General features: G+C 48.9%; 2 protein-coding genes across 3 annotated transcripts; one reads left to right on the forward strand and one right to left on the reverse strand.

The window, feature by feature from the left end:
• Positions 1 to 13,533: 13,533 nt before the first annotated feature.
• Positions 13,534 to 52,844, reverse strand: LOC143837442 (uncharacterized). The gene is made up of 4 exons (XM_077337267.1): positions 52,050 to 52,844; positions 49,984 to 50,577; positions 34,644 to 34,776; positions 13,534 to 15,874 (listed from the first exon to the last, which is right to left on the reverse strand). Exons 2-4 carry the CDS (start codon positions 50,203 to 50,205, stop codon positions 15,822 to 15,824), a joined length of 408 nt encoding a protein of 135 aa, XP_077193382.1. The 5' UTR covers positions 50,206 to 50,577; positions 52,050 to 52,844; the 3' UTR covers positions 13,534 to 15,821.
• Positions 44,567 to 55,078, forward strand: SIX2 (SIX homeobox 2). 2 transcript variants are annotated; one of them, XM_077337244.1, is made up of 2 exons: positions 44,567 to 45,789; positions 53,281 to 55,078. In XM_077337244.1, the coding sequence occupies exons 1-2, from the start codon at positions 45,224 to 45,226 to the stop codon at positions 53,582 to 53,584; spliced, it is 870 nt and encodes a 289-aa protein (XP_077193359.1). In that variant the 5' UTR covers positions 44,567 to 45,223; the 3' UTR covers positions 53,585 to 55,078. The 2 variants fall into 2 exon arrangements, with proteins under 2 accessions (XP_077193359.1, XP_077193368.1); XM_077337253.1 differs by having other exon boundaries at positions 44,572 to 45,783.
• Positions 55,079 to 70,650: the final 15,572 nt, after the last annotated feature.

The raw sequence follows: 70,650 nt of genomic DNA on the forward strand, positions 1-70,650 counted from the left end.
AGTGTGGAGGGCTAGAGCAAGATTTGCGATAAAGTGGCAAGAACATCCTATCACATGCCTATCAACCATGTCAAACATGACTGCCAGATCTAGCAACACGAGGATAGCCAAACTGCCCTGCTCCAACAGGTGTCAAAGATCATCTATCAGAGTGACCAGCACTGTCTCTACCCCATGACCAGGGCAGAAGCCAGATTGGTATCTTTCCCAAGGCCAGGAATTTAGGTATGACCTTAGATGCTTCCCTATGGATGGGGTTGCATATCACTAGAGTAGCCCACATAGCATTTTTCCATCTGCGCCAGGTGAGGCTACAAACACCCAACCTATCCCCAGAGCACCTGGCCACAGTGATCCATACAATGGTCACCACTAGACTTGATTTATGTAACGCACTCTACACAGGTCTTCCCTAGTCCTTGACCTGGAAACTGCAGCTGATTGAGAATCCAGCCACTGGCATCCTCACAGAGGCATCTTGCAGGGCCTGTAATAAGGCTGAAAGAACAGCAATTGTGCTAAGGCTGAAAGAACAGCCTGTGCTAAGGCAGCTTCACTGGTTGCCACTTGCGTACTGGATCACGTTTAAGGTTCGGATTCTAGGCCATCCACAGTCTGGACCCACATATCTGACAGATCACCTATCACCTTATGCCCCTCACAGAGTCCTTCCTTGTGCAAGTGCAAATCTGTTGGCGGTTCCCAACCCAAGGGAGGTGTATCTGGCCTCAACAAGGGGCTCTTTTGCAGTCAACAGAAAAACTAGCCCTGACCTAGTGGAATGAGCTCCTGGAAGAGCTGAGGGCCCTGCAGGAGATTTCTCAGTTCCATGGGAATTCTTCTGCCAGGTATTTGGTTGAGGCCAGAGTTATTAAGATCTTCAAGACTTCCTTGCTATAGCTGTAATAATGTGCTAAGGTAAAGGTAAAGGTATCCCCTGTGCAAGCACCGGGTCATGTCTGACCCTTGGGGTGACGCCCTCTAGCGTTTTCATGGCAGACTCAATACGGGGTGGTTTGCCAGTGCCTTCCCCAGTCATGACCGTTTACCCCCCAGCAAGCTGGGTACTCATTTTACCAACCTTGGAAGGATGGAAGGCTGAGTCAACCTTGAGCCAGCTGCTGGGATTGAACTCCCAGCCTTATGGGCAGAGCTTTCAGACGGCTGCCTTACCACTCTGCGCCACAAGAGGCTCTTTTAATAACGTGCTATCTCCCTGCTTATACCCCTGAGGCCCAGGATATAATGCGGGTCTGTTGAGTTTAGGTGGTCGGTGGGGGCTCAGGGATTGGGTTGCTGCTGTTGTTAGTTTTAAGGGTTGGGGTGTTTATGTTTTATTGTGGAGATTTTTATTGTAACCCACCACAAACTGGCGAGTCTGGGGATGGCAGGTAATAAATCAAATAAATAAATAATCAGTCAAATCCTAACCCCCCTGGCCTGATCCATGAAGAAACTTTAGATCCATTAATAGGCTTCCCAACAATAAAGCGGAATGCACCTGAAATTCAAAATTGACATGATCAGTCTTCAAATTTCCCACTGCACCTTAAATAACATTTATTTCATCATCAACTTCTATACGTCAGAGCTTACTATCATATGCTTAATTCTGTGTAACAGAGAATATGTTCATTGTACCATATGTGAAGAAATTGACATGATGTATTCAGATATGCACATGTAGCAGGTTCTTTTTGCACTTCAGTATAAGATATAATAATGATCCCTAATATAGCCTTCTATTTGCACATCTGTTCAACATTTGCCTACAATTACTTAGGTTTGTTTTATTGTTATTATTGGGCTTGTCATCATATTAATGTAGCTGTACATTTAAATTGATTGTAATTGCCAAATTTCCTGGAAAAGCTTGGTTTTGTGCAAGTATTTAATTAAGCCATTGCCCTGAATTAAAAATAATTATGTAACTATACTCCAGTGCAATAACATACACCTCTCTCTCTTCTGCCTGTCTCTCTGTGTAGAAAGGTGTTTTACTTAATTCATACAATATGTAGATTAATATGGTTCAGCTAAAGGTCACCTACCAGCAAAAAAAGTTGGTAACTCACTTGAGCCGAGAATCCTGGTGAGTTTTAATTTATCTGAGCCATTGTACATGCGGTTCCCCTTCTAGTTTTCATCTTACCCATCCCACCCTTCCCCAAGCAGTTTGGCATAGCCCTTGGGGGGGGGGTCTCCATTCCTCAGTTTTATCATTGCAACAACACAACAATTTGGTCTTCTGGTTAGATGGAATGATTGGCCCAGGGTGACCCAATGACCTTCATAGCAGAATGGGATTCAAACTCAGGCCTTCTAGTCCTAGTCCAACACAAACTACTATACTACAATGGCTCTCTTGTCCTTGAGAAAGGAGTCAATTTCTCTGACACTTGGTTGGACAAGATGTATATATTATATATGTAGTTAACAGCTCAGTGAATTATACAAATAAACTATCCATAAATTTGACAGATTTTATTGGGGTTCAGGTATGTCTTTAATTGGAGTTTATAGCTGTCTATGATTGTATTGGTAAGCATTATTCGTCATTTATTTTTATCTGCTCAGAGAATTATAGTAATGGGCATTAGAAAGAATGGGACAGTTTTACAAATTCACACTATTATTACAACTATAGCTGAGAATGGTAGTAATCCTAGGGGAAATGGTGGCTTTGGAGGGTGAACTCTATGGCATCATGCCCTGTTGTGGTCCTGCTCTGTTCTGAACTCCACTTTATCCAGGCTCCCCCACACACACATACACACACACTCACACTCACAAAAATCTCCAGGAACTTCCCAACTCTACCTCTTTAGGCTCAACCAGCCATTCCAAAATTGTTGTTAAATCTCTATCTAACTGTTGTCTGTAGGCAAGGAGGGAGGAAGTGAGCTCAAAGGAGCAGGAAGTCTCCAATGATCCAATCAGGACACTGGAAGAGAATATTTGAAAAATTCCAGGAAGTTCTACTCTTAACTATGCCAAATACACATCTCCTCTGATGCCCTCTGTAGAACCCTCTTCATAGTCTGTTCTGTCATGCACCACTACAAATCCTGCATATTCCAACAGTTTGTACACTCATTACACTGATGGAGCAGAAATGAAGGCCAGCAGTTTTATTTACAGTGGGAAGGATCTAGGAATCCCCACCATCATTAGAAAGGGTTTGGAACATCATGCAAGTGCTGGTTTTCTTTGTGGCATTTACTTTACATAATTCTGCAGTACAAATCTCCAGAATACTCTCTGATGTTTGGCTTAAAATATGTGCCAGAAAGATCAAGGTGGTGATACAACATGCTAATATGGTAGGATTCCCCCCCCCCCAGTTCCATAGTAAACTTAAGAACAGCTTTCATTGAGTGTATTCTCTTTAAAAGCAAAGATATCGTTCTGTACTTCATAAATAAGTCTTGACATTAATGAATGATTCTGTAGCCTATTTCTACCATCTGTGTTTCTGAATGATGGAAACTAGTTCAGTACAAGAGAGAAAAAGAGATCCTGTCATTACATTCAGAGCACTAAAAAACACAAACTAATAGCAATATATCCAGAGCTATAAATACATTTTTCCAGCAATAAAAATGGGAGATGCTATTAAAAATTAATAAAAATTCATAGTCTACTTCCAAGTATTGTTGTTGTTGTGTGTGTGTGTTCGTGCTAAAATGAGTTCTGTAGCAGTTTTTGCTTGCTGATGGAGAAATCACTGCCAAATGAATGGTTTACATTGGAATCTCTCATTATTTACATAAGTACGTTACAATATGGACATTTCATTTCACCCTCATTCCAAGCTCATGACAAGTCATTTTGACACCTTTCAGAAACGTTTCACATATGGTGAGATGCAGCAGCTCAAGCTATAAAAGGCAAGAAATATAGATGAGCTAAATTAAAAGAGAGTTTTTTAAACAACCAAAGGAAACACTGGGAAATTTATTTGGGGATAATATGTCTTAGCTACTTAAGAATACATCCAGTCTCAGCACTCTGACATATTTTCATTCTGGTTCAGCTCAGGCCAATAACTTGCATGAAATAAGCCAGGCTGCCATTGAAATGGCTGCCTGGTGTCTCTTTCTCTCCCCTCTCTGGTCACATTCTGCTGTTGCATTTTTCTCCCGATGGATTTTAGTGTCAGTCTGCAATGGTAAATACATGTCTGCTTTATGATTTTATTGCATTTATTGTTTTAGTGACCTTTGCAGTTGTGATGTAATCATGATTTGTCTCATAACGTTTGCCAAGTGCATAGGATATAAATTTTAAGAATCAAATAATTACTAGCAATATAAAATGTGTAATTACATTCTTGAGTTCCCTGTACTGCAAATAACAGTGAAGCAGTGCAGAGCCAGGAGAAGGCAGTCAGGCCAGAATTACATCATGTACACGTTTTGTTGGTCTGACAGGTGCCGCTGGACTTGAACTTTGTTCTACTGCTTCAGACCAGTGTGGCCACCCACCTGAATCCAAGGCTGAATCTGCACGGAACTTTTATTAATGTCCCAGGTTGATTCAATCCCTCCCGTCTACACTGAATGCAATTTCCATTTTGATTCTGGGCAATTTAAATTTTTCATCTACAACAAGCATGATTGATCCGGAGTGACCCTATCTTTCCCTCACGATATCCTGGAGTGGACATAACCCTCGATATTTGAAAAATTGGCATGAGTAAGTGTGCAACTCTCTGCTTTCCCCAAAATAACTTGCTGCCAAGCCCCCAATGCTGTAGAAAAGCCCTGATTGGCCAGGGCGTCAGTTCCTGGTTCCCAGGTTGCAAGGCTTTCCTTAAAGGGGAAGCCCTAATTCTCTCACAGAATCTCCATAAGCCCTAACTTCTTTCAGCAGAGATTTGCCTCTTGAATTTATTCTACCTCCTCTGTTGTCTCCAATCCCCCCCCCCCATTCAAAAAAAGAAAGAAAGAGGCTCCTGCTGTGTTTGGCTCCCCACCACCACCACCACCACCACTTCTGAGCTTCCCTAATCACATGCAGAACACTTTCTGTTTCAAGGGGGAGAATAGAGGAAGACCCGATTTCAAATCTATCTGAATTCAGCAGGATCCACAATGGCGTAAACAAAGTAAGTGCAGAATCAGCCCAGGTTCAAACATGTAAACGAATGAAGCAGTAACGAGGTAACAGAACCCTAAAATGCTAAAATGGACTGCGTCATTTCAGACTGAAGAAGGTAGGTTCCAAGTATGAATATTTCTTTGCATCAAAAAAGAAAATTCAAACAGAAAACTAGTTATTATTTATTTGTTCATATACCACTTTTCCAGGAACCCTACTTGAGAATATCAAACATGATTTTAAAAACACTTTAAAAATTAACAGCCATTAAAAGTTCAGCTATTAAAAATACAGTCATTGTATAAAAACACTATAAATTATTTAGGGGTCTAAAATTATTATCATTAAATATGCCTCAGGCGAAAAACAGACTGTAAAGACAATGTTAAAAGATCAGCTCACTAATTAAAAGCTGGGGTGAAGATTAAATGCTTTGACTGCATCTAAAAGAAAGCCAGGTAAGTGCCAGGTAAGGCTCCTAGGGAAAAGCATTGCTTCTTTCTTTGCTTCTAATCTTCTATAGACACAGAGTTTACCATAAACTCATTCCATGTATCCCCCACAATATTACATGTAAACCACCCTGAGCCATATAGAAGGGCGGTATAAAAACAAACAAACAAACAAACAAATAAAGGAGCCATCCAAAATGTGATCTACATGATCCTTTGCATTCAGTGTGCAATTCATTCTTACCACATCAAAATTCTGCCCCCCCCCAATTTTCTTGCTTGTGTGAAGCAAGTCTAAGCTTAATCTTAGTTTATTTCATACATTCAGTTCTGATGCTCTACCTAGACATAATGGGTGTGTGCCTCTTAATATGCAGGCCCTCAACGAGGCAAGGTACATATGTTCGATTTCTGTATAGCTTTGGCTGTGAACTAGATTTGGGGGTGGAGCCTTGGGAGGGTGAGGTTTGAGAGGAGGAGGGGCCTCAGCAGGTTACAATCTAGATAGGCCATCCTCCAAAGCAGCCATTTTCTCCAGGGGAACTAACCTATATAGTGAATAGGATTGTGAATAGGATCCTGATTCCCAAATATTTTAGGGAATGAATTCACTGTACCACATCTGTATGCATATGTAAAATATCCATATCGACCCATTCACACACAAGGTTGCCTGTGTGTAGCAGGAGGATCATATGTAGTTCTTGTTACTGTGACATATGGCGGTTGTGACACTGGACTTCTGTTTTGTGTTCATGTTCTGTTGCATCCTACCCATAAGAATACATTGAACGAATGGAGAAAGAGCAGCTATCTCTATTCTGAGAGTGTCCATACAAAAAAGGAAGTAGAACATACAGATGTTCGCTCTGTGCTGTCTAATGTTTAGTAAACAGTGAGGTCAGGAGATGTGACAAAGCAGCTGCAGGTATCTCCAGTTAAAAGCATCAGGTAGTAGGTGATGTCTATCTAACTTCATGTGTTTATAGGGTTACAAGCTCTCAGGTGGGACCTGGAGAACTCCCAGAACTGAGCTTTTGGCTATAATCACTTTCCCCTGAAGAAAATGGCTATTTTGAAGGGCAGATGGTTTGGCATTATATCCTGCTGAGGTCCTTCCCCTTCCCAAACCATGCCCTCCCTAGACTTCACTCTCAAATCTCCAGGAATTTCCCTATCTGGAGTTGGCAGTCCTATATATTCATGTCTTTTGCTATAATAGCCTAAAACATAGCTACCCCTCTTGAAAAATTCTGTGTACAGGCTACCCAATGCAATACACAGTCATTGAAATTCATCTTAATGATTGTTTTATTGCTTTGTTGTTGTCTTTTGCATTGCTTTCCAATTTTGTAATCTTTAGCCTCTTGCATTGTTTATCAGATGTTGTTTTCTTTTTAAAAAAAAGATATTTTCACATTTTGTAATCAGTCTTGAACCTTAGCAAGAAAAGCAGATGATAAATGAAGTAAATCAAATCAAATGAAAAATAAGTTGTGCACGGATGATATTTTGTATTCCACAGGGCAGTGCAAACAGTTTTCTAGTGCAACTGTTTGTTTACTGTGGTTTAGCTAAAACACAGCTGAGCCAAGGAATAAACCAAGGGATGAAACAAGAAAGAAATATGTTTAGCAAGACAAAAGAGAAGCAGAGTCTTTCAGTGTATCATTTATCTTTCCTAATGTGCTCTTCTTTCCCTGCTAATTTGACATCATGTTATTTTTCAAAAGCTGCTCTCCTCTGATCAACAGTCCTGAGAAAGTCCATCTAGCTGATGAAACAAAACAGCCATATCTAAAACTGACATCTGGAGCAGGTACAGATGAAATCAGCATACCTCATTCTTCTTGCGGCTGCTTGCCAAGCACTCTCAAATGAAAACACACTCAATCTCCTTGATATTTCGATGGTGAAAGATTAAGAGAGCATAATCCACTTGGAGTTTAATATTGCATGCTCTAGTTCCAAACAATTAGTTTGTGTTTAGAGAGGCATCTCCATTAAAAAAAAAAAATCCCCTGGCCCAGGGTTTCTTCACTCACATTGCAGTCCTATGCAGAGTCACACCATTCTAAGCCCGTTGACTTCAAGGGGTGTGGCTGTTTAAAAATGCACTGTGGGTGGTGTACAGGGGGGGAAATCTCTTGCAAGTCGAGCTGATCTTGTTCTTATTGCTCCCAATGCCTCTTTTAACAACCACCCTTCTCGTCTCAGCCTTTCCCTTCTTTAGTCATGCCCCATTTCAAAATAAACATATAGAGAGCCATAAAGAAAAACATTTCTGAGCATGTGCATAGTATTTTCCCTTCTCATCAAGCTACAGGCAGCTACAGACACAAACTCACTGCCCCCAGGGAAGTAATGGGACTCTTTTCCAAGGCAGATTGTAGGAATCCCATGTGGGTCTGAGGCCCCCCTCACTTTCCTTTTCAGAAATTAAGTGCAGGCTGTGCCTTCCTTGGCCGTAGTCTAAGAACAGAGTTTCAGTTATTTAGTGCTTTAGCAGTGTGTGGCAGGCACCGGCAACCCTGAATCTCTCCAGCAAGTTGAGAGCATGGCAGGTGAGGAGCCTTGGACCTTTGAGTGGGATTTGATCTGATAGCTGCAACACTAGACACAGCCAGTTGTTATGTACAACAGGAGCTCTAAGGGGTAAGGGTATGTCATTAGTATGGCAAGAGTGACACAAGGAGGAGGCGATGAAAAAGACCACTTCCATAGTATCCAGGTTTTGAGTAGGTGCTGGGATGTGTGTGTGACAGAGGCACACACATTTGGCATGGGACAGTGAAGGGGCCCAAGCTGGACAAGGCAGGGAATGAAGGAACTCCCCTTTCACCTTTGGGCTGTTCTTCTACCAGCCAATAAAGTCCTCATTGGGGGCACCATCCCATGTATTCCTGGTAACATGGAGACCCTCCTTTGGGCACCCACCCTTCCTCCTCCTTGTTCTGGGATGGGTGCAGGACCTGAGACTGTTGTACCTTGTACAGCAGCCCTGTAAAGGTCACGTTATGATAAGACAGGGGTCACAGGAAAAGACAACAAAGCTAGGAAAAGTTGAAGGCAGCAGGAAGACCCAAAGGGAGATGGTTTGATTCAAACATGGAAGCCTTGCCATTTTCTTCTACAAACTATGCATTCCCAGCTCTCTCAACTGTTCCTCATAAGGCCATCCTAGGCTGATTCTGCAGATGTTGGATAATGCACTTTCAGTGTGCTTTTGCTGCTGAACTTTCCTGTGCAGAACAGGATAGTCTACTTCTAAATTGCATTGAAAGTGCAGGATCCAACATGTGCAAAATCGGCCCAGGTCACCCTTCTCTGAACACATTCCAGCTTATCAACGTCCTTCTTGAACTGCAGCACCCAGAACTGGCCACAAGGTTCCAAATGAGGTCTAACCCATGTGAAATAGAGTGGTATTATAACCTCTCTTGCTCTAGATTCTGTGCTCTTACCTAGCAATGCAGCCTAATATCACATAAGCCTTCTTAACTGCCATATTGCACTCTTGGCTCATATTCAGCTTATTGTTCACCGGAACTCCAAAGTCCTTTTTGCATGTACTGTTATCAGGCCAAGTATGCCCCCTATTATTACAATTATAATTATAAGTAAATAAAAACATTGCTTCTTTGTGTACATTTAAATATTATATTTGTTAAATACAGGGCTTCGTAGATTGTGCTAGAAATTGTTTATAGATTACTCATAGGGTTGCCACTTGGTTGCTTTCAGTGGGAGCTTCCCAACTACTTCCTCCCCAACCTGGTTCTTGAGACTTTCTTAAATCTCCCTCCTCCAGAACTAGTTCAATATCCTGGGCCAGCCCATAGTGTAGCACTAGCACTTGGACCACAGGCCACTGCTGAGCATGCTGGTCAACACAAGCAATGCTGCCTTTTCAAACCAGCAGCAAGTCTGGACAGCCAATGGGACCAGATCACCCTCCCACAGGAAAGAATTGGGGGCTGCCCGCCACCCATGAGCTACCTATTATTTTCCTCCCCTGGCCCCAGGACTCTTATGAGCATGGGAGGATATGTGATAAGGCTTCCTTTCCTTGCCTTTCCCACAGCTCAGGACCAAGTCTGTTCAGATCCCTTGGTAGCCAGGTTGTCTCTACTGCCTTATAATGTGGCCTGTCTAGGGTTTTTGAGGTCTTGTGCCTTCCCCTTTGGCTGGGAAATGAATTGTCCTGGCTGGCTGATCAGGTGGCAGGCAATCTGAGGTGAGGAGCCAGCATTTGAGACAAGGCAGCCCTCTCAGCTGCTGCAGCCCTGCTTGCTATGGCTTCAGGAGCAGCTCTTCTGTTGCTCCTGTGAGTGGCAGGGACTGGGTAGACTGAAGCATAGTCAACAGGCTGGCAACTTCTTGAAGCGGCAGGGGCAGCTCCAGGGGCCAGCCCTTTAACTCCCGGGACAGGACTGGACCGAGAAGCTGCCCTATTAAATCCATGGCCAAGCATATATTAATGCACTATATGTGGGTCAAATACTTCTCAAGGGGGGCTACCAGAGTCTATGTTGCATCTTTCTGTAAAACAGGGGTAATTCCAAGTTTGCAGAGAAATCCAAATTGTTTGATGGAAAGAACTGGGGTTTAGGAACCTCATAAAACCCCCTGCGGAAAAAGAAAAAGAACGCAGATAAAATTGTCCTTATTGTACCTTTTGGACAGGCAAAAGAAAAGCCGGGATCCACAGAAAGGCCAGTTAGATGGCACCAACTTAGTTCTTTCATTGGAGCCACCAGAGTGTTTTGCTATTGCAAAACCTGGCTTGAGCTGCATCACGTCTATGGCCCTTTTCTCCATTCAGCTTTGATAGATCTGACGGAATCTAGACCCATGTTGGCTGACACCCCACACAAGTTCCCTGGCTAGGCAACGGCATTCAATCACCTGCTAGTGGCAGATGCTTTCTCCCTCACTGTGTGGTATCTCTGCCGCAAACAAGTCATCCCAAATATGTACCAGTAATGGCATGCCACAAATCAAATTTTGAGCTTTCTGGGAGGGAAATACAAACAAATACCTTATAACAGAAGCTAGAAGACAGTACAAGAAAAACTTCTGTGGCTAAAAAGGTCACCTCACATGATTGTTCAACTGGAATGTTTTCTACAGAGGGAAGTAGCCCCCATTTATTGATTGATTGGTTGATTATGTGGCGTGTGTGTAGCCAGGAGATCCTAAGACTGTCTGGCAGCCAGGCAAGGAACATTCGGAGATGGTTTGCCATTCCCTGCCTTCGTGTCCTGATCCTTGTGTTTCTTGCGATTCTCCCATTCAAATACTAGACGGGATCGGCCCTGCTTAGCTTCCTTAAGCAAGTGCATGCAGCCTTACGTGTGTCAAGCTTCAGGTTGTTTGTTCAGCTGCTTAGGGCAGGCTTTCTCTATCCATTTGCTACCCTAGAGCACAGTTGGGCAATAGCCTTCAAAACAGCCTGTCCGAGAGTTGCAAATCAGCATGTCATGTTTCTTTATTTTCACAGAGTGGACACAATGATTGTGAAATCTCAGCATAAAACGTCCCCAGTGTGTTGAACCAGTAAGGGCCCCCAAATGTAGGCACTGAAGCAATTGGGAAGTTGGAGGGGGATTGGTACCTCTGGCTTTCCAGATCACACATAACAAAGAAATCCTTGCTGAAACTGAGGAGGGAGAAACCTGACCGGTACCTGAGGGGAGACCTCCTGGCAACCTGCCAACTTTTTTGACTTCCACAATGGAAGGAATAAAGGCAGGATATCAAAGTAATAATTATATATTATTGTAGAATAGCCTGTATGGCCACCGGTTCTAAAATGCTAAGTTCTCACGTCACTATGTTACTAAAACAAAAATCCCTGCTGCTATTTTGGGCTGCCTAGACAACTTGAAGCCCTGCCTGGCTACACTAGGCTAGCCCAATTTCATCACTTCTCAGAAGCTAAATAGGGTCAGTGGAAGAGAAGCAGGGCCCTGGTCAGTATTGGCATGCAAGGACAAACCACCTCTGAAGGTCAGTTGTCCTGGAGCTCCTACCAGGTTGCCATAAAACAGCCATGACTTGATGGCAGAAACAAACAAAAAAGCAATGTAGAACCTAAAGCCACACTGCCATGTCCCCAGCCCCATCCTCAGACATCCCAGGAAAATGACACAGGTCCCAGAAGCCAAACATTTGTGGAGGGAAGCAGCAGTGGGGAGCACCTGGGAAAGAGACAGCCGGCAAGAGGGCAGGGATAGAAAGTCAGCAGGGTAGGAAGAAGGAGAAGCAGAAGCAGAGAAGGCAGCAGGGGAATGGTAGAGACAAGGGCTGGAGTAAAATAGGAGTAAGAGAGGAGAAATTGAGTCCTAGGGGCTTTTTGCACGCCTTCAAAATAGCACAATGGTTGCCAATTGAAAACGCTACTGATTTGCTGTTATGCACAATGTCGTCGACAATCTGCCACACACCTGAAACCAATCTGCAAAAAGCGCTTCCTTGTAGCGCTTTCAGGGAAATCCCCAAAAGTGGATTCACCCTCCGGAAAGCGATACACTCCTGCAACCAATCTGCAACACTAGCAAAAAAGACCTGTGCGTTAACATTGTTGCGGTTTCTACAAAGTCCCTCCCCCTGGCTCTCTTCTCTGATCTTCCGGCGAAGCGATCGCCATTTTTTTTTCTCCGAGCGAGCGGGGATAAACGCACCAGCGAGCCTCTTTCAGTTTAGAGGCTTCCCCGGCTTCAGTCCCTCCCCTTCAGTCACTAAGCACAAAGAACAGAGAAGCCCATTTGCTGATGTATTTTCCCTTTATTTTTTACAAATTCATTTAGCCAAAAATCGGGCCCGTGAGGGGGGGGGGGATTTTTTTTTTCACTCGGAGGGAGCATGGCAACGATCAAACGACAGCTCAAACACACTAGGCAGCTGGATGGGTCTCTCCGTTGCAACGAATTAACACAGATTCGTTGCAATGGGTCTGTTTTTTTTTTTTTTTTTAACCTTTCTTAAAGGGAAAGGGGCTGTTTGGGAGCATGCTAACGGCTGCTCATTGGCTGCTTGACGGCCAGGGGCGGGACGAGCTTGGCAATAGCGCTTCCTTTCTAGCAATTTCTGCCGAGACCGGAAGCCTGTGGGAAACGCTACAAAACGCAACTGGATTCCACTACAAAGGCAGGTATGCATAACGACGAATTCCACTATTTTAAATGGCGATTTTTCATTCAGTGACCAATTTGCTACAAAGATCCCGGTGCGTAAAGCCCCCTAGAGTTGGACTGGTACATACAGGGCATCTAGTCCCACCCCTTGCTCAATGCAGGATCAGCCCCAGTGAGCAGGAGCTCTCCACCTCTTTAGGCAGCTGATTCTTAAATGGGCCCAATCAGGAGAGGGGGGTAAGCTGGAGAAAGAAGTGGTGGAAGGAAGGTCCATGTGAGGAAACAAAAAGTGGCTGTAGGAGGTAGAAAAGAACCAAGGAATAGGGGGCAAGTAGAGGCAAAGTAAGAGGGGGAAAGTGGGTCTGGTTGGGAGAATCATGTTTCCCTCACCTGTTGTCCTCAAAGGCCTCCCTCTTGTGCATGCCTGTGTGTTGTTTTTGCTTGACCCTAACCTCAAATCAAGTAAATTTTGGAAACCATAGAAATGTGAGCAAAGTCTGAAAACTAGGTCCACAGACAACAACACCTTCAAACTATTATACGCCTCCAGCCCAAGTGAATCCAGAGGGATTTATCAATGCTCAGCTTTCCCTGGATTGCACCCCCCCCCCCCCAGCAACTACCATCTCTTTAATCTGGGTGGATGAAGCCTGGATTTCCTATTCGTATGCGTAACCTCTGGAACGGAGTGGTGAGGAAGCCAAAATAATACCCCATGTGCTTCCCATTTGTGGAAGATATCAATTCTAGAACACATCTGAGGTATTAAGAGGTAGCCTTCCTTCTGTTTTTTACAGTGTAGCAGATTATGGAAACGGCTCTTGATAAATCCCAGCAATTGCCCTCAACAGTCACTGTATCTGCTCCTTTTCTTGAGAGATAGAATGCCAAGTCATTTGTTGAAAGAAATGTGTTGTGTGAATTGGCACACAAAGAAAAAGAAACTGAACTGCAGTGTAGGAAGATCATTGCAGAGGACTGCAGCACTTCGAAATTGTCATGGAAGCTCACAGAATACTGTTCCTAGATCCCAAGACAAATGACACAAGATGACCCATGATGCATTGTGTTTCTCGGACTTTTATCAAGTGCAACTGTAGGAGCTGCAATTTGCCATGGAAGAACTGCACAGGAAGAGGAACGGCTTCCTTTTATAACTTTTATAGCATCAAGGGAGAAGGATGTTATCATACATCAATGATAGTGCAACATGACTATAATCCCCAAAACTTTTTTACCTCAGCTGCAGTATTCTGAGACCTCTGCAACTGACCTAAAACTTAAAATAACTTCATTTCCCTTTTTAAAGTCTTGATCTGAAGTCTAATTTCTTTCAAATTAATGTAAGTAAATAGATGTACACATCTGTTTTAAAAATCTATCGTAAAACATTTTTTCTTTTTTTATATATAGAAGTTTTTTTTAATTTTCATAAAGATAGAAATATAGGATGCAATATGAGTTATTAATACAAAAAAACAATAAAATATAATCATCATTTGAAAATGTACGACCCCACATTAACTACACAATGATATAAACTTTTGCCCAAAGCTTATAGACTTTGTTCACGTTTGAGTCTAAGAGCCATCCACATTTCCACTACATTTTAAAAAAGAGGCCTATTTAGATATACAAAAGAGAAATTGTTAATAATCAACTTTGTAGACCTCACGTTAACTGCTTGATACAATCTAAGAGCTGTCCTGACAGATATTTCTAGGTTTAAGTTAGATGCTTAACATTAAACATTTCTTGTAGAACAGTACAAAAGGATTTCATAGCTTCTCCTTATCCTTAATACAGATACATCTACAAAACAATTTGTACTTGACCCGTTCTAAGAGCCATCCTGACAGGTATATTTTCAGATTTAAGTTGAAAGCTTAACATTAAACATTTTCTACAGATCAGTGTGAGCTTTGGCCCTATAGCAATACACTAATAAAGAAAGAATAAGGGGGGGAAACCCTGTTTTATATTTCCAGCACTAACGATTATATTACCTATATGCCTACAAAAGAAAAGAAACAAGAGAGAAAGAACCACTGCTTCCCCTTTTTCATAAAAATAGAAATATAGAATACAGTATAAGTTATTAATACAGAGAATAGTAAAGTTTCCAGATTTAGATTAAATTCTTAACATTAAACATAGAACAATATGAGCTTTCGGTCTTCTTAAGGGGGTCTCATATTGAGGCTTGCTACATCTTGTCGTTCCCGTAGACTTATATTCTGTCCCATTGGCCTTTGGCGTAGAAAGTGCAGTTGTACTCTTTCCCACAGAATATGCATCGATAAATCTTGAGGCCATTGCACCTCCTGGACTCCAGTATCAATACAATTTTTTTCCCAGAGAGCTCCTTTAAATCGGTTACTTTCACTACAGATCCATATATCTTTTGATTGATTTTTGTACACTGTTGCTTTGAAATGGCTGTATGTCTTTTTAAAAAGGGTGTCCTTATCTGGGCTGCAGAACTCTGACATCCCCTTTTCCATCTCCAGAATTTCAGATTTCTCTTCTACTGTTGGTTTTCCACCTTGTTTAGAGCTGTCATCAGCCACTGTTATGGATCCATCATTCCTGTTAGAAACTTCTTCTTGGATCTCCTTGAGAATATTTTTGAGCAATCCTTCTGTAAATGCTTTCAAATCTTGGGTTTGTTTCTTTAATAGATGAGCCAATCTTTTTAACATAGACATGTTTTTGACTTGGAAATCAACAGCCGGCCTCAAACAATTTTACAAGTGGCCAGTAGAGGTTCTCTGTTTTATCCTCTAACGTTCCGGCACAGGCATGTGATGTATTGAAGTCAGTAAGGCAGATATTCTCGTGCTGGAACAGAGTTCTCGTGAGATCTTCCCATTCACAGCTCTTATCTCTTATCTCCAAAAACCAAAACAATTGCAGTGAGAGCTTTTGCCAATTAATTTGAGTTGATTTAAGTCCTTCTTCTGCTTAGTTAGGAGAATTAGCCTGCCTCATAACGAGGTGGCTTCGGGCAGAGCAGAGTAAAAGGAGGGGGAAAACAAAGGGCTTTGATGCAGGAAGAGAGACGGAGAAAAAAAACGAGAGATATTTGCAGTAAATGATGTTTTGGAACTCAGCCGATGTACTCCCCTCAGTTCACAACGTTCATTTGCAGTAAATCGTCGTGTAAGTTTGAAGCAGATGCTTTAAGATTAAAGAGAGAAAAGAAAGTCCGAGAAAGAATATGGCAGTCATCCTCTGGACCTGGAATGCTGACAGCCTATAATCCAGGGAGATATACTCCCTAAAGGATTGGAGACGGCCCCAAGAACTTCCTGGGTAGAAAGGTGAGGTGGGGTTTGCGTACCCCTCCTCTTTTCTGCCAATTGCTTCCGCAATTGACCCCTGTCAGGCTTCAGAAATAGCAGAGCAGATGCCCTGTAACCCTCTCAGAACGACATCTAGGCCACACCCCTAGGAATTATCTTTTCTAATGGTTGCAACATTTTGATGTATTATTATGCCATTAAAAAAAAACTTACATTGCTGTTCTACACACCTGACATTTTAGACAACATTATGAGAAGGAAGATGATAGGTGTTTTAAATAATCAATGTGTAACTTGTCTATTTGCAAAGACATTTTTCTCCTGCCCTTTCACCAAGGCAATGAGGACTTCATATGTGGCTCTTCTCCTCACAACTCTCTGAACTAGATTACGGGAGACTTGATTGATGGTCATGCAGGCGGGTAGCTGTATTGGTTGGTAGTAATAGAATAAAGTTTGAGTCCAGTGGCACCTTTAAGACCAACGGTTGAATTCAGGGTAGATGTAAGAACTGAGTGAGATAAGAACCAGATATCTCTGTTAAGCTCTCGGGTTCCATTGTCAGTGTTGTAATCCCGGGAAAATGACTGTCCCCACCTGGCCTGTTGTCCAGGTTGAGGCTAATTTCACTTTTCTTGGGCCGGGGGCCCTGAACAGATCCTGATTTGAGAATTGTAGTACTCATGGGGGATTATAAGGGAAAAGGCAATCCCACTGATACTCTGGTCCCAGGCCATTTAGGGCTTTAAAGGTCAATACCAGCCCTTTAAACCTGATTTGGTCTCCAATCTGACCGAGGACTTTTGCTCTCCCTCCCCCAAAATACTACAGCTTGAGGACTTCCAATAGAATTGATGGGTGGTAGGAAACCTCAGAGGAGGGCCTTGGTCTCTGTGTGTTGAAATATGCAAGATCTATAGTGTGCATGATTGAAGAGGATATGAAGAATACCGTACATGGGACATCAGGGAAGATAGATAATTAGTATATTTAGATAGGAACTTCCTAGTATTTTCAAATAATATCCTTCTGTGTCCTGACTGACTAAATTGGAGACTTCCTCCTCCTTCCAGCACACTTGCTTCCTGTTTGCCTTCAGATAAAGAACATCAGTTAGTAAGTTAGAGTGCTGGAACTCTCTGCTCTCTCTCTTTACAAAGTTGTCTCAGTTATTTGTTCTTTAGGCAGCCAATGCTGTGCAGCTTTGCATATTTAAACTCTGCCAACACTATGCTCTGTTGCTGGCCATCCAAAGGAACTGGTTGGCCACTATGTGAGACGCTGGATTATTGGTCTTAACCAATTGGGCTCTTCTTATGAGGACCCGGTGGACCAAAGGGGCCGAGGCAGCAAAGAGGTAAGGAGGGTTGTCTCCTCTGGATGCTGGATGGGAGCAGAAACAGTGAGGTGTGAGGGGGAAGGGGCTATCTTGCAGCTGTGCTGTGACTTCATTTGGCAAAACTTGAGCTTCCAGCACCAGACATTTAATTGTTTATAGAATGCTTCTCGTATCTACCTGAAACTTGGTGAGAGGTACAATTCCCAGTTGGATGGTGGAGAGAAAAGAAATATGTTTTCCTTTGAAATCAACAACTATAGGATTGAGTTCTTTAATGTAACTTCTTTAATTGGGATATTAAAAGAATGAACTCTAAGGTTTTTTTAAATAGAAGAAATTGCTCTGATTTCTTTTTTGCACTCCTACATTGTCGCTATCGTGTATCTACCTTTGTAGCCACAAGAGTACAATGTTACATAATGTCTCCTCACAATCAATCACAATGTGTGTGTGTGTGTGTGTATAACTCCCAACAGGACCCAGGAGCTCAGCCAGCTTCACATCAGCTACTGCAGGGGAATATATAGAGGACCAAATTACTACAAGAAAAAAACCCCAGTTATAATCAAAGACAACATGGACCACCATATTATTAGAAAAATAGTGTCATGGCAAGTCATAATTTGTTGTTAATTAACATATACCTGAATTAGGTATAATTTTATGAATTTGAGATTTTTTGTGGGTTGCCTATTATCTATTCTGAATTTTTTTTCTACAAGGTTCACTGAAGGACATGTTATTCTTGAGTAGTAGGGATGGCCTCTTGGAAGGATCATTTGGACTTTACAAATAGTAACAAGTCTAGGATTTTGGCCCAGATTAAATCTAAAATAGGTATGGAACATAACATGGACAATACATGGACTGACCTCATCTTTTTGAAAAATAAAATAGTAAAGTTAAATTTACATGCCACCTGGCTGGCTGAATATGTACAGGTAGATATGATTCCAAGGGGTTTAAAGGTAAAGGTATCCCCTGCACAAGCACCAAATCATGTCTGACCCTTAGGGTGACGCCCTCTAGCATTTTCATGGCAGACTCAATACAGGGTGGTTTGCCATTCCCTTCCCCAGTCATTACCGTTTTACCCCCCAGCAAGCTGGGTACTGATTTTACCGACCTCAGAAGTATGGAAGGCTGAGTCAACCTTGAGCCGGCTGCTGGGATCGAACTCCCAGCCTCATGGTCAGAGCATGTTGGCTGCCTTACCACCCTGCGCCACAAGAGGCTTATCCTGCACCACAAGAGGCTCATTCCAAGGGGCTTACACCTTCCTAAAGCTTCTACTTTTTTGTGGAGTGTGAGGAATTTTAACAAAAATGGATGGCGGTCCTTAACAAATGCTCATATGATTTAATGTTTCTGATAATTGATAAATCATTTTGAATTAACTAAGCTGGAATAGCAATTCACTTCCCAATTGGAGGACACTGTCTAAATGGGATCCAGAACAATTTACAAAGAGCTCTGAGGGACTGGAAGTTAACATCAGGAAGATGACAGACCAGATAATTGATCTTAAGAAGAGTAAATTTCAGAGGGACACTAGGGATTATACCACTGAAAATGTATAGAAGTGGGCTTCAGATAGAGGGTCTGGTAACCATAGTACTAATTATTTTTATTTATTTTTATTTATATACCACCACTCTCAATGTCTCATGGCAGTTTACAAAATCAAATTATAGTCCTAGGCACCAAATATAGACTGTTATGGTACGGATTTTACTTTAGAAGAATCTGGAAATAATTCTAGTGAAGATTCAGGGAGCAGACCTTTTACTCCCAGGAGGCAGCAATCCTATAGTAAACCAGATAAAAAAACATCAGGATTTTCAGTATCACCCATACCACCTCAAGAAGAAAACCTAGTTGTGAATTTGTCCCATTACACCCTTTCGATGGAAGAATGGGAGGTACTTGAGTTGGGTATAGGCTTTGTGTCTACTCCCCGATATCAGGCTTTTAATAAACATACTGACCTCTTTAAACTGAACAGACTGATTAAATTGCCCAAAATTTTTAAAATTTCCCCATGAATTTCCCTCCATCATTGGTGATAAAATGTACCTGGCTTTTCATGGCATTTCCAGCATTTATTGTTTGCCTATATATCACCTATTGATTTTCTCCTTGACCTTACGGATATCATCCTAGAAAAAAATTATTTTTGTTTGGAACATGATTTTTTTCATCCAAATCAAGGGTGTAGCCATGGTAGCCCTTCCATCGCTATTATTTTTTTCCATTACCTTGAGATACGATATATTTATGACCAAGAGAAGAGCCATTTTTTCAGGACATTCTATATTATGGGAGATATATTAATGATGTGATATTTTTGATGAAAGATGTTTCTATTTTATCTCCCCTGATGGCTTGGCTTAATACTCTTCATACAAATTTGATCTTTACTGGGACCCATGGAAAAAAGAAGGTACCTTTTGTGGGCATTTTACTTACTATTTCTAATATTGGTGATATAGTTTGTTCCCTTTACAGGAAAGCTACTGATTGTAACACCTTTCTACATTAAAATTCTCACCATCCCTTCCATATAAAGAAGGGATATAAGAAGATCCATTCTCTACCAGTCTAAATCACAATCACTTTGTGACAGATGCCGGGCAAGGAGATATCCTCACAGAATTATCCAGCAGGCATTACAGTGGGCTAATGAGAAAAGCAGAGATTATCTTTTTACATCTAAGTCAAAATCTCCCTCTAATATAAGGTAAAGGTAAAGGTATCCCCTGTGCAAGCACCGAGTCATGTCTGACCCTTGGGGTGATGCCCTCCAGCGTTTTCATGGCAGACTCAATACGGGGTGGTTTGCCAGTGCCTTCCCCAGTCATTACCGTTTACCCCCCAGCAAGCTGGGTACTCATTTTACCGACCTTGGAAGGATGGAAGGCTGAGTCAACCTTGAGCCGGCTGCTGGGATTGAACTCCCAACCTCATGGGCAAAGCTTTCAGGCGGCTGCCTTACCACTCTGCGCCACAAGAGGCTCAATCCCTCTAATATACTGTTATGTTTTTTTGATTTTCCTCCATGTAGTAATAGGATCAGGACAATAATTTTAAAATATTGCCCACTCATATCACACATTCCGGGGCGTGCCGCACCTCCTATTTTTGCATGGAAACATACAAGAAATATAGGAGATATGCTGATACATTCAGACCTTTCTCCTTGTGCCCAAGCTTCTAGTTTACCTCCCAGCCATTATAGGTGCAGCAATTAAGCCGCCTGTGATTCCTTCTTAGAAGGATCCAGTTTCACAGGCTCACATAAAAATATTACTTTGCATAATATATTTTTTCCCCAATTGTAACACTGCCATCATCTTGTATCTCATGGTCTGTCCATGTCAAATGCTCGATGTGGGACATAGCACCTGATGTATAAAACTTCAGATATTGGAGCATAAGTACAGATTATTGAAATGAGCGTAAATCCCCTCTATGGTTTCACATTGTATTCAAATGAACCACCAGTGGTCTGACTTGAAATTCTTTGTATTTAAACATTTCAGATCACTACCTTACCAGAACACCAATCTTAGTTCACTTTTACATAAACAGGAAGCATATTTTACATTTCTTCTGAATACACTTGTTCCCCGTGGACATAATGTGACAAATGAAATGAGAGCATTTGTTTAGAGTCCTCATATTCTTCACCCTGTTGGATACTTTGATTATAATGCCCTTTTTCTATTAGTTGGTCCTTTAAATAACAATAGGAGTTTTAGTCACCATTTCCCTTTACATTTTTGGATATTCATAGGATAGGCTGAGGCTACTTGCTGTTTAGCAATATATCTCTTTTGTAATCCATTAAGGATCTTTGTGGCTAGAGACACACGGCATTTGTCATCTTTATTGATAGCCTGTGAAAGATTCCCTTTGTATAAGGTTGGATAACAGTAAGCTATAGCTATTTCCCTCTATTATGCAGTCTACTTGATTTACAACTTTACTTTGCATTCCAAACATTCCCCCCCCCTGCCTTATAGACTTAGTCTAAGTGCCAGTTTGTGGCATAGACAGACAGCAAAGCCTTGATTTGTTCTTCTCCATAATTTCAATCAACTTTACATTTAAATAAAGGCCTAATTCAGGTATATGTTAATTAACCACAAATTATAAACTTCATATGATCCTTTGATAATTTATAAAGTACATTGTATTTGAGAATAATTTTGTACGGTTTGTATATTATTATTAAAATTGTATATGTACTTTGCCAATTTGTATAGTTTTATGAATTTGAAGTTCTTTGTGGTTTGCATATTATCCTTTCTGAAACTTTCCACAAGGTTCCCTGGGGGGGTTTTGTCACTAAAATATTCTGCATGACTTTTGTCAATGTCTCATGAATCTTATCAAGGCTTGCACAAGAAGAAGAGGAAGAGCTGTTTTTGCACCCCACTTTTACTATCTGGAGGCATCTCAACAGTTTACGATCACCTGCCTCTCCCCACGACATACACCCTGTGAGGTGGGTGAGGCTGAGAGAGCTTTGATAGAACTGTGACTGGCCCAAGGTCACCTAGATGGCTGCATGTGGAGGAAGAGTGAGGAATCAATCCCTGTTCTCCAGATTAGGGGCCTTTTCGCACAGGGATCTTTGTTGCAAATTGTTTGCGGAATGAAAAATCGCCATTTAAAATAGTGGAATTCGTCGTTATGCATACCTGCCTTTGTAGTGGAATCAGTTGCGTTTTTTAGCGTTTCCCACAGGCTTCCGGTCTCGGCAGAAATCGCTAGAAAGGAAGCCCTATTGCCAAGCTCGTCCCGCCCCTGGCCGTCAAGCAGCCAATGGGCAGCCGTTAGCATGCTCCCAAACAGCCCCTTTCCCTTTAAGAAAGGTTTTTTAAAAAAAAAAACAGACCCATAGAAGAAGAAGAAGAAGAGTTGGTTCTTATATGCCGCTTTTCCCTACCCGAAGGAGGCTCAAAGCAGCTTACAGTCGCCTTCCCATTCCTCTCCCCACAACAGACACCCTGTGGGGTGGGTGAGGCTGAGAGAGTGCTGATATCACTGCTCGGTCAGAACAGTTTTATCAGTGCCGTGGCGAGCCCAAGGTCACCCAGCTGGCTGCATGTGGGGGAGTGCAGAATCGAACCCGGCATGCCAGATTAGAAGTCCGCACTCCTAACCACTACACCAAACTGGGTAGATTCGTTGCTACGGAGAGACCCATCCAGCTGCCTAATGTGAGCTGTCGTTTGATTGTATGATCGTTTGCACGCTGCCTCGAGTGATAAAAAAAAAAATCCCCCCCCCCTCTCACAGGCCCGATTTTCGGCTGAATTTATTTGTAAAAAATAAAGGGACTTTATTTCAGCAAACGGGCTTTTCAGTGGTTTGTGCTTAGTGACTAAAGGTGAAGGACTGAAGCCAGGGAAGCCTCTAAACAGAAAGAGGCTCGCCGGTGCGTTTATCCCCGCTCGCTCGGAGAAAAAAAAATGGCGATTGCTTCGCCGGAAGTTTGGAGGAGAGAGCCAGGGGGAGGGACTTTGAAGAACCAGCAACAATGGTAACGCACAGGTCTTTAGCGCTACTGTTGCAGATTGGTTGCAGGAGTGTATCGCTATCCGGAGGGTGAATCCACTTTTCTGGATTCCCCTGAAAGCGCCACAACGAAGCGCTTTTTGCTGATTGGTTTCAGGATTGTTGCAGATTGTCTACGACATCGTGGGTTATGGCAAATTAGTAGCGTTTCCAAATAGCAACCATTGTGCTACTTTGAAGCCGTGCGAAATGGCCCTAGATGTTGCCACTTTTAACCACCACACCAAGCTGGCTCTCAAACTAATTATAAAGTCCTTACCTTGCTTCCTTACATTGGTGGCATGTTCACCCATGGGAACTTCATAAGCACTGATCAAAATGATTCAGACTCTGGGCAGATAGCATGTGGATAGCTCTCCTGCAGAAGAATGCAGCTGCAGTATGTATCATCCAGCACTTGGTTCCTCTTAATACTTTCTTTGAGGAGTTTAAGTGGGACTCAAGTGGAACTCAAGTGGAACATAAGCCTGTTGTCAGCCTTCTTCGTGTGGCAAATTTTAGTCAGCATCGCTACCCTGATAATCCCCCCCAGGAGAATGTGTATTTTAAGCATCGAATCTGATGTTGAATCATTATTGGGCTTCCAGCAACAGAAAATATTCTTCCCTTAAGCACAGTAACATTAGAAACCTAAGAGAAAAAAATCTTTCACTGGTTCAAACTGGTTTGAAGAATTTATTCACTTCCTCATCCAGGAATGTCTTTGGTACATTGCATCATGATTTAATAACTTGGTTAGACTTTGGTTGCCTCTTTGTTTCATTCACGGGAACTTCAAAAATGTCAGCAAAGTATACAGAGGCAAGGGGAAAACATGTTTTGTCCTCCCTGACCAATGCAATAGGAATTTTCCACCAAGGAGAGGAGGGTGGAGTCCCCAGCTGCTGGGTAACTAGCCTGGGGATGATGGCTTCTCATTTCTCATAGAAAACACCAGCCACCATGCACAAGCCGCTTGACTGGCATATTCCAGCTGTTCCTATTCCACAATAGATGATCCCCTCCCCACCTCTCCACAATTCACAGGAAGTGGCTATTTGTACAGCCTATGGCAGGAAAATGCCTATCGGCAAACTTGACTCCAGAGGATAACTGTGTGTGTGGGGGGGGGGGGGGTGGCCAGCAACCATTTGGAGGGAGAGAATCAGCAGGTAGGGAAAAGTTAACTAATTATGTATGTCTATGGACTTGTCCTCCTGTTCTGCATTAGTATCATGAGGCAAAGAGGCCAAAAGGAACTTCTCTGTTTGCTCAACACCCTAATATACTACCCTCAATCCCTTTGGCTTCAACAAGCTAAACTGGATTAAACCTGCTTTGGGTTAAACACATCCCCTGTCACCTGAGCATGCTTTCAGTGTGCTTCTCTTGCCACCTGATGCTACACCCTCCCCACTTCTCATCAGTCATCTTGTCGCCTGGGTCCTGCCCTCTCTGCCCTGTCCGCTGTAAACTGAGACCTTTGGACCCAGACTCATGTTCTATACGCAGTACCTAGGCCAGGACTGACAATTAAGAAATGTTAGGTGTTGGGGGTAATAAGAAATGTGTTGTTGTTGTGTGTATGTGCTTAGGTGTTTATTGGTCTGCATTTTATTTGTACCCTGTTTTATTTTAGTGTTAACTTTCCAAACAATTTGTCAACAAATAAACATACCCTCCCTTTCTTTTCTCATATCGGTCACCAAGGTGACTAACCGAGCAACAATATGCATCATCTTTCAAATCAAATAAATAATAAATCAAATAAAAGCAATTAAAACCACACACAAAAGCATAACAACAACAATAACAACAACAACAGTAAAGAGGGCTCACTGCAGTAACACCAGAAGAAACAAACAAAACAAATCCTCCCGGATTGGTGGAAAATGGCAACAGTTGGGTAAAGCATCCTAAGCTGTGTCTGGGAACAGTTTGGGACCCACATAAGTTTGGGACCCACATACTGCATTTTGCCCCAACTGAAGTTTCTGTACTTTCCCCAGGGGTTCCTTCATATAAAGTGCATTGCAGCATTCTAATCTAGATGTCACTAGAGCATACATTCCCCAAAGTAGCCAGAAAGGTTGCAGTTGGAAAACCAGGCAAAGCTGGCCACAGCTGGCACCTGCTCATCCAGTAGTAGGCCTGGGTCCAAGCACAATCCAAATGCTGGACGTGTTCCTCCAAGGGGAGTATGATCCCATCAAGAAAAATGCTCCCTGGTGGCACTTCCAGCTTGTTGGAATTAAGCTTTATTTTGAAGGCAGCAAGCAGTTAAAAAAATACCCTTTAAAACAATTTTTAAGACAATACAATAAGTGTGCATATTAAGTCCTGTCATGTTGCCTCTGATTTATGGTGACCCTATAAATTAGTCTTCCAAAATGTCCAATCACTCAGCCATTATGAGGTCTTGAAAACTGGACGGATGGGGCTTCCTTGAGGGGACCAATCCATCTCTTCTTCGGTCTTCCTCTTTGCCTGTTGCCTTCACCTTCTCCTAGTGTAATTGTCTTTTCCAGTGACTCCTATCTTTCCATAATGTGACCAAAGCACAAGAGCCTCAGTTTAGTCATTTTAACTTCGACATTCACACATCAAACAGCAATTAAAATGCAAAGAGGAAGGATAGTCAATAAGGGAATGTTAAATGAAGTAAAAAGTTCTTCACCCCTTCGTGGAAGTCAATTACAGAGGGGGACAACTGAAGCTCCCTCAGGAGGAAATGTCACTATTTTGCTGCCACAGCCAAAGACAGTCCTCAGGTTGCTTCCCGTCCCTGAACAGATAATAAGGGCACCCAAAGCAAGGCCCTCAAAGATTGATTGATTTATAATTTAATTTATAGACCACCCCTCTCCAATAAGAGGCTTGGGGCAGTTTCAGACAGTAATATACATTTTAAAAGTATGAAACTCTCAAAGAATAATAAAATACAATTTGTCCTGTAGCCGTCGCAGTATGACAGGCAAATTCAGTAATCATGGTAATGATTTTTTAAAATCTGCCCTGCAGAAGGAGCCTCAAATAGGAGAAGGAGAGGAATGTAGAGAAGAGAATGTAGAGAAGGCCTATAGTACTTCTAAGTCAGCCTGGCCTCAACCAGAGGCCTGGTGGAAGAGTGCTGTCTTTCAGGCCCTGTGGAACTCTGACAGTTGTGTCAGGGCCAGACCTCCACTGGCAGCTGGTTGGATATTTTCATATGGGAGTAGGCAGTCCTTAATGTATACTGATTCCAGGGCATATAGGTCTGGAAGAACATTGAGAGCCAGTGTAAATGGGACAAGACTGGAGTGATACTGTCCCTCAGACCCATTCCAGTCAGCAGCATTCTGCGCTAATGGTAGCTTCTGGATACACCTCAATGGCAGCCCCACATAGAACACATGGCAGTAACATCTAGATTTTACTATAGTGACGATAATACCATGAACCATTGGGACAAGATATTTTTTTCCTTTTTTTGCTCAAGAAAGGCTGCAGCTGGCTCACCAGCCAATGGCTGATGAAAGTTGCCCTTGGCCAACACTTCTACCTACTTATTGAACCAGAGTCCCAGGTTCAGCAGCACCTCCAAGCTATGAAACTGGCTCCTTTTGGGAGGAGTGCAACCCCATCCACAACAGGAAGCACTCCAGTTTCCTGGCTTAGAATTTCCTTCTGCCCACTAGTAGCACCTCTGTCATATTGGGATTAAGTTTCAGTTTATTAGCTCTCTGTCAGGCTCAAAACTGCCTCTAGCTTCTTTCTGCCTCTTACACAACAGTAGGGATGCAGTGATCTTTCCCAGAAAAACTTTTCATAATTGATGTCAGCAGTTGCTGTGAGCCAATAGCAGGACAGGCTTGTGGGTGGCACACGTCTCAAGTTCCTTTCAAACCGCTTGACAACTGAGCAGCTGCTTTTGCGCTCTCCAGCTATAGTGCTTGTCGTTACCTCCAGGTCCTGCTAATAGATGAGCCCAGCACCCTGGTCAATGAGGTCACACTGGATCCACGAGAGAGCCCCCAAGGTGCATGGGTATGCAAAATAGGGTCCAAGCAGAGCCGAAAGGAGGAGGGGGACTTCTCAGTTGCATCCACTGGCACTGGAAAGGCATCAGCGGACTGGTTTTGTGCCAGTGCTTCCCAGTTGTTTTTCATCCAATGAATGAAAGCCTCATGCTGACAAAACATTTTATTCATTGCGTTTGTTTTTACTTGTTGGGTTTCTAGGCTGTCCCTCTCCAAGATGGTCTTGAGGTAGCTTACAACAAATATGGATAAAAACTCCAATAAAATGTTTATTAAGTTATCAAAAATAGCTATTTAAAATTGAACAACAATCATTCACTCTGTCAAATTTGTCCCTAGGAGTCTGGGATCACAAGAGATGGGGGCTTTACGCACCGGGATCTTTGTTGCAAATTGGTCACTGAATGAAAAATCGCCATTTAAAATAGTGGAATTCGTCGTTATGCATACCTGCCTTTGTAGTGGAATCCAGTTGCGTTTTGTAGCGTTTCCCACAGCTTCCGGTCTCGGTAGAAATCGCTAGAAAGGAAGCGCTATTGCCAAGCTCGTCCCGCCCGTGGCCGTCAAGCAGCCAATGGGCAGCCGTTAGCATGCTCCCAAACAGCCCCTTTCCCTTTAAGAAAGGTTTTTTAAAAAAAAAAACAGACCCATTGTAACGAATCTGTGTAGATTCGTTGCAATGGAGAGACCCATCCAGCTGCCTAATGTGTTTGAGCTGTTGTTTGATCGTATGATCGTTGCCACGCTGCCTCGAGTGAAAAAAAAAATCTCCCCCCCTCTCACGGGCCCGATTTTCGGCTGAATGAATGTGTAAAAATTAATGGGAAAATACATCAGCAAACGGGCTTTTCTGTGGTTTGTGCTTAGTGACTAAAGGTGAAGGACTGAAGCCAGGGAAGCCTCTAAACAGAAAGAGGCTCACTGGTGCGTTTATCCCCGCTCGCTCGGAGAAAAAAAAATGGCGATCGCTTCGCCGGAAGTTTGGAGGACAGGCTCAGGAGGAGGGACTTTGAAGAAACCGCAACAATGTTAACGCACAGGTCTTTTTCGCTAGTGTTGCAGATTGGTTGCAAGAGTGTAGCGCTTTCCGGAGGGTGAATCCACTTTTTGGGATTCCCCTGAAAGCGCTACAAGGAAGCGCTTTTTGCAGATTGGTTTCAGGTGTGTGGCAGATTGTCTACGATGTCGTGCGTTATGGCAAATCAATAGCGTTTCCAATTGGCAACCATTGTGCGATTTTGAAGGCGTGCAAAAAGCCACATGGAGTTTCCATTCCTGGGATATAGTCTGGGCTGAAGCTCAGGCAGGGGGTTGGGCGGGTGGTAGGAGTGCCATGCTTGGTGTCAACCGAATGCCTGGTGGAAGAGTGCCATTTTACAGGCCTTTCAGAACTCTGAAATTTCCATCAGGGCCCAGGTCTCCATTGACAGCTCATTCCACTAGGCTGGAGCCAAGGCTGAGAAGGCCCTGGCTCTAGTTAAGGCCAGGAGGACCTCTCTGGGGCCAGGGCCCACCAGCAAGTTAGAATTTGCTGAGCAAAGTGCTCTTTGGGAGCTATATACAGAGAGGCAGTCCCTCAGATACTAAGTCCCAGACCATGTATGATTATTCCGATCTGTTAACTTGAAAGAATGACCAGCATGAGAAGGTTATGGTTTGGAATAAAACCTGCCCTAAAGTTGTGAAACAAAATGTCTTACTAGGCCAAGAACACACTTAATATGTCATCACCAATAAATGAGATTTTAAGGTCGTACCATTTAAATGTCATCTGCCACAACAGGCAAGGTGGCATTTCTCACACGCCTGCAAGATGCTAGGTAGCATTCTCTTCTGTGGAACTTCAAGGTGAAGCTTAACCCCAAATCCATCTTGTTGCAGACCACTGAGCCCTCCTTGAGAGACCTGTTTGATTTTATTTTTAAAGCCTTGCCAAAGATTGCTGCTTCATATCTTCCATGTGGTCAAATAAGGAATGTTTCAAAAAAGGCTTATTAGAGGTGAAATGTGATTTCTGATTTTACCGTCCCTGAGGACAGTTTGATCTCAGCAGTTGGAAAAACAGAAACAGTAAGGGTATCAGCCAGCCCAGTGATGGTATCCTGCCTAGTGCTGCGGGTGAAACTATTTATGCAACTGGTCAAGAACAATTCATCCTTGTGGAAATATTGCCCCTGTGTCTCTGCCAAGATCGGTGTCTGCAGGGGGATTATATGCCACAAAATGTGCCAAACACTGAGCTCAAAGATGCCTGGAGGGGAAGTTTGGATTCAAGCACTATCAAAAGGATTTTGAACTTTACATTTATAAATTCCCTCCTCCCTCTGAAATGCACACACAGGCTGACTCCCTTATGCTTTCATGCCAAACCTTTCATGGCAGATCCTTTCCCCTGTCCCCATTATTTGCTATCTCAGAACTTGGCAGTTTTAGCCAACTGTGGTTTCCCTGGGGGGGGGGGGGCGGCATGCAAACTCACTGCAGCCCTTGGTATTTCTATTGAATGAAACTGCAAATAAGGATCTTGCTATGTACACTATTAAGAAAATTATGGGGCACACCAGCAGGAATTTAACTGCTGAAATAGGCACTCTTTCTCAATGAATTGTGGGATTTGAAATTGTGGTGTATATATTGTCCATGTTTTAATTTCTTATGCCATCAACACTTTGTAATGTACACAAAGACACAGGTCTCTGCCCCAAGGAGCTTATCACCTTAAGTTTCACAGTAGGGAGAAAACAGATGTAGGAGTGTGGTGGGAGAGAGAAGCAGGACTAAATGCCCAAGCAGAATGTAAACTGTGTAGGTGTTGGGACTGGTTTCATTTGTGGCTGGCAGTAGCCATGTTTATATGTTACAGTGCATGCACGTACGATCTGCATATGCACCCTTTGTAAAGGCCAGCTTGCATTCATTTTACAAACAAAACAGGGGTCCAGTATATGGATACTGTTTTGCAGGGCCTGTAAGTTCTGCACGGCCTGTAAGACAGAGCTCTTCCATCAGGCATTTGGTTGAGGCCCGGCCAGGAAGATCGGGTCCCGTGTATAGGCCCCCTGTAGAGATTCGGCCTGAGGGCGTTGGCAAACCACGCTCTCTGAGGCTGCGCCTCTGCATCTAACCTAGACCAATCAGGATACTACAGCACAGCAATTGCCTCATATGTAAAAAGGATTACTTGAAGCCTATCAGTTTGCTCCACGCTACCTCACAGGATTACTTGAAGCCTATCAGTTTGCTCCACGCTACCTCGCGGGATTATTTGAAATGATTTACGTGTATGTATAAATAAAGGATTCCCCTCTGTTCGAGAGGTCTTTCGCAGGAAATCCTTCTCCGTGTCATTCTTCCTCATTGCTTCCCGACAGCCCCCATGTGCGGTGGCAGTAGATTACTGTCATTGAGTGTGGACAGGTGGGGAGAGAAGGCTATAGACTGGATTTTGCTGCCAGTATTGTTGTGTTTTATGTGGTTTTATTTATTTTTACAGTAAACTGCCATGAGCCGGCGGGGTCCGGGAGTGGTGGTTAATAAAAGCAAATATAAATAAATCAAATAAATGCACAGTTTCAACCCCAGACAATTGTCGACTGTGCTTGAACTGGGCTCCTGTGTTACATTCAACACATGTACAAATGTATGATTGAATCCCCACATTATCCAATTAGTGATCCCTGGTTTCATTTGTAAAGTGAAAGCAGATTGACTCTATCTTACAAAAAAAAATGTGCAAGATGTACGTGTATTCTCTGTAACTTGTGAACAGGACTCGTGAGGATTACCAGATTTTCAAAGAGTTCCCTAGGCAAGTTGATTTTAAAGGATGAGAAGAGGTTGCCTTGGCCTATATTTTCAGTGTATCCCCAAGTCCTTGTGGCCTTGATACTATTGGATCTTTACTCCTTTACTTCCTAGCTATGTACCCATGCATATTTTCATTGCACGGTGCATTTTGTTATTCCAACCCAAGCGGTCAGCTGATCCACAACAGCATTATGTGGTTTGGCTGTGGGTGTTGGGAAAAGGTAAAAAATTCTTTGTGGAAGCTGTTTTTGGCCAAGAAGTAGTTCTAATCCTGGTTTCTACATCTGAGTTGTTAGTCGGTACTAGAAGGAAAATGTGAACATGGTAATGGGGTTCCTATTGTAGCTTATGAACTTATGTTTACTAATTGTACTGCCTTTTGTAGTTATTTACATTTTTGTCAAGAATTTGTTTGTATCATATTTTATAGATATGCTTTCATAATGTATGCCTATTGCTTTTATAGCCATTAATGTGGTATTTATGCATACAATATATGTCACAAGCAAAATGTGTTGGAAAAGGACTTTGTGATTTCTCTTAGCCTCCAGAGGGAGCTATCAGAGAGAAAGACAGGCCAGGACACAGAAGAACCTTCTATCTCCGTTGTATTGCTGTTCCTTTGTTGTATAGACTGATACTCTCAGGGGACTTCCTACTTTCTGCTTTTTCCTGCTCTATCTCAAATACATGGTCTCTTTCTCCAACTTGGCACCAGGAGAGCAGGATGGGTTCCTGCATCTCTTTTCATCCTAGTTAGAATAGGTTAGAACTCTTATTTCCACTAACCTAGCTACAAATGTCTTTCCTATTATAAAGTGGTTAAATTAGATTGAAATGATAGTTTTATTTGTTGGTTTCTTGCCTGCAGACACACAACGAACACATGGATTCTGCTGTAACTTTTAGCCATTGTGCACTCTGCTAACTAAGGGAATATGGCAACAGTAAATACATAAAACATTGTAAAAGGCATTTATTTTATAGGGGGGAATAGTTTGAGGAAACGGAAAATATGCTTCAATGGACCATTATGAAATGCTCATGGGTATTTCAACTGATCTGTGGAGAGCTTTTTACAATAGAAGATTAACAAGCCACACAAATCCTGTGATATATTGTACAGGTCCAAAAGAAGAAGAGTTGGTTTGTATATGCCATTTTTTCTCTACCAACAGTCTCAAAGCAGTTTACGATTACCTTCCCTTTCCCCTCCCCACAACAGCCACACTGTGAGGTTGGTGAGGCTGAGAGAGCCCTGGTATTCCTGCTCGGCCAGAACAGCCCAAGGTCACCCAGCTGGCTGTATATGGACGAGCAGGGAATGAAACCCAGTTTGCCAGATTAGAAGCTGCCTCTCTTAACCACTACACCAAGTGTGTACTTCTTGCATACATCCATGTGCAGCTGTGAAAGAACTCTGGCCCAGGTGTCTATTTAGTATGCACCAAATCAAATGCAGAAATGGTACACACAATTTTCTGCATTAAATGGACTGAACTCCATTTTTTCCCCATTTATGCTTTATTCAAAAGTTACTGATAGGGTGGATGTGTTTTTAAAAAAATACCAATGTCCAGATATTGTGATTCATATGATAAACACCATATGACTTACAATAATGCTTATTTCTATAAAAGGTAAAGGTATCCCCTGTGCAAGCACCGGGTCATGTCTGACCCTTAGGGTGACGCCCTCTAGCGTTTTCATGGCAGACTCAATACAGGGTGGTTTGCCAGTGTTTTCCCCAGTCATTACCGTTTAAACCCCCCCCCCCAGCAAGCTGGGTACTCATTTCACCGACCTCGGAAGGATGGAAGGCTGAATCGACCTTGAGCCAGGTGCTGGGATTGAATTCCCAGCCTCATGGGCAGAGCTTCAGACAGCATGTCTGCTGCCTTACCACTCTGTGCCACAAGTTCTATAGGACTAATCTAAATGAATTTTTATGCACACCAGTGTAATGTGGTGGTCAGAGTGTTGGACTAGGACCTAGTAGATTCCAGGTGTGAATCCCAACTCCATCACAGAACGGCCAATTACACACACTCTATCTAACCTACCGCACAGGGTTGTTGTGAGGCTAAAATTGGAGAGCACTATATAAGAACTATATAAACTGTTTTGTGTCCCCATTTAGGGAGAAAGGAGGGCTATTAATATATTAAAACAACACTCTTAAATCCAGTTTACTTTCATCTTTGATTGTGTTCCCTGCCAATACAGTCTTTTCTGTCTCCTTTGTTGTCCTGTTCCTCTTTGACCCAGTCCTGCAGAGGTGCAGTTGCTTGCTCAAGATGGGTGGAGAGATCACATGTCAGCTTAAGAGCTATTTCCACCCACCTTCCTGGGACTTCCTGTTCACCTTCTGTGGCCGTGTTATTCACTAACACTGCAAGGCAACCCTGGCTACAGTGGAGGGCCGCTTATCCTGTGGAACGGGTTCACAGGGGCTGCCAGCAGCTGCGGGCGAGATGGGATCCCTTTTCACAGCGGACCTGTCAAGGGCTCCCTCCATTAATGTGTACCATGTCAGGCAGTCGGATCTTCTACGTGGTTGTTTTATCCATGTGTATAAGAAGTGCCCTGCTAGATCCAGCGGGGGTCCTTCCAGGGCTGAATCTTCACTGAGCTTTTATTTCAATCCCAGGTCGATTCAGTCCCTGCCGTCTACACTGAATGCCATTTCCATTTTGATTTGGGGCCATTTAAAATTTCCCTCTGCAACAAGCAGGATTGATGCCGAGTGACCCTGAACCTCGATATTTGAAAAATCGGCATGAGTAAGCGTGCAGCTGTCTGCTTTCCCCGAAATAACTTGTTGCTGCCTGTGGCTCCAATGCTGCAGCAAGGCTGTCTGTCCCTGGCTGGCTGGGTACTCTGCAGGATCGAAAGCCGGAGGGAAAGCTCCCTGCAGATTCCGCCCAGGCCAGTATCGTGTCCCATCCAGTGACCAACCAGCTCCTCTGGAGGGCCAACAGCAGGGCACAGAGGCCTTCCCCCACCCCCTTGCCTCCTGGCTCTGGCATTCTGAGCTTTGGTGCTTCCAAACATGGAGCTTCCTATCAGTCACCGTGGCTAGTAGCCTGTCCGTCATGAAGCTCCCCAAGTCCCCTTGGAACCCCATCTGTGCCTGCCCACCCCTCCCTCTGCCAGCAGCCAATTCCAGCGCTTTGTCAAGGGAAGGAGAGAGACTTCCTCCCCCCCCCCCCAGGTCCTGTTGGTTATTGAGCATGATGAGGGTGATTGGGGCTATCTGGGAAAGCAGATTAGCAGTTCAAGAGCCCCACTGGACCATCCTGGTTCACCCCAGGAATCAGTGCAGATGGGTGAAGCCAGCCCAGGCCAGGCCTGCTTCCCCGCCCGGCAACTCTGCAGCCGCTGGCGGCTCCCTCCCTCCCTCCTTCCTCCAGACCGGCGGCCCAAGGGCAGGAGGCCCCGCAAGTGGCCCGGCAGGCTCGGCCATGGGTGGGGGGTGGGGGGGCACAGCAGGCGGGAAAGCCAGGCCGCCCATTCCTGGGAGCGGCTCGCTGAGGAGGGCTCCAGCTTGTACTAATCAGTGGCCTTGAGGGAGGTGGCGGAATCAGGCCCTCGGGCAGCGGCGGGGGCTGCGCAGACGGCGGTGGGGGTCGCCCGCTGAGGAAACCTGATCGCCCTCCAGCCCGCCGGCCAGACGACGACGAGGAGGAAGCAGTGAAGGAGCCGGCCGGCCCGGCGGCCCGGCTCGCGTGTGGCAGAACTCTGGCCCGGCCAAGCACAGCGGGCTCCCCTGGCCCGATGGGGCAGGATGGCGCAATTCCAGCTACCAGTCCCCCCCAAACAATCCCCCATGCGCGTGCAACACGCCGCCGCCCCCACGCCCCCGTCTGCCCCCCAGCTTGAGGTTTCGAGGCCTGCCCGCGTCTCTTCCTTACCGCCAATCCCCGCAGGCGAAGGGCTCTGGCTCCGGATTCCGCCCATCTGTTCCCTCTTACCCGCTTGTTGATGTTGGTGCTGGTTGTCTTGTCTGGAGCTCGGAGGACGGGGGAGGGCGAGGGAAGAGGCGCTCTGTTGACGGGGGGGGGGGGGGAGAAAAGAGAAACCTCCAGACTAGAATCAGGTTTTTAACAAATAACCAAACAAACACGCAACTGTGGTTTGAAGTACTTTGACAGTAAACCGGAGGAAAGGGCTTCTTTGCGAGCCTCCCGTGGGCGATCCACAAACCTAGCAATGCTGGGATGCGCGCCCGTTTAGCAGACTGGGATTCCTAAGCAAGCCCCGGACAGCCGGACCTTCCCAGTGGTTTACCTGTTGGTTTGCCTCGGACCTGCTCGCCCCGTTGTCAAAATACTGTGAGGCGCTCTGCGATCCTCGGGGCGAGTTCTCTTGGCCAGCCCAGAGTGAAGAGCTTCGATTAGGAGACCCAAAACACAATTTCACTGAAGGCAAAGGGGTTCCTTCAGAGTCAACCTGTTTAGGTCAGGTGGACTTCTGCTCCATTTCCCTAGAACGGAAACTTTAAATACCTTTCGCCCAAAGGTTAGGCAGGCTGAATGAAGCAAGTGCTTCCATGTTCGAAGAGTGATTTCTCGCATCAGCGTTAAAAGTGCATTTCCTTGCACTTATTGGCAAGCGCATCCCGTTAGAAATTCATTTCTATGTACACATGCACAGGATCCATCCGTCTCTGTGCATGGGATCCTAACCGCCATGGTGCCCGCTTCCTTCCCAGCCCCAGCGGCAAAGCCCTTTCTCTTTGGGCTGGGAGCCCCCTCTGGTTTGCGCTGAAGGAGCCCTGCTGGCTGTGGAGTAGGGTGCAGCGTCTCCCTTTGCCAAGGCGGGAAACTGCCGCCTTTTGGGACAGCCACTCGTTTCATGCGGTACAAAACCGAATCGGAGTGCAGCCCCCTGGGCCCATGGGACTAATTCTGGCTCAGGCCGTAGAAGGCGGGGGAGACCGTATCGGTGCCAGTCCGAAGTCTCCCGGGGCTTTTCTGGCTGCCAGTCACAGCGAGAGCCTCCACTTCCGAAGGCATCCAAAGAAGCCTGGCTCCCACACGGCCCACTGTCAAGACTGCTGCTGAGACTCGACTCCCCCTGCCCAGCCCAGCCCTGCCCAGCACCCAGAACGCGAAGGACCGTGTCCGTTGGCTTGGCCGGTCCCAAAGAGGCAGGGTGCCACCTCGCCAGGAGAACAGGGCACAGAGGTGAATTGCTGTTTAGGAATAAAGCATCTCTACCGTTCTTGGGCATCATCCCATCAAAGTTGTGATAATGATGATGAGGATGAGGATGAAAGACACGTCTTGCTGTCTATATAAAAAGGCCGAGGATATTGTGTGGTCGCAGGGCACACAGTTTCTCTTTCACCACACAAACAACCCAGGATTTGTTTCAGCCCGGAGCTGGAGGGATATGGGGGCGCATCGCTTTCCCCCTCTTGGGCTTCCCCCCCCTCCGTCCCTTCCCAATGAACCGGCTGGGCTATGCCTCTCCAGCAAGAGGACTGAACTAATAAGCAGGGCCTCCCCCTCCCCCTCCCCCCCTCCACTGTTCCCATCTCGGTTTTCAAGGGGACACTACAAAAGCAATCAAGGGTGGCCCCATTAACCTGGAGGCGATCAGGTTACCGGCGGCAGGAGGGAGCAGGGAGCTTAGGCAGCCTGCAGGAGAGAACCTGATGCCCGACTCGCAGGAGTCTCCGTTCGGGAGACAGAGGGGCGCTTCCGGGGGGGGGGGTGTCAGGTCCCTGGTACTCGCGGCGAAGGGAGCTCCACTCCACCGGCCGCCGCTCTTTCTGCGGAGGAGCGAGGGATCCCAAATACTTTCCAGTTCTCCTTGTGGCTGGCAATTTTTTGCTGCTGCCCGATCTGCGATCTGGATTCGGTGATATACTGAATCCTGGGCCACCAGATCCTAGACGGCTTGACTGGGAAGGGAGCCCCATTGATTCAAGGAAGGCGACAGTGACGGAAGATCACCCCAGAAGGAAAGATCTCCGTTCCCTTCCATTCGGAGGAAAGAAGTGGCCAGTAGTTCACCAGCCCTGAGCACCATGGCTCCTAACGGGAGGGAACGCCTAGGTCTCTTCTTGGGATGGATGGAAGAGAGAGCCAAACGGCGGTAGCGACTCCAGTGCAACTGGATGGGATTCCCCGTGTGGAATGTGGTTGTCCACGGATGAAAGGCTCCGCTAGACAGCTCTGGGGACCACGGAGTCCAAGGGAAGCCGCGTGCGGGGAAATGCACCCCCCCCAAGCCCTGTGTGGGCTAGGGGTAGAAAGCAGCTAAACAAAGACGATCTGATCAACAGTCTCGGGACGACAAAGCAACCCGTACAACACGGACAGGGATTGCTGTGCTAGAGGCATGTTGCTTCGCTGCCAGTAGGCATGCCCAACGAGATCCTACATAGCAAGAGCTGCAGCCTTAAGGCTGGGGGAGGGGCGGCGGCTCAAGGGCAGAACAGACCCCCAGCCTCAGTTTGCTCAGGATTCTCCTCTGAGAAGTGGTGGGACAGACCGGAGAGCCGCTGCCAGCCGTACAGAGCCAAGACACTGACCCTGAGAGAGCAAAGTTTGAGCCCAGGGGCACCTTTAAGACCAACGAAGTTTGAGTCAAGGCGTAAGCTTCTGTGTGCTCGCACACTTGTCTGGGGAAGGGCGCAGGAAAGCCTGCACCTTGAATCAAAGTTTGTTGGTCTTAAAGGTGCCCCTGGGCTCAAACACTGTCCTGCTGCTTCCTGGCAGCTGGGTGAATTCTCCTCCTTAACTCAATGGGATTGGCGTGCTAGACTCTAGCCCGAATATTTGTGCAGGATCTCAACCTGACATTTGGACAGTCCGGGCTGCCCTGTCAAAGAAAGGTCGTGTTTTTTTCCCAGCACATGCCAAGGAGAGTTTCAACTACCCATTTTCAAATTTTAAGCCTAGGCATTTTTTGCCCCGGGTTGTTGGCCACCCTAAGTGGTGCCATAGGCTGTGCGTGCACACTCGCGTCCTATAGCCAGAGGGGACATCTCTTTAGAACCCAGGTAAAAACCAGGCGGCTCCAAGTGGAGTGCGTGGCTGGCGCACTTTCCCTAGGGAACAAAAACGTCTCAGTCGTTGGTCCTGAGCAAAGCCGGGTCGGAGCCATGTCTCCTCAAAGGTAAGTCGCAATGAGTGCCAAGATGCTTGCTGAGTCCCGGTTCACGTACCACTTTCAGGGCTATGTGTTTGCTCGAAAGCAGGTTCCCTGCAGTCCCATTGGAACTTGTGCACGAGGGAAAGCTTGTTACGACTGAAGAAGCCAAGAAGTCCCGCGCCGTCAACAGAAGGGCAGAGGCTGAAGTCGGAGGACTAAGGGACTGGCCGTTTTACCCGGAATGAGGTTTCGCTGTCAGCTAAGAATGCTGCTAAGACTGCAGCCCAACAGCGCTTCTCTTGGCTTGAATTGTCGCCACTGCCGCTGCAATCCTGGACACCGTTACTTGTGCGTAAATCCTGCTGGCTACCGTGGGATTCCCTGCCAAGCAGACATCCCTGGCTCAGGCTCGTTGTCCGCAGGCCTAGAGAACAATGCCACGCCCGCCCGCCCCCCAGGACGGCCTGGCCGAAGTGCCCTGGAGGCTGAGGAGCAAGATCGGCCTCCTGCAGAAGGCACGAGGGCCTGTGGGCGGTCGGTGTCCCCCGGTGTGCTTTGCTCTGAGGAACGTTTGCTCCAATGCTTTGGAGAGAGGCTTCATGTGCAGGAAAGGACGCGCTGGAAGTATGGAGGCACCTCGGGTCAATAGCAGCTCATTAAGCCCGGACATTTCTCTTAAGGTCATTGGCAACTGCAGCCCTAAACAAACCAGCTTTAGGAGGAGACTTTCATGAGGCAGCCAAGGGCAGGAGAGCCCACCAGCCAATGCTTCTAGCCGCAGGCAATCGCATCCCTCCCGTCCCCCACACAACTGCCGCCCCACTGCCTTGCGCAAGATTTGCTTTCAAGCCCAGTTTGTTCGCATAATCGAGTTACCCGCTACATTATCGGGAATCTCTCCCCACCCACCCGCCCGACTCCGCGGTCCCTCCCTGAAGGACCTGGGTCTGCCGCCAGACAAAAGGGGCTCTGAACGCCTCTTGCCCCCCAAAAGGACCCAGCGTGCCTCTCTGAGCCTCGGGGCTGAGAGGCAGGGGGCTGGCTGGCGTGAAGCAGGAGGGAATACGCCGGCAAGGATTTGGTCTGGAGGGGACGAAGGCCAGAGAGTGGGCGTGGGACCCAGCTGGGCAAGCCACAACCGACCAACCAGCCCCCCCCCCCCCCCCACACACACACAGCCCATGGGCCTCTCTGGCTGGCCGGACTCGGGGCTGGCAACTGAAGCTCTTCCACATACACTTTGGGCTAGTCACAATCCTGTTAGAGCTATTCTCAAAGAGCAGTCCTGTCAGAGTTCCCTTAGCCCCACCTACCTCATAGGGTACCTTTTGTGGGGAGAGGAAGGGAAGGTGATTGTAAGCCACTCTTGAGACATCATCTGGTAGTGAAAAGAGGGGTATAAAAAACTACTCTTCTTCTACCTATCTGTACTTATTTCTAGATGCTCTCGGGATTACAACCTTCAGCAGAGTTACTGGGGGTATGTCCCACCGCGCCAAAGAATCCAGACTTTTGAACTCTGGTGCTGGAGAAGACACTTGCGAGTCCCTTGGACTGCAAGGCAAACAAACCGGTCAGTCCTGGAGGAGATCAGCCCTGCCTGCTCCTTAGAAGGCCAGATCCTGAAGATGAAACTCAAATACTTTGGCCACCTCATGAGAAGGAAGGACTCCCTGGAGAAGAGCTAATGCTGGGAGCGATCGAGGGCAAAAGAAGAAGGGGACGACAGAGAATGAGGTGGCTGGATGGAGTCACTGAAGCAGTAGGTGCAAACTTAAATGGACTCCGGGGAATGATAGAGGACAGGAAGGCCTGGAGGATCATTGTCCATGGGGTTGCGATGAGTTGGACACGGCAACTAACAACAACAACAATTTCCCACCGCACCTAGGCCAACAGCAACAAGTCGAATGGTCTTGGTCAATAATAACAAGCTGTTTATATAATCTTCTAGCATGATTACTGATTTTTTTTTAAGTGTGGTTATGTAGCAGGAGCTACAGAAAGAGTTTCTAGCTCTTAAAAGTATAGGCCCTGAAAAACCACCCGAGGACCTATGATGTTATTGCCTTGAGTGCCACAGTGGACTCTCTTCATTTCACAATCTAGAGCTCTATGGCAAAGTAACTCTTGCCCGCTTTAATAGGGTGGATTCTCAATCCGGTAGGTGCGGGTTTATGGCTGGCCAAGATCTCTCTACAGCAGTGGTGGCAACAAGTCTTACCGCCTGTGGTCCCCGCTCTTCCTAGGAATCAACTTTGGCGCACTGACTCCGGAGTCATGGAAGAAAGGCGGTGCTGGGGGGGGGGGGAGAACATCCTTGAATATATATATATATATTCCCCCGCTCACACCGCCGGTCCTCAGCGTGCCTAAATGGGTCGAAATCAATGGAACTGCTATGTTTCAACCATGCTTTTAAAGTTCCCTCGACTTGAAAGGGGTTTGGCAACCACTCTCTCCAGAGCGATTCTGAGACCGTTCCGACATGACGTATCAAATACCATCCTTTTTAAATTGAGGGGGAGCGACCAGCCTTTGCACAGACACTGGACAGGGGGGCCAATAGAAGACTCCCCCATCAACACGCAGGAGAGGAGTCGTGGGAAAGACCCAACCAGTTCATCAAGAACTGGCTCCGGCTGACCAATTTTGTCGGGTGTTAAGACCCGGTTTTCTTGAGAAGAAATCTCTAATATTCGGAAATAAGTGGGGCTGCGAGCCCCCCCCCCTTTATAGTTGTGCCACTAGAAGCAATTGGCCTCCTGCTGAGAAAACAATTGACGAGGAACTTTTCACTACTCGTGAAAATCATTTCATGGCATTTACATCAAAAAGAGTGTTTTTGATGGTCATCTTTAGGAGCCGATTCTGTTTACTTAGAAATGTCTCCCCAGTTTAATGGGACTTTGTCGCCCGTAAAAGATCGCCATTTACCCTTCCCGTTCGCGATCGCCTTCTCACGGAAGCCCAATGTAGCAAACTGACACAATCATTTTGCCCCACTCATTCCGAAGCCAAGTCTCCCTGACGGTCCCTCACACTCCGGGGCATAGCTGGCGATTTCTGGCCCGGGATCGGACTCGCTTCTGCACTTCTCTCGGGTATCTCGAATCCACGCATTGCCTACCCGGCCGGGATATTTGGGGAATGTGACTAGGACTCTAATAGCGGCCCCAACTGTCGGGATTTTCTTACAGTGCGGAAAAGCCACCTCTTTTCTTCCCGGGGTGTGTGTGGGGGGGGGGTTCTTGTCGGGGGGGCACTCACCTTTTTTTGCATGGGACTGTAAGAGCAATTCCCTGCCACGAGTCTCTCTTCCGGCCGAGGTCAGCAACAGCTGCTGCCCCCACCCCCCACCCCCATTTTAGCTGTTGCGGTTTTCGGGTTCGAACTAACTCCACTTGCGACTGAGACACCCGCAAGGGCGGGAGGAGGGCGACGAGGGGGGGATTTACCTTCCTGAAACTTCATCAGCTAACAACAAAAGACCCAACTTAAAGAAGCGTTGCTCCTCTCGCCGAGGCAGCCTGCTCCTTTCGCTACCTGGCTTTCTCGTTATGATCTGATGCCGGCCTTTCCTCGTCACTCAGCGCAGCTTCCACTCCGCTCGCGAGGAGTTCAGTGAGCACACCGGGCCCTTCTCGAAGCGGGTTTGTCCCACCGAGCTTAACTAGCGGGGCTAACGGTGTTCAGTCGCCCACAAGAGGCACATGGGTTCGCTGTCATCATCAAACCCAGAGCTATCTGCCCCTGTCTGCCCCCCCTACACATGGTGGGAGGCGAGAGCCATGTCCCTAACCCTGACACCTCCACCCCACCACCCCAGAGGTCGGGAGGGAGCCCGGGATTCTAGTGATCCGGGCAGTCTTTTGAGAGACCTGCTACCCGTCAGAACTGCACGAATTTAGCTTAGTCGCAAAGAAACTAAAGTTTCTTAAACACATACGCACACACTTTCCCTGCTTTCCTTGGAGTAAGTCCCGTTGAACAAAATGGGACTTAACTTCTTAGTAAACAAGTTTAGAAACCTATATGGGGTGTGTGTGTGAAGGTTGCAGTCCAGGGGTGTGTGTGTGTGTGTGTATGTGTATGGGGGTATCGTTCCTTTGTTTCCACTGAAACACCTTGGCAGGCTGTGTGTCTCCCGCATCCCGGTCGGAAACCCGTCCGTTAGCTAGGCAGCTGTCAGAAATCGATATGATCTCTCTGGTAAGTCTGCGGTAGACTCGGGGTACACGCGCCCTCCCCCCATGCACACGCCCCCGTTCTTCCGAAATGCCATCGGACGGGCCAAGAAGGAGAGCCCCGTGCCTGGCTCTCGTGTCGGCAGGTCGCTGCGTGGCCTGGTTCGTTTGTTTTCTTGCTAGCCTAGGCGAACTCTTTCTGCCAGCGGTCCACCAGTTTGCTAAACCCACTTTCCACTTTTTTTTTTTTTAAAGCCTGACTTCGGATATCGTCCTTAAAAGGAAGAAAGGAGTTTTCTTTACCCCTGGATATCGTTCCTATGCTAAACCCATTTTGTGCAATTCTGTGGAGGAGAAGGGAGAAAGAAACCCAGAAAGAGGTCCTCTCTGCCCGGAGCTCAGCTGTTCTTAAAGCGAATGAATGAAAGCCGGGCTCCCTTTGCTTCCCCGAGCCCCTTCCGGCCTTTCCCATCCTGGCTTCTCCGCTCCAGGCCGCTGGAGTTGGGTTTCCAGAGCCCGAAGATTCCTCCAGCCAGCGCAGCATGACTCGCGTTCCCCAGGGGCTACTTCCTGGAAAGGCACGAGTTGACTGCGAAGCCCATCTCTCTTTCTCTCTCGCTGCCTCCCGGCGTTTTCTCCAGGCCTGGCTTCAGATCGGCACGGGTCTGAGACCCCGATTCCCGCAGGATGGGACCTCCGGATCTGCCCTCCCAGGTCCTTGGCGTGGGAGGGGCTCCGCACAGCCAGTATCCGTCCTGCCCTCGGAGACTCTGAGTCGCCTCTTTCTGGGGAGGGCAGTGGCTGCCCCTTGCAGAGGTGGTTCTCCTGTGAGTTGACGCTCCGAGATTAAGGAAAGCCCTTCAGCCATTTAGCCTGGAACCTATTTTGAAGCCTGCCATGGCTGGGGGCAATTACTGTGTGTGGGGGGGAGTGCCTTTGGGCTAGCGCAGAGTGGATATTCTCACTCTCGGATAGAGAGACAGACTTAAACCCCTGTTACCTATCCTTGACCAAAATAAGCAGGGGATCTGCCTTGATTGGGGGGGGACTGAAGGGGGGGCTATTACCACTTCTATGCGATGCTGAAGCCTGGGGGAATAATTCCCTCTTCTTTTCGGCTGGTGGCTGGGGTAACCGAGGCACATGAAGCGAGGCCAGCCGTTTGGTGCAAAGAAATCCTGCGAGAGCTGTACCGTCCCTGCAGACACCGTCGATCCCCACCGCATCCGCCAACCGAGCTTACTCACCCGTTCAGCTAGAATGTCCTGAACATCCGTTTTAAACTAACCCGCCTGCCTCTCTTCCTTCCTCTCATTTCCTTATCTATCACCTTCACAACGTTGTCTATTTAGAATAAAGAGGTGAAATTAACAAGAGTTGAGAAATGGGCGTGGGGGGACAGCAAGAGGAAATGTACACAGATCTCTCTCCATTTCCACTTTCGCCAGTGATCATAGGCAGGTTGTGGGTGGACCGAGTCCTTGCTCTTTTCCTCTGCTGTGCAGTGATGTGGGAAACAAGATCTAAGTTGCGAGGAGGAGGGGGGGGAAGGATCCCTCGGCTACAACTGGCATCCTGATTTTCAAGCCCTACAAGGTTCAAACGAATTTCCTCCGAAGTGCGTGTAGTGGTCAGCCTCGGCACCGTGGTTCAGAAGCCATAAAGCAGAGCCATTAAGTAGCTGCTAATTTACAGAGCGGCTGCAGCTCTGTAATTGTTGGGGATTGTTGGGTTTCTTTTTTTAGAAATTTCAGGTTCCACAGCAATCCTTAATTTGATTGCTGGAAAGTAAATTCCAGTTAACCCGTGTTCCTGCTCTTCAGGTAAAATAATTGTTTATGCCCGGACCTCGGTGTGGACGCAGAAATCTTTCTTTCAGTATTCGGGGCACCAATTCAGCAGTTAACTTCAGCAGATCTGCTCAGCTGGAGTGCTTGAACCGATTCCCTTCTGCCTGACCCTGGAGTGAATTTGAAAGGCGAATAAACACTGCCGGGATGATAAAGGGAGGGCCGGAGGGTTTGATTTGAGATGTCAACCACGATGCTGAAACTTCGATGAAACTCTTCCTACAGGCAGCGACCATAAAACATCGAAGCGGAAAACTCTCACCTTGCCTAATCTTTAAAAAATTAAAATACACGCTTTTTGAAAAAGAGGAGCATGGTGAACATTTGCAATTCTTTGACTCCCTTGGCAGGACTGCCCTCAAGTTCCCGTAGTTCCAGGAGAACCGCTCAAAACTTTTCCAAAACTATTGCGGCAGATTTTATTTTGTTTGTTTTGAACTGCGAAGCACTAAGTAGATCAGCGACTCGGCTGTAGGACCCGCCAGTGCTGTAGCGCCCCCGCTGTCAGTCAGTGGTCAGGCCTGGGTGGGGCTCTGGGAGTCCCCCCACAACCGTGTTTTGCAGTGTCAATCACCACAGAAAATTCTTTTCCCTCCCCCGTCTTATTCCCCCCCCCCAATATCCCAGCCCCCAAAGCCCGCCTTCGAGTGGCTCAAAGCAATCTGTCAACCGAGCTGGGGAGCCACCTCAAAACAGATCGGGTTACTTTTGACTGACAGCGTCACCATGGCAAATCATTTGATTAAAACTATTGTCTTCTCCTTGGCAGTCCCCGGGTCAGATAACTGGACCAATCACAGCGCGGCTAATCACTTTTTCATGCCAGTTTAGAATAATATTATTTGGAAAAGAGGGAAAGGAAGGGAAGGGGGGGCGAAAGAAGAAAGGAGGGGGGGAGACCCGGCGAGGAGAGGAGGAGAGCAGAGGAGGAGAGCAGAGACGCAGCCGAGAAGGCCAGGGGAACAGGACGGCTTCCATGTAAGTGAGCCTCTGGCGGGCCAGGAGAGGGGGGAAGCGAGGCAGAGCGAGCCCGGCAGCGGTCCCCAGGCCGGCCAGGGGGTGGGCAGAAGTGAGGCGAGGAGCGAAGCACGGTGGGCCCTCGCACACAATAGAGGCTCCGAGCGGCACGCAAGAGGCGCACACCCCCTCCCTCCGTGCCCGGCCCGGGAAAGTTGGTGCTTGGAGCCCCGGCCCGATGGCGCGGCGGCAGGGGCAGAAGCAGGAGCAGGAGCGGCGGCAGGAGCAGGAGCAGGAGCGGTGACCCGGCCCGGGGCTCGCTGGGCACGCGGGATCGACGAGCGGCAGCCGGAGGCGGGGCGGCGGATGCGCTGAGGCGGGCGCCCCGCCGCCATGTCCATGCTGCCCACCTTCGGCTTCACGCAGGAGCAAGTGGCCTGCGTTTGTGAAGTGCTCCAGCAGGGGGGCAACATCGAGCGGCTGGGCCGCTTCCTCTGGTCGCTGCCGGCCTGCGAGCACCTCCACAAGAACGAGAGCGTCCTGAAGGCCAAGGCCGTGGTGGCCTTCCACCGAGGCAACTTCCGCGAGCTCTACAAGATCCTCGAGAGCCACCAGTTCTCGGCGCACAACCACCCCAAGCTCCAGCAGCTCTGGCTCAAGGCGCACTACATCGAGGCCGAGAAACTGCGGGGGCGACCCCTAGGGGCCGTCGGCAAGTACCGGGTCCGCCGCAAGTTTCCCCTGCCCCGCTCCATCTGGGACGGCGAGGAGACCAGCTACTGCTTCAAGGAGAAGAGCCGCAGCGTGCTGCGCGAATGGTATGCCCACAACCCCTACCCGTCCCCCCGCGAGAAGAGGGAGCTGGCCGAGGCCACCGGGCTCACCACCACCCAAGTCAGCAACTGGTTCAAGAACCGCCGGCAGCGCGACCGGGCGGCCGAGGCCAAGGAAAGGTACGAGTAAGTACGCCTGCGTCTCTCCACCCCCTTGGCGCACACTTACTAGGGGGTAAGCGCCAGGGGATTCGGCCCGGCTTACCCCCAAGTAAACAACCAGAAAGGCGCCCTCTTAGCCAGCACCCAATCGAGCCCTTGGCGGAAAAGGGATTTCTTCCTACTACCCCCCCCACTAAAGAAAAGACAGAAAGCAGCCTTTAAATGACCCCCTGCAACCTTGTCTGGGTCGGCTTCTAACAACATCCAGCAGACATTTGCAGGACAGGCGCTCAGGAGAGGCAAATTCAGACAAACGGCGGCGGCTGGTGCTTTCCAGGCCTCAGCTTCATGCCAATGAGTGGTTATTATAATGTGACTCCAGACCAAAATGGGGGTGAGGCCAAGGTCCTGCTGCAACCCTGTGCCCCCTTCCTCTTACATGTGGCCTGGCATCAGTGGGACTGGGAGTTGGTTGGTGGGTCGGCCTGTGAAGTCTTCCATTCTACCTCCACTAGGCCTCTAGGCCCCTGATGTATATTTTGAAAATATACTTGTTCTGTAAGCCATTTCAGTGAGAAAGAACCCAAAATCATATTGGGGAGGGGGGAAGAAACAGGAGGATGTTCCGCATTCTTTCCTCTTTGTGTGACGGAGGTAATTCACCTCAAACTCCTCGCAGGCCCGTGAGGTCGCTGTCAGGCCCAGCGCATTGGGATGACGGAGAAGAGGCTTCCTGCCCCTTCCAGAACGGAGTTGAGCTGGAAGGTCAGTTGCTGGTGACCCGGGTGGACCTTTCCCGGCTGGGAGCCAGCAGCCCCTTTCTCCTCCATGGGGGGCTCACTCTCATTGGGGAAAGGGCTGTGCCAGGCAGGCCTGACCTGCCCAAGTTCAACCGCTCTTCGGCTGCTGGGCGGGAGGCCTGAACTAAGACTGGGGGGCATCCTTAGTTGCTGGGTTCTTGTGCTGGGCTGAGGTTTCCCCATGGGCCTGAAATCCCAAGCCTAGGGATTCCCAAGAAAAAAAACGGGGGCTGGGGGAAGAGGGTGCAGGCAGCCTCCGGGAGCTAAGGTGGGGGTGGGGAGGAGCAGCTTGGGGCTGCCTCTTGTTAGGCCCCATCCAAAGACAACCAAGGCCTGAGCAACCTTTGGCTTGCCCCTCGCAGGAGAGTTCAGTCTCAATCTTGCATGCCATGGAAAGAAATCCCCTTAGTTTCGGTCTAGCTGGAAGCCCAGAGGAGCTGGCTTGGCTTACCTAGCCGGATGCGGATTCTTTTCCTTCGCGGAGGTGGGCCTTTCCTTTCCCACTCGGCACCAGGGGAGCTTCCAGGCGCTGAGCTGATTTGTGAGGCAGGAAGACTTGGGCATAATGAGCTTGTCTGTTTCTCAGATCCATTTGGTATTCCTTCACCAGTCGCAACTAAGGCATCTGGATTTGTATGTCCCCTTCCCTGTTATTGCATAGTCCCTGTCCCTTAGGAGCAACAGCCGAGGTATTTAAATGGGTTTGGGGCGTCCTAAACGTCCTGGAACCTGACCTGACCAGAGCCTCAGTCGGCCTAGAATTGGGCTGCCTCTCACCCGGAACGACCCGTATCTCAGCCCAGAGTGACCAGCCAATCAGTCCCGTCCGGGGCCTCGATTTAAGCAGTCCTGAGGATAGTGAGCTGTATTTGTTATGAGAAACTGGAGCCCTAGGCCCGCTTCGGCACTTCTCCGGCAGTCTCTCTTTGGTCTGTTTCCAAAACTTGCCATAGAGAAACCGGAACCTCTTCGATGGGGCAGGAGAGGGAAGAAAGCAGCGTGAAAATCCATGAAGAAAAGGGGCCTTAGGAAAAGGTCTTCTCCCCTAGACAAGTGGGTGGTAGTTGGAGGCAAAGCGAAACCTTCAGTTCTACCTGCCGCTTCCTGGGCAGCAGGTTCTGGGGGGGGGGGCAGTCAACTGCCTTCCGCTTGGATTTGCGCGGGAATCATGTAGTGGACGGCCCTGGGCTGTGGGTGGCCACCTGGGTCCCTTGGGAAATAGACTGGCAGCCGTTCCCACTAGAGGGAAGTTGCTCTCCAGCTAGGAAGGGCCGGGAGGCAGGCAGCAGACTCTATCGAATGCCTCTTCGTCTGCATGAACCCCGGGTCATCCTCCGTGTAAAAGGAAACTTTGCCGGTCTTTCTCCATAAAATGGGGATTGTGGGCTGTGCTCTTGGGCAGACTGGGGGATAATTCAGGCCCCTATGCGCAATGACCGCAGCCTGAAATCCTGCTCCGCTGAGTGGGTCTCTACGGCCTGGCCACGGGGATCTCCCCGTCCGCTTCGGGATGTCCTGTATTCCGTGGCCGATTCTGTGGATATGACTTGATCGGAGGCTGGTATAATAAAACAGACATAAGTTGTCTGGAGTTACTCTCTGCACTGCAGATCTCCCGCCCCCCTCTTACTTGGATCTTGGAGACTTCTCTGGGGAACTGGTCTGGAAACGTGGAGCGGATCCACTGTATTTCGGTGCAGAGGTGGATGTAAATCGGAGGCCTGTACCATCCCCCAAACATGCATTTTTCAGTTGGAAGTAAATCCTACCATTCTGTGGGACTTCTCCTAAAAATGTGTACAAATGTGAAGCTTGAATTCACTAGTAACCCCCCTCCCCCCCAAACCCACATAGGAGGGGCTGTATAGCAATTAAATAATGATAATGTCCCACAAAGCCCATTTCCCAGGATCTCGAATTTAGGATTGGCTTTTAAGAGGACGAAAATCAAGACTCCTTCTGTCTGCCCCAGCTGGCTTTGAGATGCAGCCTCCTCCCAGGTCTATTTACTCTAGAGTAGATCCCACAGATTGCGATGTTCCTAAGGAAAGGAGGAGAGGGTTATAACTCCAGGTTGTGACTCTGGGTGCCCAATCTCGAAATAGTTTTTTTGCCAGGAGTCCCCCAGTCTGAAACCTTGCTGTCCGCCCTGGGATGGGGGTCCTCCTTTAGAAACAGGCTGCTGCTCTGACACCTTTGGAGGCTGAAATGCAGCGCCCTGTCCCTGGGTGAAAGCCCCTCTCCCCACATTACCCACGAACCCCCCCTCCAGATTCAACACCTTTCTCTTCTCCAACTGGGCAGAAATCTGTGCAGAAACTCTGTGTGGGTCTAGCGTGCCTGGTTCTTTCCCTGGGGTCCAGATGGTTCCAGATACTACACATTATTAGTTCAGCTTGACACCGAGTAGCACTCGAATTAACGAGGCCCTTCGGAAAGAGATGCGGCTCTGCAGCCCAGCGCCTGCCTGGCATGCAAGTGGGGGTCCCAGATTCAATTCCCGGCCTCTCCAGCCAAAGGATCAGGTGAAAGAGCTCCAGAGGGACTGAAGGTCTGATTCAGCATAGGCAGCTGCACGTGCTGGGGTGTCTCGGGAGTGCTTGATGGCCGGCGGCTGAGTGAGTAAAGGGACCCAACCTCAGCAGGACCGTGTTTACTCGAGAGTAAATGCCACCTTGAGCTGCGGCCTCAGGGGCGAGCCCTGACAGTCCCTTCTGCCCACCCCCCCCACCCCCCACCCCCACCCCCCCCCCCCCCGCCTTGGGAGGGCTGCAGCCTCAGGCTCCGCTCGCCTTCTTTTCTATTAAACTCCGGGTGGTGGATCGGGATGGGGATTGGGAAGGGATTCGTTCGCTCCAGAGTCCTGAGACAGCCCTCGGCCCGGAGTGCATAAAAGACCCAAAGGAAGAGCGTTAATCTCCCCTTCCCGGGTCTCCTGTGGTTTGGAAATGACAACGGCTCCGGGGGTCCCGGGGGTCCCTCCCTCCATAAATAGCTCTGCAGGGTCCAGACAGCCAGAGTCCCCGGTGGGCTGCAAATCGCCACAAGTCCGCCGCTTTCTGCCGGCCCTCAAGAAAGCCCCACTTAAGGCTGCCGGGCAGATGTTCACCCTCCACCCCAGCCGCGCCTCCAGGCCGCGAGAAGGTGCCCTGAGAGTTGGAGTTGGACGCCAGGATCAGGCACCAGCCAGGGAAGTAATACCCTCCCCCCCAATAAGAGGCCAAGCAATCAGAATATCCTAAGAATTAGGGATGCAAACCCCAATTGCTCGCTGGAAATTGCCAAGGAAACACCTCTGCCTCATCATGACACATTTACTGGGAAGTGGATGCCGTCCGGCGGGCACCACTTTCTGCCTGGGAAGGCGGAAGAGAGTTGGCTCCAGTTAAAATTCAGGGACAGGAAAATTCATCCTAACCTCTAGCCAGACGAACGAGGTCCTCAGTCCCGGGGGAGCCCGATCCCGCTCGCAAGGGGCCTGACTGCTGAGCAGGCGGAAAGCCATCCGGGCGTAGAAGGCGAGGGAGGGCAGGGTCATTTCAAGGGGCTCGGAACAACGCTTTGGATCTGAGCGGAACTCGCAGCAGCGCCTCAGCCGGCTGGCAGTGTCTCTGGAGGCGCCCCCAACCCTCAGACCCATCCCGGGCCTGGAGCAACACCAAGTGAGCTCCCCCGAGGTCACTGGCCGCCAGGCTGGCGAAGTGTTGCCGCAGTTGTTTTTTTAAAAAAAAATTTTTAATTTTTTAAAAATGTTGCAGGTAACATATTGCATCAGGCCAGGGGAGGGTCCTGTTCATTAGCATAGCAGGGTCTTCTTCCTCTTCTTAACCTTGTACGCTGGACATTGCAAGACTGTTTTCTTTCGAGAGCTGCTGGGGTTTCTGGGAGTATTCGGAGTTGATGTAGATTTGGTAGGAATGTGTCCCCATGAACCCGCCCAGGCCAATTCGCTCTGCTGCTGCGGAGACTTGCAGTGAAATCCCGGACAGAAGGACGTTGGAGTCGGGGGCACCTTAAAACCGACCAAGGTAAAGTTCTGGGTATCAGCTTTTGTATGCATGCAGGCACACGGAAGCTTATTGCCAGAACTGAATGTAGAAGAAGAGCTGTTCTTTTATACCCTGTTTTTCACTACCAAAGCGGCTTACAAACACATTTCCCTTCCTCTCCCCGCAATATCCTTTGAGGTAGGTGGGGCCGAGAGAGCTCGAAGAGAATTGTTCTGAGAGAACTGCGACTGGCCCAAGGCCACCTAGCTGACTGCATGTATGGGTGGCATGGGGGAAGGGGGATCAGACTGGGCTCTCCAGATTCATTGGGCTTAAAGGAGACAAAGGACTCCAACTTTATTGCTTCAGACCAATCCTAGACAGAGTTGTCCCTTTGGAAAGTCAGGGACATCTGCTCCGTGTTGCGGGGAGTCTGGGAGCCACACATGCCCCCAGCTGTGCGCAGCAAGTCACCTCCCTCGGCCATGATGGTAGCGAGCTCCCTGAAGGGCTTCTTGTTCAGGGCGCGCCAAATGTGGATCCAAGTGTGGTCTTCCTGAACACACAGGAGTTGCGGGAGTGGCTCAGGCGCACCGTGGCGACGGAGGTCGACTCCTTGAAGGGGGTGGCCCTTGTTATCTGTCCCAATTGAGGCACATCCAAGCCTTTCTGAATGGACCTGTGTTGGAGAGGGGGAAAGAGGCCCCTTTCCCGAAGACAGGCGGCTGCTCCTGAGCCTCAGCAGGGTGTGCCAGCCGCGGCCTGCTATTGCGGTGGGAGTCTCAGGCCAATGATACCCAGCTGGAGCATGTCGCATTTGCAGCGCTGCTTGGGGCGTTGGTCTCCTGCCAGCCTGGTGTGGTGGTTAAGTGCGGCTGCCTCTAATCTGGAGAGCCACCCCTCCACCCCCATGCAGCTGGCTGGGTGACCTTGGGCTAGTCACAGTTCTCTCAGAGCTCTCACGTGTTGTCTGTTGCATGGAGAGGGAGCGATTGTAAGTGGCTTCCTCAGTCTCCCTAAAAGCCACGAAGAGCCTTGGGGTGCTTTAGAGAGGGACAATTTTCTAGCGCAGGCTACGCTTCCCTGGTCAAGATCCTGCAGATGGCTTTCTGGGATCTTTCCCCGTTGGATGCCCGGCCTGCAGCTCCTCCAGAAAACCCTTCGGCTGCCGCCTAGTTAGGAAGGAAAGGCCTCAGGATTTCACAGCCGCTACTTCTGCATAGAGAGGCTCAGTTACTGCCACCGTCCCGATCCACAGGCCCCTGCCTGCCCCCAATTATGATTGGTCGGCGTGGTCATCCTGGCCCTGGATGACCACACCGACCATCTGCCAAACGGCAGGAGCTCGCCAGGGTGCCCGCCCGCCCACCTCCCAGTTCCTGAGGCTGAAGGGCCCCTTCACCCCAGGCCCCCCTTTTCGGAAGCCGGTGATTGGACATCCCCGGGAAGGTGTTTCTCGGGAGTAAGGCTCCCGCTAAGGAATCAGCTCACTCACGGCAAGGGTGTTTACATCGGATTAGCCCAGACCGCTTCGGCTGGCTCTCCCTCATAGACCACCCGTTGTGTCTCGCCTCGGCTCCCTGGTGTTCAACGGGGCTTGGCAGTGGAGGGGGCGAGGGCCGTCGAGGGCTTCCGAGGCCGGGGGCATTCTGCGGAGGTTGGCCATTGCCTGCCCCTGGCCCAGGGCCATTGCATCCCTTCCAAAGACCGGCCGGCTTCATTTCCGAGCTCTGAAGAGATCAGGGTAGCCGGGGCCGCCCCGGGCAGCGCAAGGGGACTTCCTCCTAGGCCAAGGTGCCCCAGATGGAATCCTTACCGTGGGGCTCTCCCCTGCCAGTAAGCCTCGGGGAGCACGGCGGGGCTGACTTTGCCTGGTTCCCCCCCCCTGGACACCCTTCAGGCCAGGCCTCACTGAGGCAGAAGGGCCCGCTTTGCAGAGGACGGCCGCAGGGCCTGGCCAGGCGTCCTGGCATCTGCTTCCCATCCAGGCATTTCTAAGTGGCAGCCGGTTTGGAAGCTCCCCTTGAGAGCTCCTCCTAGCCCTCCCAGCCAGAGGGCCTCGGGCGGCGGGAGAGCCCGGAAAGGCAGATCTCTGCCCAGTTCGCTTCCTGCCGGGACAGAGGCACTGCCGTGGCAGCGACGGCGGCAGCAGTTTGAATGCGTCGTTTGAATGCGACGCAATCGCTGAATGAAACGGTTGGCTGCAGAAATCCTAATCAGCGCGTGAAAGAGGACATCACAGCAAAGCGTCCCCAAAGCCGCAGCAGCAGCAGCAGCAACGCTTCTCAGGCTGAGCAAGGGCCGGTGAAATGTGTGCCTGCCGGAGAGGGGGGGGGTGTCTTCCCTTCTTCCCGGCGAAGCCTGGAGCAGGGAGCTGAGCAGGTGGCTGTTTCATACCGGCCGGAGGCTGCCTCTCACAGGGTCATGGTGAAAGGAAGACAGGCCCAGGGCAAACCGATTGGCGCTCTGACCCGCCACAAGTCCAGTGAAATCGGTGGGTTCTCTGTGCTTCTGCGGTCCTCTTTGAATCGTGTCCTGAGTGGGGGGGGGGGGAGGGCTGGGAGCTACAGCTGAGCAGACTTCCAGGTAGACAGTCCTAAGTGCAAAAATAAAAGTTTTCCTTCCTTCCTTCCTTCCTTCCTTCCTTCCTTCCTTCCTTCCTTCCTTCCTTCCTTCTTTCCTTCCTTCCTTCTTTCCTTCCTTCCTTCCTTCCTTCCTTCCTTCAGGGAGAACAACGAGAACTCCAGCTCTAACGGCCACAACCCGCTGTCCTCTTCCCTGAACGGCAACAAGGTGGTTTTGGGCAGCTCCGAAGACGAGAAAACGCCCTCCGGGACACCGGACCACTCTTCCTCCAGCCCGGCCTTGCTGCTCAACTCGAACCCGGGCTTGCAGCCGCTCCACGGCTTGGGCCACCCGCAGGGCCCCAGCGCCATCCCCGTGCCCAGCGCGGACCCCCTGCACCACCACAGCTTGCAAGACTCCATCCTCAACTCCATGTCCTCCAATTTGGTCGACCTGGGCTCCTAAGGGCCTCCTGGGCCCCGCCTGCTGAGGCCCCCCAGCCCGAGCCCTAACCGGGCCCTGGACCCATCGCAAGGGGCGGCAAGCTGGACGTCAAGTCACGCTTGGGATGGCTGGCCGGGCGGAAGGGACTGGGTGCTCCAGGCAGAGCGCCCGGCCAGCTGGGAAGCCTGGAGAAGGTTCGAAGAAACCGTCGGCCGGCCGAGGGGTGGAAGACTTCTGTGGCGCTGGAGGGGGGGACTGAGGCAGGAGGCAGGCCTAGCACCAGCCGCCATATAGCGCTTAGCATTTGATGCGACTCAGCCCCGGAGATGCCAACTTTTCACCGGCTTGTGCAGCTATGCCTTTAAGGGCATCTTAATCGGCAGGGATCCCCCGGTGGAGGTTTCCGCCCCAGGGGGGGTGGATGTCATCCCTTGCTGATTTCTGCCCATCAAGCCGGTCTTCAGGTGACAGGTGCAGAGGCCAATGGAGAAGCTGGTAAGCCTACCTGGTCTGGGAATTCCATTTCCCCCGGAAAGAGGGCCGACTGAAAGCAGTGGGGTTTCTTTCCTGGCCATAAGGGGTGGGAGTCCTGGGCTGCAACGCACAACCTCTGTGCCGCCCCCTCTCCAAGCAATTCTGGAGACTTCAGTCAATAGAAAAACTCTGGGTTGAGGACGACAGTCAAAAGCGCTCTGCATTTTAAGGAGGACCCCAAGAGTTCCTGTCCCAAGGAAAGCCCCCTCAGCAAATGCAGCTGCCCCTTCGATAGGCCAGTGTAAGTTACCATTAAAACGCTGTAGTGACTACCTTGCAAAGAGCAGCTCGCCTCCCCCTGCCCCTCCCTTGTAGCTGACGCTATGCACAAAAGGGAAAGGGGGCCGGGGAGCTTATTTCGCCCTTCTGTGCGGTGTTCTGGCCATTGTGGGGGACAAGATTGGGGCGATCCACAAAGCGCTTAAGTCAGAGAACTTGCCTCCGGAGTTGGACCTGAAGTTAGCACGTCTGAATTCGCCTCTGGGACTCAGGGGGCAAATCCCTCGCTTCTCGGCCTCGGTTAGTTCCCTGGTGTGTAAAATGGGAACAAGGGCAAACTACCTCACAGGGCTGTTTGTGAGGATAAAGACTGTACAGCATTTTGCACATTTAACAATTGAGATAGCCTATATCGCTCATTATTATTACAAATAATAATAACAACTTCCTCCCCCTTTAAAGTCTTGGGGGCCAGCCCTGGTCCTTTGCATAACTTACCCAGGGTCCAGAGGCCCTGATTCTGCCGGCGTGGAGTCCATGGTCCTCCCTCCAAATCCAAGAGGGATGAGGGGAAGGGCCTTGGATCTCTCTCTCTCTCTCTCTCTGTTACAGAGCAGAACCCATGGCTGTTCCTGGAAACCCAAGGGCAGGTTATGGAATGCCAGCAAGCCCCCTAGACTTTTGTGTATTGTTTATATTATGTGAATACGGTCTTTGGAGAAATATTTCTGCTTCTATTTTATAATAAAATCGAGAAATCCAGCCTACTGTGCAGGTGATAAAGGTGTGCCTTCCTTTTGAACTGGCCTCCTTCCCATATATGCTTACAGGTGTGTGTGTGTGAGGAGGGGGGGTAAGGGGTTGTTAGCAGAGTCTGGCAAACATACCTCCAATGGAAAGGGAAACCAGCTGGTCTTGCTTTAGATCAGGAATGGTCGAGCTGTGGCTCTCCGGGTGTCCATGGACCATGCTGGCAGGGGCTCATGGTAATTGTAGTCCACAGACATCTGGAGAGCCACAGTGCTTTAGACCAGGGGCAGTCAACCTGTGGCCCTCCAGATGTCCATGGACTACAAAGCGTTTGCTGGCAGGGGCTCATGGGAATTATAGTCCATGAACATCTGGAGGACCACAGGTTGACTACCCCTGCTTTAGACCTCAATTTAGGAGAGGGAAGAGGCTTCCCTTCCACCCACCTCATGGAACCTTGGCCCCAGTCCCTCCTTGGGAAGCCAGGCCAGTTAAACCAGTTTCCAACAGGAAGATGCCTGGGGAATATTGATCTGGGTCATGGGAAGTTTCCAACGTTAGGAAGAACTTGGGGGGATGTCTTGAGCTCACCTCTGATGCTCCAGTTCCCAAAGGAAACCCTTGGAAAAGAATCATGACTTTGCTGCACTTCCCGGACGGCTGGAGGAGCAAAGGCTAAGAGGTGAGGGGGAATGGGGCCACTTGGCCATTCGCCTACTGGTGTTTTAACGGGCTTGTTTAAAGCAAGCAAAAAATCTTCTAGCCGTCCTGCCAAGAGTTTGGAGAGAGAGAGCGAGCACCGGCTCAAGAAAGCAAAAGGCCGGGGAAAGATCTCTCCCAAATGTCGCCGCTTTCGTGGACCATAAATCTCTCCCCACCCCCCTCTCCCGAATGTCCACTCTCCTATAGGAGGAAAGAACAAGCTACGAGGTGCCAAGGAGGGAGTTAGATTGGGGAGGGGGGGTGTGTTCCACCGTGTTGGTCTGAAGCAACAGAAACTGGAGTCCAGCGGCACCTTCAAGACCATAACCAAGTGTGATTCTGGCTCTCAGCTTCCGTGTGCCTGGCATGGCATGTGTGTCATATAGCCAGGAGCTCCTAAGACTCCCTAGCTGCCAGGCGAGAGGCGTCCCGAGGTGGCTTGCCATTCCCTGGGGTTCCCTGGAGGCAGGCCCGACCCAGCTTAGCTCCCGAGATCGGATGGGATTGGGCTTGCCTGGGCTACCCAGGCCGGGCTTTCTCAGGGCCGAGGGAGTTCGTGACTGGTTGGTGCAAGTCCTGATTTTCAAGACCAATGTGTTACTTTTTATACTCTTCCCAGTTTGAAGGAGCCGACATGGGGAACATTGGTGGAGAGCCAGGGTGGGGTAATGGTTAAAAAGCCAGGAACTCTAATCAAGAGAAGGGGTTCGATTCCCTGGTCCTCCTCCACAAGCAGCCAACTGGGTGACCTTCACCCAGTCACAGTTCTTTTAGCGCTGTTTTCTCAGAGCAGTTCTGTCAGGGCTTTCTCAGCCCGACCTACGTCACAGAGTGTCTGTTGTAGGGAGAGGAAGGGAAAGGTGTTTGTAAGCCGCTCTGGCACTTCTTTGGGCAGTGAAAAGCGGGGGATTTTTTTAAAGCTCTTCTTCATCATCCCTGGGATGCTCCAGGCTCCCGGACCACGTGGGGATTCGCCGATCTGACACAAGCAAAGCAACTGAGCCTTGCTTGGGCCCACTGTCGAAGGTCCTGCTAGGCTACAGACGCTGATCCCGGGGCTGCCAGATCCTGCAGTGCAGCTGAGTGCGGTCTCCGCAAGCGGCCTCCTCAGGAGCAAGCGGCTCCTTTCTGTGCCTGGCCTGAGCGGCCGAGAAGGGGGAGGAGGGCCCTGGCTGGTCACCTCGGCCATTTGCAGGTATGACCCACCAAGGCCTGCAAGGTCTGTGCAGCTGGCACCGTGGGGGACCTCGTGGCCCTTGCCTGGGCCTGACTCTTCCACGCCGAATGCTGCCCTTTCAATCTACTTCCAGTGCGCTTTAGGGGCTCTTGGCTGGGGGTGGTGACACTTCGCGCAGGAGCTGCAAAGGGCGTTGAAAGTGGACCCAGGCTACGCTTGGAACTCTGTGGCTGCATTTTCCCCGCCAGGGGCAACACTTTTAATAGTTGCGCTTTCCCCCAATGCCTCCTGCGGATTGTGGTTGCCGAGGAGGCGGAGACAAAATCAGAGTCCGGCAGCACCTTTAAGACCAACCAAAATTTATTCCAGGCGTGAGCTTTTGTCAGACTATGAACTGACCCTCAGGACAGTGGGAATATAAAGCAAAGCCACAGGATAATTCTTTGCTACAGCAGCCAATCAGTCCCCTCGAATTCAGTTGCAGTTCACAAAAACACAGGAGAAATAAAACTGCCTATGTCGGTGATGAACGGCTTTAACTTTGCCATTTGTTGCTGGCCCCATCTGTCTCCTCCCAAGTGTGAAACATTCCTGCAAGTGAAAGGCTAAGGAAGAGAGGTCTTCTCCGGGGGGGGGGGGGCAAATCTCAGGGCTCCCCGAGGGAAGGGGATGATGGCGAGACCAGTTAAAGTCTGTAGCGTAGAGATTACTTTTTAAAACCGATCCCAGTAGTGTGGTTCGAGTGGGAACCGGGTCCTGCACAAAACTCAGCTGGGGGAGCTGATTCACACACGCAGGTGTCCACTGTAAATTGATGTCCTGCTAAAGCGGGAGGCTTCCCTCCCCCCTCCCCCACTGCCCCGTCCTTTGATGGCAGCCTCTATTTCGAAGCGATGGGGGGACTCGAGGGTCACCAGGTGTTTACAAAACTGCGATTGGAAGGGCAAAAGCCAGTCTATTTGGGGGGCTCTTCTCCTGAAGAGGCAATGTAGAATCCTGGGAATGTGGTCTGAAGTCTTCATGTTCAAACCGCTTTGAAGCCAGGAAGCTTTCTGGGTTTAGTCCTACGTCCGCGCCTAACCTCCGCCTCCCCCCCCCCCAGGTCAACATGGCGTTCAGGCACTGCAATAGAGCTGTATCGGTGGACTAGGCAGGGGAGAAAGAGGGCAGCCCCCATGAGAACACTGCTGCAAGAAGCTGGAACCTGTGGAGAAGGAGAAGAAGAGCCTTTGGTTTTATACCCCACTTTTCACTCTCCAAAGCGGCTTACAAACACCTTTCCCTTCCTTGGAGGCAGGCCAGCTTGGTGCAGTGGTTAGGAGTGCAGACTTCTAATCTGGCAAGCAATTCTGCGCCCCCCCCCCCCACTTGCAACCAGCTAGGTGACTTTGGGCTAACCATAGGACTGATAAAGCTATTCTGATCAGCAGTGATATCAGGGCTCTCTCAGCCTCACCTGCTTCACAGGGTGTCTGTTGTGGGGAGAGGAAAGGGAAGGGGATTGTAAGCTGCTTTGAGAAAAACAGCATATAGGAACACATTCTCCTCCTCCTCACAACAGATGCTCTGGAAGGTAGGTGGGGTGAGAGAGCTCTAGGAGAACTTCTCTGCCAGAACTGTGACTAAACTAAGGTCACCCAGCAGGCAGCCTGTGGAGGAAAAGTGCGGAATCAAGCTCCAGATCAGAGGCCTCTTAACCAGGACACCAGGCTGGCTCTCAACCGCCCCCCCCCCCAGGTGGGTTTCCAGGACAGACAAGGGCAGGGGACTTTTCAGCAAAGATCTCCATGTTCCTTTGGGTGGATCCTGCTTGCAGGCGTTGCCGGTGTCAAGTTCGGTGCTTTTAAGGTCAGGGCTGAATTGGAAACGAACACATTTGGCTGCCGGAAGATGGGGGGAGGGGAAGCTTTTGACAGCATGAAGACGCCCAACGCCAACCGCTCCACGTGGCCATTTAATCGAGTACTGGAATAATTGGGGGAGGTGGTGTGGGGAGGTCCCTTAATGAGGATCCCTTAATGAAACTCCCTTTCCCCCACCCCACTTTCTTCTGGGAAAGCCAGAGGCGTCTGGGAAAGGTTGAGCCCTCCTCTGGCAGTGTCACAGTTCTTATCAGCTCCCCCCCCCCCCCCCGAGGCCTGGGGCCTGCTTTCAGCCAGAAGGCTGAGGGAGCTCGGCATAGGACCAGTCTCCCCCCCATCACAAAGGGAACAGAATGGCGCCCTGCGGGGGCTGCTCTGAATGTCCCAACAAGAACGGTTCCTCTACGCCCCCTCTTCTGCCCCCAGCACTTCAGGCAGCTTTTAGCCCTCCCCCTCAGGTGAGGTTTCTTCAAAGCTCTCAGAGTGAAATATTTTTGGAATGAATGTCAGCACAGTCAGAATCCTGCTGCTGTTTGCACAGTGGACTGAAATGGGGGGGGGGCTCTTTCCCCGCCCTCCCAGGCTGATGCACAAAGCTGCTAGTCTTACCTTGGGTGCTCAGGGGGGGCTTACTTTCCCAGGGAGTGCAATTAAAATCAGCGTGGTGCAGTGGGTAAGAGCGGTGGACTCAAATTGATTCCACAGACCGCCAGCTGGGTGACCTTTGGCCAGTCATAGTCCTGTTAGATCTATTCTCACATAGCAGTTTCTCTCAGAGCTCTCTCAGCCTCACCTACCTCACAGGGTGTGTGTTGTAGGGAAAGGTAAGGTGATTCTAAGCTCCTTTGGGCAGTGAAAGGTATTGGCTGGCCCTTCATCTGCAAGGGATGATGACATCTTCTGAGTTAAGATCCCAGGAAATAAGTTCGCTCTGTTATTCCGGGGCTTGTTTTCTTTCTCATTTTCAATGTCGTTCAAAATTTCCAGCCGGACAAATTTCTGATCCTAGGAATTGCTATCTGGAAAGCTGTTGCTGTCCTTCCGCTTCCAGCGTCCTTCCAGCTCTTCTGCAGGATCCCAAACGGGGCGAAGATGGGGATTTTCTGGTCGCCCACAGGAAAACCTGCCTTCCTAGTCTCAGGAACATTTGCAGACCGGCGGCCACGCACAGAATTAGACATGTGCTGCTGCCGTAATTTCTCTTGTGCTTGAATGATAAGCATCCCTTCCCTTCCCAAACTGAAAAACACACAGGGAGTATCTTGATTTTTAACAATGAGGTACAACGATAAATCTGTGAGTAAGAAGACGCATCCCGCCACCCCCCCAGGCTGCGGCCAAGTGATGAATGCAGTGGCCACAGCCCGGTCTTCACAGTGTTGACCCCAGGTGGACAGCAAAACCCGCCGGGACCTCCCTTAGCGAACGACGCTAGTTGTCCAGCAGTCCAGTTACTTACTCAGAAAGCACAAAGTGTTACTGCACTTTGAAGGGACAGAACCCAGCCCGAGTCCAGGGGCACCTTGCAGACCAACCAAGCGGGTATCCTAAGCAGGCACGCGAAGGCGGATTAGCCCTTGAGTCAAACTTTGTCGTCTGAAAGGTGCCCCTGGACTCAGACTTGGTTCTGCTGCTTCAGACCAACCCCCCCCCCCCATCGGTCTAAAGGAAAGTCGAGCCCATTGGGAAGGAGATTAAAAGGAGTGTCCCTGAGTTGGGCGGAGAAGGACAAGTCCTTTCTGCCTTTCCAACACGTTCACAGCCTGTTTCCCCAGGGGGGGGGGAAGCCCCACCAAGCAGCAACGGGGCTAGAGTTGACAAAGCCAGGTTGAGAAATTCCAGGAGATTTGGGGCTGTAGGCTGCGGAAGGCGAGGTTCAGGGAGGGTCATCAGTGGGTTATCATACCTGACAGCCCACCCTTCAAAGCAGCCATTTTCCTCCAGGGGAACTGATCTCTGAGGTCTGGGAATTGATTGTAATTGTCCGCACCTGGAGGTTGGCAACGCTACACGGGGCTAATTCTTCTCCGGTGCAATGCCGTCCTGGGAGGGAGCTTCATTGAGCACTGCTCCAAAGACCTGGCTAGCCTTGTTCTCAAGTTGCTGGAAGGATCACAGGTGTGTTTCCAAAGGAGCCCCTTCCAAAGGCGGGATGCTCGGAGGCCAGCTTTATCCCCAGATGGGTTCAGCCCCTCTTCTCGCTCGAAGCAGCTGCTGAGGCACAGCCCTGGCTGGAGCCGCGAGCCTTCTGCCCAGCCAAACCGAGGGAGGCGGCTCTAGAATGGGGCAAGAGACAGGGAACCATGGAGGGGGGGGGGGGGACACGTTTCAAACGCCATCGCCGGATGGATCTCGCAGAAGTCCCCGAGGCCCAGGGGACAGAAGGTTCTCAGCCTCGACAAAGAATCCGAACCTCCATATCCAGAGGCAGTTTAACTCTGAACGGCTGCCCAGAGACGAAACGGTCAGGAGAGGAGCGCTGCCCACAGGAGCGGTGTCTAGTCGGGGGCGGGGGGGGGGGGTTGAGGCACGGAGTGTGGGTGGGGCTGGGCGACGGTCAGCCAGAGCAGGTCAAGCAGGTAAAGGGCACGGGGTGCGCAGAGCTCAGCGTCGGGCGGCGTCAAGAAGAGAAGATGGTCGAGAGAAGGTGGTACTCGAAGGCCCTTCCGTGGTCTCTTTTGCCCGACGAGCGGGAGACCCTGCGGAGGGAGCCAGCTCCAAGCCCAAAGGGTCGGGAAGGGCCTGGAAGGCAGACAAGCGGGGAGCCGCGGCCAATAGGCCAGTCGCACCAGTGGCCTCCCTCTGCCCTCGCGGGGATGGGACGGCCTCTAGGGAGGAGAAGCGCCGGGAGCAGAGCCCAGGAGAGCCCTCTGGCCGGGAAAAGCTGCCGCCCGAGGAGGTGACAGGGAGCTTGGGGGGAGCAGCCAGCAATTCCGCCCGCAGCACCGTCGCCTGCTTCTGAGGGGCTCTGGTGGGCAGGAGCTCTCGCCCCCCCAGAGCATACGGGGCTCGGCAGAGGCAGGCTGGGGCTCGGCACCGCTCAAGGCCTCCGCCAAAGAGCCGGGACTCCACGGCAAAAGCAAGAGCGAAAGGAAGCCGGAGACAGGCAAGTGTGGGAGAGGGCGGAGGTGGTCCCGAGGAAGAGCCCCCTTCCCTGCTGCCGAGGACATCCAGCGGGCAGAGCGTGAAGGCGAGCCTGGCGTCGCCAAAGGAACATCCCGACGGCCATGCCTCCCCTGCCGCAGCCTGGTGCTTGGCTCTGGCAATGACGTTTGTGCAAGGAGACCCGCATCTCCCCCGCCCCCCCCCCCCCGCGATGTGCGGCAAACGGAGGGAGAAAGTGACGCAACTAATCCGGGAGTTTCAGAGGATTAAGGGCTGATTCCCCGCCGCCAATTCCGTGGGAGTGATGCTTATCGTGGAAAAATCTGCCCGGAGTGTTCGGGGATCCAGGAAAACAAGATGCAACATTTTGAGCCCTTCGCTTTTCCCCAAATCTGCAGTAACCAATATGAAGAAGGAAGGGCCTTCAAGGGAACGGCATGGGTTCCCCCAGCGCCCCACCCAGTCCCCAGCGCCAGGGGCACAGGAGCCGACACATCGCGGGCCTACGCTGATCTGGAAAGCCGTTCCTGGAAAAATCCCGGAAAAAAACCAATGTATATACAACCATGAACAATGGATCTCATGCCATTGGTCAGTTTCTGTTTGATTTCTGTGAAAGAACACTTGCATAATTTTATGGTTGGGGGTCACCACAATATGAGGAACTGTATTAAAGGGTCGCGGCATTAGGGAGGTTGAGAACCACTGGCTTAGATGATGCACAATCTGCTTCCTGTCATCTGGATCTTCAGAAGCCAAAATTAAATCATCTATGTAAATTAACATATAAGTCCATTTCCTATTTTTGCATTTGGTGTACAAGCATGCATCAGCTTCACTTCTTTTAAAGTCTGCTTGTAGTAACATGTCATTGATTTTCATGTTCCAAGCTCTGGCTGATTGTTTGAGCCCATAAATACTCTTTTGCAGTTTGCAAACAAGATCTGCTTTGTCTCTACCCACAAAACCTGGTCTCAAAGCAGCTTACCATCCCTTTTCCCTTCTTCTCCTCAAAACAGGCACCTTGCAAGGTGAGTAGGGCTGAGACAAATCTCAGAGGACTGTAATCAAGGTCATCCAGATGGCTGCATGTGGAGGATGAGGAGTGGGGAATCAAAACCCAGTTCTCCTATCAGAGTCTGCCATTCTTATGGCACTTTCACACACACCAAATACCACATTTCAATGTACTTTGAAATTGGATTTTACTGTGTGAAATGGCAGAATCCACTTGCAAATGGTTGCTGGATTGAAATGGCATTCCTTACCAGGTGTGGAAGCACCCTTAGCAAACGTCGGCAGGGGCTCATGGGAACTGTAGTCCATGGACATCTGGAGGGCCGCAGTTTGACTACCCCTGCACTACACCATGCTGAACCACACAGAAGAGCATTTGATAGCCAGTGCAGTAGATCTGAGCACATGGAGAAGAGGAAGGTATGACAAGAATGCATTCCAAATTGAGGAATGGGCATTCATAGTCTAACCCATGAAAAGCAAACAGGAGTCATGGAATCATAGAGTTGGAAAGGATCCCCAGGGTCATCTAGTCCAACCCCCTGCACAATGTAGGAACTCACAGCTACCTGGGAGAGGAATGGGAAGGCGACTGTAAGCCGCTTTGAGCCTCCTTCGGGTAGAGAAAAGTGGCATATAAGAACCAACTCTTCTTCTTCTTCTTCTACCTGCCCACTCACGGTGACGTCAATTTCATGCCCAAGTGATCTCCCCCACACACACCAAAAATCTCTAGAATCGAATCTGGCCTGGAGGAAATTCACATACCATCCCACAGTGGCAATCAGAAATTCACTGGGTATGCAAGGAAGAGAGCTTCTTGTGGCGCAGAGTGCTAAGGCAGCAGAAATGCTGTTTGAAGCTGTCTGCCCACGTGGTTGGGAGTTCGATCCCAGCGGCCGGCTCAAGGTTGACTCAGCCTTCCATCCTTCCGAGGTCGGTAAAATGAGTACCCAGCTTGCTGGGGGGTAAACGGTAATGACTGGGGAAGGCACTGGCAAACCACCCCGTATTGAGTCTGCCATGAAAACGCTAGAGGGCGTCACCCCAAGGGTCAGACATGACTCGGTGCTTGCACAGGGGATACCTTTCCCTTTTTATGCAAGGAAGGGCCACAAGAGATGGACATTGGCACATCTCTTCCTGCCCAGCCACTCACAATCTGCCTAAGTGCATAAAACCAGCATTTCTGTCAGATGGCTATCCAGCCTCTGCTTAAAACTTCCAAAGAAGGAAAATCCACCACCTCCCGAGGAAGACTGTTCCACTGAGGAGCCACTCAGCCTCATCACCCTTACGGGGTTATTGGTAGGATGAAGAAGAGTTGGTTGTTATACCCCACTTTTCACTACCAAATGGAGTCTCAAAACAGCTTACCATCACCTTCCCTTTCTCTCCCCAAAACAAACATTCAGTGAGGTAGGTGAGGCTGAGCGAGTGCTGAGAGAAAACTGTGACTAACCCAAGGTCCTGTAGCTAGCTGCAGGAATAGAGGAATGGGAAACCAAACCCAGTTCTCCAGATTAGAAGCTGCCACTCTTAACCACTACACCAAGCTACACCAAAGGGACAACCATGTAGTTGAATAGGATGAAAATGGAAGCGAGAAGCAAAAGCTTTCAAATCAGGCTCTTGGGGATGACCATGAACCAGGCCACCTTGGTTTGGTCTTCTGAAGGCAGGAGCTGAGGAGATGGCCACCAGCTCACTGAGAAATGACTCAGAACTGTCATCTATTCCGTTTTGCTGCTCTTAATCAGTTTAGGGGCAGTTTTCAGTGAGTTTGTTATCTACAAGCAGGTATATTTATGACCTTCTGCAGTGCCACTGCAGAAGAGCCCTGGAGGAGGTTTAGGGCCGATGTGGTCTAGTGACTCTCATTTTGGCTTCCAGCATGTTGGCAGCTAGATTCCAGAGCTGTGAGTGGCCACAGGGCTATTTCCTCCTTTTAGCCCTTCAGCCTTCCTGCCTTCCTGCCAAAGGGTTAATAACCTAAATTGTTGGCATTAGCTAGCAAGCCAGACCCAGCTGATTGCCCAGTGGTGTTACTGGTCTTGGGAGGCCAAACCTAAGAGGCAAAGAAGAGAAAGAGGTGGCAAGTGTCCCTCACCTGAAACCAGAAGGTCCTGTGGAACCAGTCTCTGTTATCCGGCCATTGGGGTAAGAGGCCCCAGCAACTAAGAGGGAAGGAAGACCTTGCTGAAAGAAAGAAAATCTGTCCAAACACCCAACTAAGCCCCCTCTCCCAGTAAGACTTCACTTCAGATGAGGAGGCAGCTATTAATATGGAACAGTTGTAATTATTTAAACTGAGTGTAGTGGATTGAGTAATGATTTATCTTATATTTTAATCTTATTTGCACTGAATGCTTTTTAATCCTGATGTTACTCACCCTGAACTGACTAGGGAAGGGCAGAATATAATAATAAAATTGTTGTTGTTGTTGTTGTCATTGTCATTGTAGTAAACTGGTTCCCCCCTTAGTTAAACAACATTCACATTACAACCAAGTTTGAGTCCAGTGGAACCTTTAAGACCAATATTCAACATGTATGCTTTTGTCTGCATGCACACTTCTTCAGATATAATGAAACAGAATTTCCTCAACTTCACATATAGGTTGACAAAAATGCTACATTAAGCTACATAGAATGGAATTCCATCAACCTTATAAAGAATCTTGGCCAGGTATGCATCTTCCTGGCAATGAACACCCCCCCCCCACACACACACACACACTGTTTCTCTACCTATATGTCTGGTTGAGGGAATTCTCATTATATCCGAAGATGAGCACATGCACAGAGAAGCTTGTATCTTGAATAAAACTTTGTTGGTCTGAAAGGTGCCACTGGTCTCAATCTTTGTTCTGCTGTTTCAGATCAACCTGAATCTTACATTCCCTTTACAAAGTTATCTTGCCTGGGTGAGTTGCCTTGAATATCCAAGTCCCTTAAAGAACTTCCGCTTCAGGCTAATTGGCTTTGGGAAGAACACTTTCATAATGCACAGATCGGTCCATTCTCCCAGTGCCAAGTAAATACCATCCCACTTAATCATGATGTGCGTGAAGCCACTGGTAGGGGGAACGCCTGGTCAGCAGACCGACAGAGCTGTCATCTCTTTGGGGATTTTCTTCCACGGTGATTTGGACTGGGATGTTAATGACAAACAAAATGCCCAGTTAAGTACTTGAAGCTGAAATGCAGCATAATACTGTGAAGTCCTAATCTGTTCAGGGCAGCTTGTTTTCCAGTCAGTACGAAAGGACTGCAGGTAGGTATTTACCGCAGAATGGATTTGGGGCAACATTAGTCACACTGACACCAATTCTAGATTAAAAACCAGCCTATGCAACAGAACTTGTCTCAAAGAAAATTCCTGCAGCTGAAACCCTGCTTAAAGGCCTAGCAAAGGTTTCTGTGCTGTCGCCTCACCTCCTCCAGGACTCTGTTTCACAAGGTGGGAGGTTATTAATGAAAAGGGACAAGCTCTACTGGATGCCAAGTCATCATCCTTAACCATGGGAACAAACAGAACAAGAAGAGTTGGTTCTTACATGCAGCTTTTCTCTACCTGAAGGAGTCTCAAAGCGGCTTACAGTCGCCTTCCCTTTCCTCTCCCCACAACAGACACCCTGTGAGGTGGGTGAGGCTGAGAGAGCCCTGATATCACTGCTCGGCCAGAACACTGTGGTCACCCAGCTGGCTGCACGTGGAGGAGGAGTGGGGAATCAAACCCGGCTCACCAAACTGGCTCTTACCAGAAAGGGTAACCAGACGAATGCAACTAGGACACAGGGATGTATGTCAAGAGATGTTCCTTCAGCTTTGTGGGTCCTAGACCATGACGCAGAGAAATTGACTAAAGATCAGTAATCCTTACCTTTGTAAACATTAAAGGTAAAACTCAGGTATAGCAGTAAAGGTGTCTCCAATGCTAATTTGGTGAATGGGGAAGAGAGTGCCTAATCTCTCTGAAGTTTCGAAGATGTTTCATCATAAGAGGAAAGATCACGTGTTCTGTGAGTGAATCAACTGTAAGATGTCCTGCAGTGGGATGGGCTAGACCACCCAGTTCCAGAGCCCTGTAGGAGCTCAGATGGCCACACAGGGACCCTGCCCCGATTCCTCCTTTGTGCATGTTACATGTTGGCTATTCAAACCTTTCAAGCTGTATCTGCATTCAGACTTTTGGACCTGCATAAAATTGCTGGAATAGGATGAGGAATTCAGGAGATTAGTACAGCCTTGCATCAAAAATCTGCAAAAGTTATTAGTTTACAAGAAGAAGAGCTGGGTTTTGTATCTGCTTTTTACCACCCAAAGGCATCTCAAAGCAGCTTAAAAAGTGGCTTCCTCTCCCCAAAACAGACACCCTGTGAGGTAGGTGAGGCGGAGAGAGCTCTGAGAGAACTGTGACTGGGCCAAAGTCACCCAACTGGCTGCATATGGAAGAGGAGTGCGGCATCAAACCCTGTTTTCCAGACTAGAGGCCACTGCTCTTAACCACTACACCAAACTGGCTCTCCAAATTGTTACTAGCCTGTCAGGTATACTCACATCATTTGTTTGTGACTTACATGTGGGGAAATTATAAAATGTTGTGATCATTACTTGCCTTAAGTGACCAGCTGAGCATCTCTGTATGAGCCTGGTTTATTATGAGTCTCAGGATGTCCTCAATGAGTCCATCCCCCAAATTCTTTCTCTTCCACGTTGCCTCTGAAGTCCTGCCCCACTCTCTTCTGTGCTCCTCCACTTTGGTTGCTGGGGGGGGGGGGGTTGAAGCCCCATCGGTCATGGTGGCTGTTTTACGCAGATCTGTGGTTGGTGGAAGAACAGAGAGGCCCTTCTTTTCCCAGAAAGATCGAGTCACCTTTGAGTCACGCTTGGGCAAAATAGCCGCCTTCTCTTGTAACAAGACTTAAGGAGAACAAAGGGGCTCCCTCCACGCTTAATGACAATGAGAGAAGGAAAAGGGAAGCAGAAAAAGACTTTCATTTGCTTCTATTCAGAGGAAAACAGGTATGACTGGGTCCAGTAGGGAGCCCTCCACTGCGGCAAGTAGCTTGTGGCTAATATCCATTACACACACCGCCTTGTGTAACTCAATCCCAGAGCACAGAAGGGACTGTCAGGTGAGACCTGGGGAAGGGGGGATTCCCCCCCTAAAAAAGCTCCTTCAAATTCTTATTGATATATAATAACTTCTTAACACCCACTGCAGAGCTCAGTGCTCGGACTACAGAATGCATTCTTTAAAGTCCAGCCAGATGGAGAATTGTGTGAAAAACAGTCTGCCTCAGAGAGCGGAGAATAGCAGCAAGAGATCACCTCTGTGAAAAATCCACATCAACCCCCATCAAGGGCCTATTGTGCCTGGTCTTTGCCTGCTGGCTGTGGAAACTCTCAGCCGCTCCTGCAGGATTGGAAGACGGTGCAGACAGACCTTCCCCTGGGCCCTACATTAAGTAGAGGACCTAGCCTCCCATGACCTAAGGCACGCTTGCACTCTGGTCCCCCCCCCCTTGTGTCAAAGGGCTGAGTCACAGATGCAGGAATGCCCTCCTTAGGGTGGATTGGCCATTTGACTTAACAGGGAGATTCCCCTGTCAGCTGCCTCCTTAGAGGGCTGCTGGTGGCCATCCTCCAGCCGTTCTGAGGCTGGCCATGGCTCATTCCTAATTGGTGTCAACTCACCCATTTCTTGCACAGCTGCTGTTTTTTGGGAAGAGGCAAAGGCCAAAGGGTGAGCCACTCCCACTGATGGGACCCCTGAGTTCAGTGCTGTCTACAGACCTAGATTGTAGCACTGCAGGGTCTTCTCAGCTGGGCCATTTCACTTCCCAGTAGGCTCCTGATCACCCTGCCTCTTGGTGGTGCCATACTTGGACAGGTTTCTTCACCTGGGCCATCATTAGCCCAATTAAAATAGGACTAGGGAAGCCTTCAGTTCTCTCTTCATTTGCACCACAGTCCTGATTCAAATATCTCCCCCCCCCCACATCCCCATTAATGTGTAAGTGGACACACCCGGAGCCATGACCGACTTGGGGATCTTTAAGCTCAGGAAGTGCTTCCCACTGCCACAGCCTGGCTAGCTTGGAAACCCCCTTGCAGGTGAGGGTGATCAGACTGTGTGGTTGCCTGGCTAGTGAGCAATCAAGCTCAAAGTGCCTCTGCTGAGCTAGCCAGCAGCCAGCTCTTTCCCAAAACAAAGTTCAGCATTGATTTAGGCATACAGGAATGGAAAGGCATTTAGGCGTACACGTTTCTGAAATGGTTGTGTCCAGAAGGATAGGAGCTGGAAGAGTTAAAGGTGAGAAGAGAAAGCTGAGCTGCCAGCTGAACAAGATTTCTGTGCTTGGAAAGAGTAGAGATTAAAAGGGGGGGGGAGAGTTTGAGTGGAAAGAAATGCAACTATTGTGTCCAGGAAAAGAGAAAGATTTGACCCATCTCCAATCTGCTGAGCTTGGTCAGTTGAAAGAGTGGTGGATCCAGAAATTGAACCTGAGTGTGGTCTGACCACATCCATGAAAGACGTAATGGGAGTCAGCTGCTAGCAAGACCCTTATTTCCTGGATAGAATGGCACAGTAGTAGGGGGTTTAGGGAGAGCTCCCAAACGTACTGAGGAAACAATGAAAAATTAGGCACCGGAGGGATGATCCTTTGTGGCAAGGAAACATCCAAAAGTTTCAGAAGGGAAGTGGAGATGGTAGTCTGTGAGAGAGTGGAGTGGGTGAGATGACCACTATTTTGGCTAGGGGAGCAGCAACAGTGATAGGAGCCAGCTCCAAAGAAATGACTGGGCAGGAGGAAGGAAGTTGGGGTTTGCCCAAGGGAAGCATCTATGGATTTGCTGGCTCTGATTGGATGGGGAGGGGACTGGGGGATATCCTGGGTGGACCAAAGGGTCTGGCATGTTTGGGGCATCACCCAGGCCTAGTTATTGTTGTTGTTGTTGTTGTTGTTGTTAGACTTTTATACTGTCTCTCTCCCAAAATGGGCTCGAGGTGGTTGACAACATAGTTAAAAAATACGCAAGCAACTTAATTCAATTTTAATACTTTACAATTAAACATCACTTCTGTAACTTACAACTAATTAACTCTCCAGCTACTCCCCCTTATCACAGCCATTGTTAGTCATGCCTGCCTGTGGACTATGGCAGCTGCGTCTGTCAGTGGCATGGAAGAAGGAGTGGAGGAACACCTGGGAGGGGCAGGCTGGTAGGAGAAATCGAGGCAAGGTCATTAACAGTTCTGAAGGCCACCTGGTGGTCTGACGTAATCCAGTTTGACAGTCTGGAGGACGTGCCTCTGCTGATGAGGTCACTGACAGACTACAGTAGGCACCCAGCTTTGCAAGCCCTCAGAGGCAACAGGTAGACGTGCAGATGCCCCGTCAGATGGTTCACCCCCACCCCCCAAGGTGTCAACCAGTCATTAGCACCACAGAGGGGCACTGCACAGCTATGACTTCACCTTTTCCAGAATGAGGCATTGCTAAACTCCCAGAGTTGTTGCCAAGATGTGAACTGAGCCAAGACAAAGTTGGGGCTAACAGCACACAAGGAAATGGGTTCTTGATAACATCTGGTGCCTGGTAATTAACGTTGATTCTTTTCCTTTTTGTTTAAGAAGGGTGCTTTGAAAATGGGAATGTCTGATTTGGTCCTTAGCAGATTTACATGTGCATCCTGCTTCCTTAACTGAA

Source organism: Paroedura picta, chromosome 1 (genome assembly GCF_049243985.1).
Source record: "Paroedura picta isolate Pp20150507F chromosome 1, Ppicta_v3.0, whole genome shotgun sequence".
In the NCBI taxonomy this organism is placed as follows: domain Eukaryota; kingdom Metazoa; phylum Chordata; class Lepidosauria; order Squamata; family Gekkonidae; genus Paroedura; species Paroedura picta.

What these genes read in the sequence shown, in the direction of transcription:
- LOC143837442 (XM_077337267.1), bottom strand. Translation starts at nt 50,205, where the DNA reads ATGGGTCTGAGGGTTGGGGGCGCCTCCAGAGACACTGCCAGCCGGCTG. An exon ending in CCTCGTTCGTCTGGCTAGAG is followed by an intron (nt 34,777 to 49,983) that starts GTTAGGATGAAT and finishes CCCCGTCAACAG; the next exon opens with AGCGCCTCTTCCCTCGCCCT. An exon ending in TTCGCCTGCGGGGATTGGCG is followed by an intron (nt 15,875 to 34,643) that starts GTAAGGAAGAGA and finishes TTAATCTTAAAG; the next exon opens with CATCTGCTTCAAACTTACAC.
- SIX2 (XM_077337244.1), top strand. Translation starts at nt 45,224, where the DNA reads ATGTCCATGCTGCCCACCTTCGGCTTCACGCAGGAGCAAGTGGCCTGC. An exon ending in GAGGCCAAGGAAAGGTACGA is followed by an intron (nt 45,790 to 53,280) that starts GTAAGTACGCCT and finishes TCCTTCCTTCAG; the next exon opens with GGAGAACAACGAGAACTCCA.